We start from the raw sequence: 71,502 nt of genomic DNA, 5'->3' as shown, positions 1-71,502 counted from the left end.
TTATATGATTTTATCAAATTGTGCACATTAACCAAGTGACAACTTCGGTAGTTAGAGGAGATGATTATTGTACCCCCTGCTACTAATAGGGCTCAAATTAACTCTAGGTAGCTAGGGTATCTCATTAATGTTGCCATTTCTTTGAGTGGTTAGAGTAGACAGCAAAATCGTTTGCACGCTTGTGTTTTATTTGCAATAAAAGAAGACCTCAACATGACTAAGTATATCTAGTATAAGAACCAGAACGGTCCAATTATATAAACATTTACTCGACTTTTTGTGCTTCTTAGATACTAGACCGAATGCATATTGTGAAACAGCAGTAGTTATAGATGTATCCAAGCCACAACCTGTGCTATTTTTCCGGGATACGCATACGATTAGTACCTTCACCTTTTCTGGCTCCAACTACAAAATCCAGTTCTTCGTATAGCTTTCTAACCCATGGGCCACATTCGTTTGACAAAACAAGCAGTTGAAATTATAAAATACAAAGCAGAATGTGTCCGAGTATATTAACCCAAATTCACACCAAATTCTGAAAGTGTAATCCATATCTAACACACCAAATTCACAATTAGATTTGCAAATGCAATCCACATCGCCCGTGCTTCTCCGAGTATCACGATTATGGATCTTCTAAAATAGCAAAATTGGATAAGGATCTCACCAACTGTTTCCAAGAAAATGCTGTCAAGTGTGAGCTGACAAGACACAGTAGCTGCTTGGCATCAGATTAACCTTACTTTGCGTGTGCAAAGTGTATTCAGTTGGTCCTCCAATGAGCAGTGTTTGTAAGCTTCCACCATGATGATGAGATCAAACCATGCATAATACAATTGTCAATGGACTTACAGTTGGCGTTAGGTACAGAGTCCCTTGTTTCATATCGACAGAAACTCTACCATGATTGAATCGTGACAAGTCAGAAACTTTTGCATGGATCAGAAAAGTGTTTTTTAAAAACACAGTAGTAGTCAGCCAAGACTGTTTGTCGTTTCGATAGAAGAAGAAGAAGAATATCGCGGTATTCTTGAGTTATGATCCAATTTTGGCAAACTCTGGACGACTTTATTATCTGAACTGTTTTCTGCAGATCATCAGCAGAAGTATGGTCTGAATGTTTCGTACACTGCAAACTTGGAATTTTGCCTTTGCACTCGTTCTCGTTATCCTGCCATCATCCAGCTGGATGTGGGCCATTGTATGGGGGCGTGCATGTGGGCCCTCACCTGTCTCTTCTCTAACTGGGCCCAGCTTGTATGTGTAGTAGCGTGTTGGCATGTTGGGCTTTACCAAATTAAACCAACTCCTTTTTCTTTTCCTTTTTCTCTGAGAATCTGAGATCATGCATGTCGATCAGCTCACCTGATGGCTGATGCTGCTGGTCGGCAGTTTCTTTGGTGGAAACATAGAGAAGGTTACTTGTCGCCTCTCGGAGCCCCTGGACGGCAAGGAAAACGAAAGAACGCGAGAACAAGTGCCCTCCTCCATTAGTCGAACCGGTACCATCAAACACAGGTTCGATGCCTTATGTTTCTCGTTAATGCGGGTTTTTTTTAATAGTAGTCGACGTGTTTTTAATAGCAAGATATATGTATGTGGTGGCTTTATTGTCGATTCATCTCATGCGTGTGGGATGGAGCAAATATGACGGGTACCTTTGTTGATATTACTATAGTGACTCATCCCTATAAATATGCGCATATGAACCCTACCTATACAAATGCCTCTGACAAACTAGGGTAGCAGATGTTACCACTGATGAGGCCACCACAACCATCTTGTTATCCATATTCCATAGGCATGCTGCGCGCCGCTAAAGAATATTAGCCAATTTTTTTTTTTTGCAAGCACCCATACAGACGGGGAGACTCGAACATCAAACACAGATGACTTGATTTTACCACAAGTACTTAATCCAACCAACTACTTCCTCCGTCAAATTGTAGATCGTTTTAGCTTTTCTAGATTCATATATATCATTATGCATCTAGACCTACACTGTATTTAGGTGCATAGAAAAATTATGCATCTAAAAAAGTTAAAACGAGCTACAATTTGAAACGGAGGGAGTAATATATACACTTAGTTTGTAGGCAATATGGTATTTATATTAGAGGCAATTCCCAAAGAGTGATGCATCATCAAGTCTGAATAGAGTTTCAAAACCTGCAGAGACATTTCTCATGCATGTGCCAAACCAAACATGCTGCCATATGCTTTGTTTTTTCCTAATAAAAATGACATGCGGGACCTACCTGTCAGGAAATGTCCGGACGAGGCACCGCATTCGCTTCTGCCGCCGATGCATGCATATCCACATCAGGCCATCATCATCTCACTCTGCGTCGTCGCCAAGTAGACGAACGATGGACGCATGCTTTGGGCGCACGACATGAACTGAGGAAGGGTGACAACGAGACGAGAGAGATAGAGAACACGCACACATGCAGGGAGTGGGATCATGTGCGGGATCAGGAGGGGACAGCGGCAATAGCGTCAAGCAACAAACTGCCGCTGCCCCTAGCTATATGCCAACGCCATGCACGCACGCTAATCCGATCCCCTTCCCAATCTCCCCCCTAATTCCGTCGTCACTGATCCCCAGCCGAATTAACAAACTCCACCAGCTTGTTCATTGGTCGGCGAAACCGAGCTACCAGCTAGCTCCAAATTAATTGAGTAGAGAAGGCATCAGTGGAGAACAAGGAATGTGCGGACTCCGAGGAGCATTCGGATTCTAGTTTATACTCCATGTGTACGTGCTCCCGTGGCAATAGAATAGGTGAGGGGATTTCGGTTAATTCCCGTTAGTAAATTGATCCCGAGGGAATTAATTTCCTTCACTGGCACTCATGCCATGCCCTTCTTCAAGACAAAGCCAGCTCTCATCTGGGATTAGTTAGGCTATACCGCTATAGCCGGCGTGTGGCTTATTTCTTGTTTGTTTATGCACTGAATGCTAGGATTACTACTGTCCTTTTGCATGCATGGCCCTGCTTCTACTTGAATTCATGGACGAGCCTTGCGTTTCGTTTCCCGTCAAAGGCTCAAAGCTAGGCATACGTTGAACGAATCAAACTTCAAATTCTGTAGTCTCTGGAAGAAATGTGTGCAAAAAGTATACACTGATGGTGATTGCTCACCGGTCTTTGTCTGAATATTTTCAACAGACTTACGTTGAAGAGACGACATGAATTGTTGAACACAACACTTTTTGCAGCCGCTGTAGATCAAATTGTAGCTAGCAGCTTCTCGTACCATTTGTGAAACTGAAAGCGGCTGCTTCCCGCACCGTTCTACCTTGAACTTCAACGCGCGCTTACTATTCCAAGGTTCTGAGAACAACTTTTTTTTATCTGATATGTACTCCTGATGGCTGACGCTAATGTCGTCCACGGCAAAGGCAAATTGGCAAGTTGCTGGTCAGTTTCTCAGTGGAGTTACGCTACACTATATATTGCCTAGCTTGTGTCCATCAGCATGAGCAAGTGTTATCTGCATGTGGCATATATATAATTAAACCGGCTTATTTTCATTCTAGGCCTGCTAACGGGGCAAACCCGCCCCTGACTGAACCCTACCCGCAGCTAGCTAACTAATGCTGCAAACCCAACCCTACCCACAAAGTTAATTAATCAACCCTACTCGCCCCGCCCCACCTAAATTGGTTAACCCATGGCAACCCGCGTGGGCAAGCAACCCGTATGGGCAGGCCGCATGCCCCACTGGCCACTGCCAACGCAGGAGCTGAGCACGAGCTTGCCCGCACCCCTTCGACTGGACTGCTGCTGCAGTGAGCAAAATTACAATCTGTGTCACATACTTCAATACATCCTTAAAATTCAAAATAAAATCTAAAAATAAAAATGAACATGACAAGATCTAGTTACAAATATTTATTACAATAGTAATAAATTATATTTGAATAGCTTGAAAAGAACAAGTCTCTTGAGCTACTGTTAAATCAACAATGCTCCTAGCTCTAGCATCACCTCATAAGCAATCTGCCTCGCCTTCTTTTGCTAGCAAAAAGGCATCACTATCCAATCTGCGAGTATCAACATTTTAGAAGCTATGCTGACCACCTGTAGTACTCGTCATCCTTCGTTGGATGGATATCTATATAACCAGTCTTTGCTGCAAACCAGAGCTTCAAGAGTTTGTGGCGTCATGGAGCTTCGATTGTCACTAAGAATTCGACCACCCAGGCTGAATGCAGGTTCAGAAGAAGCAGTGCTCAATGGAATTGCTAAGAAATCACGTGCTATAGCCGACAGCACGGGATACTTGTTTGATTTGTCTTCCACCATGTTAAAATTTCAAAGTTTTCATCTTCTCTCACTAATTCTTCATCCAAATATGCATCAAGCTCTGATCTTTCAGTTCGAGTCCCTCACCTCTGAGAGCTAAATTGAGCAAATTCTTGTTCCAGTCTTCTCTTGCCAAGCAGTACCACTGGTGAGCGGTTCACCACGCTCCTAGACACCAGCTTGAGATATTGCATTTGTATCAGTTCTAACAATCTCTTCATACTTTCTGTAATATTTGTGCAACCATTCTTTAGCCAAATCTTTGCTCAAGTTGACATCAATTAAATTCTCACAAACCTTCTCATAGAAAAAGTCCAGAAAATCAAATTTCTATCTTAGATCAAGAATGGTAGCAATGACAAGCAACATATTGTAATTGCGATCCCAATACTTATTGAGCTTCTTGTCCATCCAAGACTTTTATAACCTGATCATCTGTCCATTCGTGACTTCTTAGAGCTTGATGTACTAACAGCACATTTCCAAGAAACAAATATGATGTATGAAATTTATCGGCCGAGAATGCCAATGTAGCTTCTTCAAAAACTGCAAGGAATTCACAAATAGACTTAGCCCTACTCCATTCATCATCAGTTGGAATGGGTTGCTATTGTGATTTGGCGTATAGCTTCAGTACAATCTTGTATTCCACTACCTCAAGAATCATGGCATGTGTTGAGTTCCACCAGTTTGGAACATCAAGGACTAAACCAGGTCTCTTATCAATTGAAAGCCTGGATTCGCGATGCTGACAAATTAACATGCCTAACCAGATCTCTTAACAATTCTATTGCAGCATTAGCAATGCCTATACCATCTTGCACAAGAATGTTGAGTATATGAGCACAACATCTAACAAGAAGATGCTCACCATCAAATAACATATCACGCTTTCCACTTTCTTGAAGAAGATCACAAGCTGCCTTGTTATTTGCCGCATTGTCAAGTGTGGTCGTAAACATCTTCTCTTTGATTCCATAATCTGTTAGACATCTTGTAATGGCTTCCTCAGTAGCTAGACCATTATGTGGATACTTAACATCCTTGAATGCAATAATTTTTTTCTTCAAAACAAAATTAGGGTCAATATAATGTGCTGTCAAACAAATATATCCCAACTTTTAGTTTGATGTCCAAAGATCGGATGTGAAGCATATGCGAGAGTTGATATTCTGAAGCTCACTTCGCAATTCTGTCCTCATTCTCTCAAACTTAGCAACACAATCATTGGGAATCATTTGCCGTCCAATGCAGTCAAATGTGGGCTGCAACGATTCCATCCGAGGCTCAAAGGTATCATCCTCAAATTTGTTGAATGCAACCTCAACTTTAATGCACCATGTGATCATCAAGTCATGGCTTCTCCGAGGGTTAAAGATGAACGAACCTTCCATGAGCTTCTTGTTCATGGTGGAAATAAACTTGTTCCTAACTTCACTAGGGATCTTTGAGCAATATTCCGCAATGTGATTTTGGAGGCTAGTTGTACCTGTCTTCCTTCTCGTAGTCATTTTTGATCCACAGTACTTGCATACGGCCTTTAGGATGCCTTCTTCCTCAACCAATTCTAGCTCATAATACTCCCAGACTGGTGACCTTTTGTTTGGCATTTGTGTGTAACTATTGCCGGTGTTGTTATTGGTACCTGATGTCTCATCACGGTGAGAAGACATCTGTTTCAAGAAGATATAAGCAAGAATCAGCAACTGATGCTTTGCAGAGAGAAGTCTATGCATTCAACAGTTATATTGACAACAAGAACAGTATGCATTTAGCAGTTAAATTAATCTACCAATTTAAGTGAAATGCATTTGTCATCATAATCCTCATCTCATCTGTACTCATTGAAACATAAATCAATACTTGACTAGTTGACATATACATACAATGTTCCTAACTATGAATAATTCAAATTCTTAATTGGTCCAAGCAAATAAGAAGACACCAAATGAAGCTTAATTGCTCCGCCTTCAATCCAAGCATGTGTCGCAAACTAACAATCGATTAGGAGGGTCGATCAAATTGAATCAGAAAAATCAATCGCACCTGGGCAAGTTGCATCTATTGGGCTGCTATCAGTCCAGCACCCGGCACCACTTCTAGTATGAGTCAAATCACGGCAGTTGTTGTACTCCGACTTGCGGTACACAACACCTTCTCGACTTATTCCGCTGGATGTAGGACTCGAGGCCGCCGCCGCAGACGCCAGACAACCAAATCTAACCCTAGCAAGAAGGGGAGAGGATGAGAAGGGGAAGGGGATGCTTTAGAGGAGGAGATAGGGAAGGAGAGCTACAGAAGGCGTACCCGAATCTGTCGTCGTGGTTGGAGGAGGACGCGCGGGAGCGGTAGGGGCGACGGCGGCCGGCGGCGGCGGCGTCACTTATTGCCCTTTCTTGCGCGAGCGACGTGAGTCGTGACTGGCGGAGCACCCACCGTGAGAACCCACCTGGGTGAGGTCAAGTGGACCCATTCTAACTCGCGCCAACCCACACTTCTAGTATTACCCGCTCCGCTCCGCCCCGTTAGTCTCAAAAACTCAATTCTCACCCGTCTACACAAGACCCACCTCAAGACCCGACTCAAAAAAATCGTTTCCACCCGCCCCGCTAGCAGGCCTACATTTAAGGCCAGGCTTAGCCTGTGCGGTTTCGATAACGTAAACACAGGAACATCCGTCAAGATGCATATAGAATGTTAGCATACGGCTCGCTGCCAAAGCTACTTAGTATATGTGCATTCCATTCGCAGTATGCGTGCACACGGGCTACGTACCTTTGCAAGCAAGGCAAGTTGTTACCCAACGCAACACGAGGCACACACACACCCTCCCCTGGATCAAAACCTAATTAAACTAATCCCAATCTCTCTCTCTCTCTCTCTCTCTCTCTCTCTCTCTCTCTCCCCGATGCGCGTAACTTCCATGCACGATCGAACCCTAGTTTTCCAGCTGCCGCCCGTACGTGTCTGGCGTTCACCATCCAGCACGCATGCGTGTCTGCCAAGCTACACCCGCCGTGCATGCGAGACTACTCGTCGTCGTCGTCCGCTAGCAGCTTGCTCTACCTGGTTTCCCGGCTGCACCACCACTCGCTCTCTGTCTCGAGTCTCCTCTCCACCGATGGATCCGTCGCTCTCGCGGCGCCGTGCCTGCGTACGCTGTTTCCCTTGACAACAAGCTAGGCAAACCATGTACTATATATACAGATATACACGTTTGGTCACGTCAAAATCGACGAACGCGATCGAGAGAGCTATCTGATATATGCTGCCGGCAGCAGCTTCGTGGACACTGTCTTTGCTTGGACTTCTTGCACTCGCCTGCAGCTGGCTCTAGTTTAAGCATGTTAGAAACCATTTCGTTCAATTCTCTGACTCTCTCTCATGCTAATCATGCGCTACCGAGCTTAATTGTTTTATGTAGATGTCACGATCATATATCTGGATGTAAAAAAAACTGTCATCGTCCACTACTGGTACAAGTTTGTTTGGATCGTATCCGCGCCGGCCTACGTACCGTAGTGTTCCTCGATCGGAAATTTTTTTTTACATTTTTTCAGTTGGTACATGAAAATAGTAAGGTTGATATGGTCTCATGCTTCTGTAGATATATAAGCAGATATTAATGAGCGAGTTAGCTTGACTTCCTCGACCTGTACCCCTTGCTTCAGGGGCTGTGTTCAGTCCCTGTCTATCTGCCGCCGCGGTCATCTGAAGAACCAGCCGCGCGATTTGAAGCTGGGTATTTTGTCAAACAAATTGACTCCGATTGTGAAGATGATCCGACGTCATTTTCGTCAATTTGGCATACATTAACAAAGACAAAGGGTGTTTGACTAGCTTGAAGGGTCGTCCATGGCTTCAAAGACCCGGCAATAAGCTAGTTTATGTTGATCCTCATTTCTAGACGTCAATAATTGGAGTGCCATGAACAAGAGAAGAGATCGAGGACTGATCATAATCTTCGAGTCTGGACCAGTTTTAGTTAGACTTGGACCAACCAAAGGAACGAAGAGAGCAAAACAAATGTGTTGGACCGTTATATGATGCACTTGCTTGCTCCAGCTGATGCCATGATGACTTGTAAAATTGTCAAAATCCCACTTTAATTTGAGATATCTGATAATCCACATATCTAACATATCGACCTCGAGGGCATGCATGTCTGGTTTCCCCCTGAAATGCCCTACCAAATTTGGCTAGCCAGATTTGTAGTGAAAATTTGCTAGCCCGCAATTTGGCCAATTAATAATATATAACTGATAATATATAGATGGATAGGATGGAGCAAAGGAATTTTTGGTCTTGGCAAATTTGATATATATGCCAAATAAAAAGTTCATACAAACCAAACATACCTTCACCGGCTATGTTTGGTTCAATATTTCATAATGACATAGGTCAATATTACATATAGGTGCAGAGGGTTACTTTAGAGTTTAAACTATATTTTATTTTAAAAAGGCATAGGTCACTATTTTTTTAGAAAATAGAATAGATGGAATGGCTATTATTACCAATGATACTTTTTTTAGAGGTTTGAAAATTATCTCTTTTTTACTGCATCTTGTAAGGATGATGATGCAGTCGTTCCAAAAGAAGCAGTTTCTAATTTAGTAATAGTAAAATCGATCTTTTTCAATGGAAAAATTCGTTGCAATAGCGTCGAAATTGTGGTGATATTTGCATTTCCAAATCGCTGGCACCTGTTGAAAACTTAACGGGGGAAATCGTCCCGATGAGCGCACCGGAGCCGTCCGTACCGAGGAGCTGGCGCACATCTCGCTCGCACGATAGCCGCCGAACCCGACCCGGGCTGAGTTGAATTTTGATCCGATCCGGGACTCGATTGGTCGCCGCACCATCCATCCCCCTGGTCGCTCGCAACCGGCCGGCTTCCTTCGCCGCACACGTGTACGTCTTGGCTCGAGCACGCTGATCAACTGACCAAGACAACACCTTGTAATTAATCAATCAACTAATCATACTCAACACCCTATAGAATTAGCGTATAGTAGCCTAGCTAGTACTCCAGTGGAGGTCAAATTACGCCACGGATGGAGTTGATCAGTCGTAACGACTGCTGAAAATCATCGAGACAGACAGGTTGAAGCACGACACCGTCCACTAATCTTCCAAACAACACGACACAATCCGGCATCTCCGTGTATCCCGAGCTATGGAAATTCTGCACCTCACCAATTATACTACTCCCCCTGTTCCAAGATAAGTTAATTTCGTTCAAGAGGAAGAGTTAAGGTGGCGACTCGGTGTGAGGCTAAAAATCAATTTTTTGGACAAATTCTTAAATATATATTTTGGGATATTTTTCTTTAAAAAAGAAAACATTTTTAAGCCTCTTTGTCCTAATTAATTAAGTTTTACAACAATCTCAGCTCACAAGCTTCACAATAAATAGAAAAATGATACCCAAATAAAAGAAAGTAATCAAAAGCAAATAAAGTAGCTTCAGTTATATTCTTTTTCTTAAGTGGAGCGAGGGACGTACGGTTGTATCCACTGCATGCCCAATTCCATCCTGAAGGACCGATTTTTGTGTTTTGCAGGAGACTTCACAATTCAATGCTACTTTTCTTTTGTCAATGTAATATGTAAATTTACATGGAGGTTTTACTAGATGCATCAGAGCACCATACATACACCGTCCAAAGGTGGCCCTTGCAGTGACGATTGAAGTGAGAGTAACTCGAAGGATCCATGTATTTCCATCAACATCACGTGTAAATGCGAATCGCTTTAAACAATCCAAGAAACATCAACGCCATTAAATCTAGGATAGGAAAAACCCTAGGTGCTGTGCGGCTATAGTGGTATACCTTTGTGTACAAGCATGCACACACATTGGCCTCACATTGGTTTACTTGTCAAATGTGACAATTGCACATACCGGCCATCGTCAGCTGGCTGGCTAGTAGCTTCGCTTGCTGAATCGGACAGCAGCTATAGCTGGCTAGCTAGGTCCTCCCTACTGCCACGATAGTACGGCGGCGGTGATCGATGGCGATGTACTTATCATGTTTGTTCACACCCAAATTAATTGAAGTACACTCTAATTAATCGTAAACCACCTAATTATTTAACTATTAGAAAAAGGGCTCACTCAATGTGCTAGCTTTAGCCTATACATGTGTAATTGCTAGACGTGGCTGAACATCTTTTCCATGAACCACCTAGTAATTTAATTAGCTACAAGAATTCAAACTGGTTCACCCAACGTGCTAGCCTATACATCTATACATGTGTAAGGTTGGATATCATGGAATACATCTTGTCCAACTTTTCAAGAAAATAAATATAAGCTTAATTATAACATCACTCACTAAGTCAAAAATAGCTAATTAGATACGCGTCTAAAAGCACGTTAGAGATGGCAAAAAAATACGTGTCACTACACATACGTCTATGATGTGAAGATGTGGTATACGCAAATTTCCTTATCTGTTATGATAGTCATTAGAGAGGGGTTGTGTTTAGACTCGAGAGGAAACGACAAATACTCCCTCCATTTCGCAAATGTGTGTCCACGGCCACCATGAGTGAGGGCCGGGACAACAGCCACTGTATCCATCTAATCCACCCCTAACGAAGGAGGGACGAACAGCGTCTTACCTGTTTGGCTGCAGGAATAGTACGAGCACACCGACCTGATCTACTTAAATTTTTCCCTTTTGCTTCAAATGGTCGGCTTGTCGGTTTTGGCTTTTTTTCTCCTTTCAATTTTACATGGGACCCTGCTAAAGTGGCAAGTGTACCAGACGCACAGGTACACCGGCAGGGAGAGGTTGCTTGTGGAGTTAGCGTAAGTACGTGCGATCGTCCGCCGTCCAGCCGTCTTAATTCGCTACACATGCGCTCTGCCTGGCCCTTTCCCATGTTTACGTGCCTGTGCAGATGTACATGTGCGTGGGTGGTCCTCGATTACTATGATTGGGCATGCATGCTTATCGATCAATAGGACCATACCTACAGCGATGCTTTGTAATTACATGCTTGAAATAACCTTTTATGACCTACCCCAAGAGAAGGATGATGACTATGATCCATATCTCTGGGACTAATTCGGTTCACATTGCAGCAATCTTAAGAATTTCTAGAGCAAAACCCCCTCTTCCACGCAACACCCTTGAAATGGCATCACTTCTATTTTGCTGATCGGCAATATAATGAGGGTCTAAAGCTAGGCAGATACCATTGGCCACTCCCGAACAGAGCATAGGTCAGATTCATAGTGGTGAAACGTGCCCATCTGGATCAAGTCTCCAACCTGGCACATCATGTCGTATTTTCTTTGATTCTTCCGATGGTAGCCGACAGTCCGTCGGAAACAAATCAATGCACATGGTATGGCTTCATAAATTTCAAGAGAGTCCATTTAGAGCTCGGTCTCTTGGAGATGTTCGTGGGATCACAGCAGAGTGTGCGTGCATGTATATGAACGTTTATCTTTAAAAAACATATCATGGCTACTTGATGCTACAAAAGAAATGTTTGATTAGTTGCGGACATATAGCTTATTAAAAAATCTCATTACTTTGGAGATTTTTTTTTTTGCAAAAAGCTTTGGAGAAATTAATTCTCCAAAAGTTGGTTATCCAAAGTGTGGCTATTTTACATTCTATCTTATCAAAATTGAGTATTGATGTGGTTGAAGTGCATAATGTCTAGCAATAATACATCTAGTGACAATACGTATCGAATATCATCCATCAGAATCAACAGAAATAGTTCTTGGCCAAGATTCTTGTTCATTATGATGGTAGCACTAGCTTTGCGTTCGGATAATCAATTTGAGAAATTCAGCTTCTTTGTTTCAGGTTTTCAGTTCAGAATAATCCAGAATCAGCATTAAAGCTGAAACAAATAGGTCCAGGTCATCAATCCAGAGATTCTAAATTCCGATCAAGTATTTTATTTGGAGCATGCTGTTTTAAAATCCTTGCAGTAGTTTAAAAAGGAGGGAGGAGAATCCAAGAGGAAAATTCGTAGACTCAAAATGCCATTTCTCTTGCAAGATTCAAAGTAGTGCAACCCATACCTTTTTTATTTTTTTTTAAAAAGGCTTCTCCTACATGCTGATTTTCAAAACCAGGAGGCGGCTGGTGTTTCGTGTTATCGGAACAAAACAGCTGGTGAGCACAAGAGCTAGCCGAAATACAATCTGCCAGATCGACCGATCTGGTGAGAACTGATTGACATTCCCCTGCCTAGCTGGATAGCTTCTAGCCCATGCATGATCCACATATCCAATTCAATATTCCTAGTACAAATTCCTCAAACGGCCTCGTTAGGTTCCTTAGATACCAATTTGGGCGGCTCATAGAATACTTGTACTGTTACAAGGTTCTCTGAAACAGGAAGATATAATAAACAATAAACTGAGTGGCTTCTCTTGCAGTTGTGGATGTCAGCCACTATTTGTATATACACAAAGTGTTGTGCAAGTGAGATATCTTTCAGGACCAGACAAACAACTGGATATGCATGCAATGCATGTTACCACTACTATTCAAGAGGAGGCTAAGCCTAAGCCTAAGCCGGCCACCTAAAGCACATTTGTAGTCTTAGTAAAGCTACGCAAAGTGGGGGCAGTATATATGGGAGCAGGAACATGATCTTGGCAAGATGTTATTCTAATGCATGCATAGAATGGAGAGGGGAATAAGATACATGCCCAATGCAAGTTGCCCAGAAGATGCATGTCCTTTGACTCAAACCAGGTGATGGATATGGAGAATGGGTAGCATCCCGGCCTGGGTAAGCTAGCAGCCAACAATGCACTCCACTGGGGAGGAACTTTATTAAAAGAAGATAAGTGCATGGGGGTTAGGGGTTGGGTGTGCACACACTTGTCCCCTCTTGAAGCAAAGGCGAGAGAACAAGCCTAACAAGCTTCAACAGTACTAGTAGTACCATAGTTGAACTGGACCGGTCTCTCCTGCAGGCTGGAGCAAGTGAAATGACCCAAGTCAAAGCAACTTGTTAATTGTCTAGATTATGCATCTATGCTTGCTTAAAAGGAGCAAATAAAGCAACGGTTATATATACCACTTCTTGGTACGTTTTCTTTTTTGTTTGAAGCCGCCGGGTGCACTTTAGCAGACCATGACATGTTAAGTTTAAATTCAGGTCGTCTGCCTGAATTCTTTACTCCTTATTTCAACTCGCTAATTCTAGGATTTTAAAACAGAAAACTCTTAACTCCGTATAAGGCGCCGTCTGGAAATAGAGGCTTTACAAGGACAGTTCGTTTATATTGTTGGGAGAACATGATGCTTATATGTAACTAATCCACCTTGACGTATAATCATTTTGTACTATATATATTAAATGCTACAAATTAAATGGTTTTGAACTGATGAGTCATTGGCAGTTTCGAGACTGAATTTGTTAGTGCAATTTTTTTTTTGTCGATCTATAGGTGAAGGACTACATTGCAGATAGCTAGAACGATCGAGCAATAATTGTAGGAAAATGATAGGAGTACTTATTTGAAATCCACATCCGCGTGCAAGGCGCAGTCGTCAGCCTGAATTCTGTTCCTTATTTGAAATCCCTGATTCTAGGATTTTGTAACAGAAAACTCTGAAATCCATAAGGCACCTTCTGGAAAATAGTAACTTTTCACAGTAACATCAGTTGGTTTAATTTCTTGGGAGAAAATGAAAATTCCCATGTTCAAAAGGGTAGTACAATTTTTATGAGTTCAATAGGAGAAAATTCTTGGTTTAACTCTGATTCCTATTGAACTTATCAATAGGAGAAAATTCTAGACTGAATTTGGTAGTACAATTTTTTTTGTCGATTTATGGGTGAAGGATTACCATTACAGATAGCCAGAACAATCGAGCAATAATTGTAGGAAAAGGAAAGGAGTACTAGTCCTATGATTAATTATGGGAGTTGCTTAATGATCTGGGCTGCTCGCTGCAACCCCTCGTGGCGTTTCGCAGCATTGAAGCAAGGTCCGTCCTCACGACATCTGTGGTTTGTTGACGCCCCTTCCGCCAACACATCGCCGGTTGGCTCGTTGCCATTACCAGCAATAAGGTCCCATTGCCATTAAGGCCATGCTTATCTTCCCTCAAACTTAGATGCCAATCCAATCCAGCCGGAACTACATTGATAATGTGAAATATTCTTGCGATTCGATATACACGTGTGTGCGTGTTTGAGCAAAAAGAAAAAGATTGGAGACACATATTATCTTGCTAGAAGCTCGAAATGAGAGCATATTATGCTCACCATATCCTCTTTTTTCTTCGACATTGCGAGCATCAACACATAATTTTGGATGATACTGCAATTCATATATAGCTTTAACGAGCTAATTAATACGATCTTCTGAAAGCATTTCTTAATATAGGTACTTTCTTTATCTAGCCAATCTTGATGATTTTGCTTTTCGCACAAAAATCTTTTACTTTTAAACACATTAATGGTTAAGATTTATAAGGCTTAACCCAACGTATCCCGTGAAATTTATGAAATTAAAAGACACACAATGCCTAATTCAACAAATAAGAGAATTAGATATTTTCAGTGTTTCAAGCGTGTGTGCCTTTGGAGGCACGTGTGCAAGAGCATTTTTAACCTCTAGGATAGTGATTTCTAACGTCCATAAGACCTTTTTATGGATAAAACAAGAAGTTCTATGCCAGCAAGAACAGGTTTCTTCATTCAAAAGCTAGTGACCACCAAAAGAGTGGCCTACAATACAACCCATATGTACAGGTCTGAACTAATAACACTGAAATGTGTCCATTCATATCCACAACCAAAAAAAGTGAGAGGGCATGATCTGAACATTTTTTTTTAAATTCTCATAATATGCAAACATGTGTGCCCGGTCAGGTAGTGTCGGATAATTAGGTAATTGCTGTATTAATTTCTAAAATAAATAAATCATGACAGAGACAATCCTAGCATGCAAAACTCTAACATACTAGGCAACAGGAACAATATAATCATGATCTCAGAAAATATGATTAACAACCAATTCAGATCACGACGCACATACCAAGAAGCCATGACGACGAGCGATGCTGACGGGATGATGACGGTGTTGCGGACGGATCGTAGCAGTTGGCGTTGAAGACGACGGTACGCTGCAGTGCCTAACTTGGACGGAGGACGAGCCATGATGACAAACTTGAGCAGTCGCACGGAACGCTTCCCAAAAACCTTATTCGCCCTCTCCCGGTGTAGCGCTTCCCAAAAACCTTATTTGCCCTCTCCCGGTGTACGATCACAAGGACAAGTGGTTCCGAAGACCTATTGTCCTTCTCGCTAGTGCACGCCGACGCAACGGAATGGAGAAGACTATGGTGGCAGTGCAGCAATGTAGAAGAGGCAAAATCTAACTCGTATAGATCACCTTAGGGATACTCGAATCTAGTAGTCTATGGTGCATCTTTTCCATGAGGGGGTGGTTTGTATTTATTGGGAGGAAAACCCCCAACACCCTAATCTATTAGCAATACGGGACTAATAGGTGTTGTACCCCCTCTTACGCTAATGGGCTTTTGAGATTTATCCAGAATTATTTATATGGGCCCAGCCTATATATCTAACAATCTCCCACCAGATCTCAAATACCCATTTAGGTGTTTTGCGTTTTTCTCAGTACTGCTTGATATACCAGTGTTTCAGCAATGACTGTTAAGTTGAACTCTTACTTAGAGCTTCAAGCTACACTCATCCACAACTTGACAATGGACTATGCCTTGAATTGGTAGTTTTGCGCGGACAAGTTTCACTTAAAGTCATAACCAGTACCTGGTTGCCAGTAGCCTACCCTGCGGGTGGAGCATGTACGTCGTACTCCCTGGTCTCTTTCATGAGCTTACTAGAGATCACCCAAATCCCATAGACTGCGACATTGAACAGCCAGACTCATATATGTGTGTTCTTTCAAGAATACTCTGTAGGACAGCATTTTCGCTTATCAAAGCCAATAGAATCACATTAAGGCATATATCCAACCTGCCTTACAGCACACATTCCTGCAGCATTTGAGAGTATTGCATCTTCACTTAGAGAGAGTTAAATAATTACTCTCCTTAGTTAACCAAAAGCTTGTTTTTCCTATATCCTAATTCACGGGATCTCCGATCATATAGGTTGGGTTACCACTATAGCAACTCAAACAGGTCTCATACACATCTCCCTCGATGCACTTTCTATCACATTCCGTGATAGCCCTTTAGTAAAGGGATCTGCCAAGTTTTTATCTGTTTGAATATTAGTCACACTTATTACTCCAAAGTTTCTCAATTTCCTGACATACTTCAGTCATCTCTTGATATGTCTTGATGATTTCGCATTATCCTTAGCACTGTTCACTTTGACTATTACAGTTTAATTGTCACAGTTCATAAGGATGGCCGGCACTAGTTTTTCAACCACAAGCAAGTCCATCAAGAGCTCATGCAGCCACTCTGCCTCAGCAGTGGCTGTATCTAAAGCAGTAAGTTCTGCCTCCATGGTTGATCTTGACAAAATGGTCTGTTTGCAAGACCTCCATGATATTGCACCACCTCCAAAAGTAAACACATACTCACTCGTGGCATAAAGCTCATTAGCATCTGAAATCCAATTCGAGTCACTATATCCCCCAAGTATAGCAGGGTGCTCAGAATAATGAATCCCATAACTCATAGTACCCACCAAGTAGTGCATAACCTTTTCAAATGCATGCCAATGATCAGAATCCGGATTTGACATGAAACTACTCAATTTGCTCACAACAAAAGATATGTCGGGTCTCATTGTGCTAGCTAAGTACATGAGTGAATTGATAATCTGAGAGTATCTTAGTTGATCTTTTGCAATTTTCTTATTCTTTCGAAGTTTCACACTAGGATCATAAGGAGCTAGAGAAGGCTTGCTGTCCATGTAGCCAAAGCGGCTCAAGATCTTCTCCACATAATGGGATTGCGAAAGAGTAATCCCATTCTCATCCTTAATCGGCTTAATATTCATAATAACATCAAAGAGTAATCCCATTCTTATTCTTAATCAGCTTAATATTCATAATAACATCAGCTTCTTCTAGATCTTTCATATCAAAACACTTTGATAGAAAACACTTGACCTCATTGATCACATCAATATTGGCACCAAAGATTAGTATGTCGTCAATATACAAGCATAATATAACTCTTCCGCCCCCACCATGGTGATAGTACACACATCTATCAGCCTCGTTTATGACAAAGCCCGCAGAAGTTAAAGTTCTATCAAACTTCTCATGCCATTGCTTAGGCGCCTATTTCAGACCATACAAAGACTTCAATAACTTACACACCTTACTTTCTCGACCCTTCACCACAAATCCATCAGGCTTATCCATATAGATCTCCTCATCCAACTCTCCATTTAGAAAAACTATCTTTACGTCCATCTGATGGACAATAAGACCACATGAGGTAGCTAAAAAAAGTAGTGCTCAAATTATGGTCAATCTAGCAACAGGTGAGTAAGTATCAAAGAAATCTTCACCTTCTTTTTGTGTGTAGCCTTTGGCCACAAGCCATGCCTTATACTTCTTAATAGTACCATCAGGCCTAAGCTTCTTCTTGAACACCCATTTACAACCCACTGGTTTGCAGCCATAGGGTCTTTTAGTGAGCTCCCAGCTTTCATTAGAAAGAATCGAGTCCATCTCATTATGGACAGCTTCTTTCCAATCATCTGCAACTGGAGATGCAAATGCCTCATCAATGGATGTGGGTGTATCATCCACAAGGTACACAGTGAAGTTATCACCAAAGGATTTTTCAATCCTTTATCTCTTGCTCCTTCTAGGAGTCACACTGTCATCCTTCTCAATGACCTCCTCATGCTTTGTTCAGAAGACAATAGATGCAATTGGTTCAGGAATTATCTCAAAGGAAAGTCTAGAAGTGCTATGAATATCTTTCATAGGAAAAAAATTCTCAAAGAATGTTGCATCACGAGATTCCATAATAGTATCAATATGCATATCAGGTACCTCTGATTTAACTACAAAAATTCTATAGGCAATGCTTCTCTGAGCATATCCTAGAAAGACACAATCTACTGTCTTAGGTCCAAACTTGCGCTTCTTAGAAATTGGTACATTGACTTTCACCAAGCACCCCCAAGTGCGCAAATAAGAAAGTGATGGTTTTCTCCCAACCCACATCTTATATGGAGTTTGCTCTTTATTCTTGTTCGGAATTCTATTCAGGACATGACATGAAGTCAATAAAGCCTCCTCCTACCATGCCTTAGATAAACCAGCAGTGTCTAACATGGTGTTAACCAGATCAATCAGCGTGCGGCTTTTCCTCTCCGCAACCCTATTTGATTTGAGCAAATAGGGAGGCATTCTCTCATGAATAATACCATGTTCTTCACAGAATTCATCAAAAATTTTAGGAAAATATTCACCACCATGATCTGACCTTAGACACTTGATCTTTCTCTCTAGTTGATTCTCAACTTCAGCTTTATAGATTTTAAAGTAGTCTAACACTTCATCCTTAGTTTGCAACAAATAAACATAGCAAAATCTAGTCGCATCATCAATCAATGTCATGAAGTATCTCTTTCCACCTTTTGTCAACACATCATTCATCTCACAGAGATCAGAATATATGAGTTCTAAAGGTGCCAAGTTTCTCTCCTCAGCTGCCTTGTGAGGCTTCTGAGGTTGCTTCGATTGTACACAGCTATGGCACTTAGAATCTTTGGAATTGGTGAAGTTCGGAATTAAACACATGCTGAAAAGCCGATACATCAAACCAAAATTAACGTGACATAGATGTGAATGCCAAGTACTCGCATCAACACTAACATTGCCACAAATATGGTTCACTGACTTATTACAGGAAAAACGGAACAATCCTCCGCAATCATAACATTTACCAACAAATTGTCCATGTTTAACCACGACTAATTTATTGGACTCTAACACTACCTTAAACCCATCCTTGCACAGGACCGAGCCACCCAAAAGATTCTTGTTGATAGTAGGGACATGCTGCACGTTTCTCAGCTGCACGATCTTTCCCGAAGTAAACTTCAGATCTACTGTGCCAACACCATGAACAGAAGCATGTGACCCATTCCCCATCAGGACGGAGGAATTATGAGCGACCTGGTAAGAAGAGAATATAGATATGTCACCACACATATGAACATTAGCACCCGTATCAAGCCATCAACAGGAACAACATAACCACACATGTTATAAGGTTTTTGGATTGTTGGATAATTAGGCAGTTACTATATTAATTTCCGAAATAAATAAATCATGACAAGAGACAATCCTAGCATTCAAAACTCTAACATACTAGGTAACAGGAATAACGTAATCATGATATCAGAAAACATGATTAACAATCAGATTAGATCACGACGCACGTACCGGGAAGCAATGATGATGAGCGGTGCTGACGGGACGACGACGGTGTTGCGGACGTCGCAGCAGCCGGCGTTGAAGATGACAGTATGCTGCAGCGCCTGACTTGGACGAAGGACAAGCCGTGATGACGAACTTGAGCAATCGCGCGAAGAGCTTCCAAAAACCTTATTCGTCCTCTTCTGGTGCAGGATCACAAGGACGAGTGGTCCGGAGACCTGCTCTCCCACTCGCCGGAGCACGCCGACAAGCGGAATGGAGAAGACTACGGTGACGGCGCAGCAGTGTAGAAGAGGCAAAACCTAACTCATATAAACCACCTTAGGGATACCTGAACCTAGGTACCTTCCCGTATAATAATCTATGATGGGTCTTTTCCATGAGAGGTGGTCTGTATTTATTGGGAGAAAAACCCCAACACCTTTGTCTATTAGTAATACGGACTAATAAGTGGTGTACCTCCTCTTATACTAACGGATCTTTAAGATTTATTCATAATTATTTATATGGGCCAAACCTATATATCTAATAGGTAGTAGGTCTCAGTTCATTTCCTTTTAAGACACAGCTTACTGGGATGATTGCTTTCGACAGGTCTAGAAAAGGAGACACAAGGCATACGGCATTTGATCGATCGATCCGCGCCGTACGCTGAAATGAATTTCTGGCCAAGGAAACATTTTCAGAGTTCGTGATCGATCGACCGGTCCTGGTGGGGATCAATTCCACCACTTGCGGCCCTAACATGCATGCAGGTTGCAGGGGATGGTTCGAGCGTGTCGTACGAAACAAAATGATGAGAATTCTAGCCCTTATCATGTGTTTGGGAACATCTTTGCCTTTCTAGAACTTTGGTCCACAAGTTTAATCGATGCCTAGGTTGCTCCAATTCAGATATAGAGCTTGTAGTCTTTTGCATAGAAGAGATTAAACAACAAAATGATTAGGCCAACGCTGCATATTATTGGCACCCTTAATTAGGATCCGGAGGATCATTCCAATTTTTGTGTTTGATCTCTAGTAGGCTGATGGAATAACCTCCTCCGCTAACACACAAGCAATGCTTGGTTCAGGTAGGACGAAGCTTGAAACCTGACGAAGCAAGGAGGCAAGAGATCGATCAGGTAAGAACCCAAGGTCAGGTTAGAAAGTTTCGCTTGACCACTCCATTTCCAGACCAATTATAGCCGTTAATTAACCTCTTCTACTTCTGGTCCATGACGTTTTCAGAGCTGCGTCCTAATCCTAAAGAGAGAGAAAGAGCCTCCTGCGCCTGTAACTGCCATATCCTCTCACTTCACCGCTAGTTTTTCCAGTGCCATCTTCTAATCCACGGATTTACCTTGGCTTCTCTGCAGGCGAGATTAACTGCCAATGTGAAGAAAAACTGTCAATGTGAAAAAGGCAAGCCACAAATATCGGGAAGTATGGATTGGTATATTTTTCGAAGAATATCTGGCGGTAATGAATAATATTTGAGTGAAGTACCGACTCTGCGTAATTCTCGACGTCCTTTTCTTTTCTTTGTTCTTATTAAGTGCCAGATTTCTATGGTCTAGCACTCTAGCTCATATGTACTCCACGCTTGTCTCTCTCCATGTGAAATGAGAAATTCCTTTTTGGTGTTGAATAATGACTAATGCACGCATGGAAAAGTTCTTGTCGAGAAAAAGGGAAAAGTTATTGCTTAATACTATAGATTATGTACAAGGTGAACGACCTCTGTAATTCTTAGCGTAAAATATTGCTATAATAATCACGTGCTTGAAGGGATGTTCTTTTACTGGTCTCGGTGCTTTGAGCAAATGTTAGGTGAAAAAACCATGTCTAAACGAAACTTGAAGTTGTAAAGAGAAGGAAATAGATGGCATCTTCAATAAAAAAAAACTTTACAGCACAGACCAACTCAATTTGCATTTTGGTACGTACCCTGCGGATGTTGACGAGGTTCATATCCGATTGTTGCAAAGACGAACATGCATGAATTCTACTAAGTACTACATCTCTCCCAAGTTGTCCTCCCTAATTTCACATTCTCACCGGATATGCCTTACTCACCATTTATTTAGCACAGAAAATAAATGCAAAAAAGAAAAATGAGAAGCTCAATCCAGACTACTCAATGCAAAGCTATCTTCTTTGCTGGATCTTTTTTTAATAAATGCTGATGGATCGAAACACAATTTTCAGAGAACTATTTAAACACATTGTTAACCAGCAGATCAGGCAACTTAAAATGGGCGATATGAAAATACTATGCAGCAAGTAATTTCTGACTAAACAATTAGCTACTGACCAGCCAAATCACAGGTGGCAGGCATTCACTCTCTCCTTCCCGGAAAGCAGTGCAACGAAGCCAAATGGCATAAGGGGAACGAAATTTCCTCCCTTGAGCTGAAACGTAAGAACGCAAGCTCACACACACATGTGAAAAAATCTCTCTCCTCCTCTGAAAGCAATGCATGGGCACATCATTGCGCGTAACCAGGTTGGTTAATCGAAACCCAACCCCGTTTAGTAGCGCGCCGAAGCAACCATTTCCTTGGAACCAAAACCATCACCAGCAGCAGGTTTTATAATTAATGCACCAAATTAGGCAGCCAAAGCTTCAATTGTTAGCAAGATCAGACGATGCTGCAACCAATCAAGCAACAAGCAAGGCTTTTGTTGTGCCAACCCCGATCTGCAAATCACAGAGACCCCCTGTAAGCTGCTGCTATGTGCTGCTAATGAAATCTGCTACTTGCATATGCCATGTTGGTGCCATGGCACTGACAGCGTCAAGACCATCTCATCCAGCAAGATATCCATGTCACCAACCCCTATGTGTGTGGTGGTGGTGGCACCAAACCATGAGGACAAAGGGAACAAACCTCCTGGCCCCCACCCCAGCCTCTCTTTTTCTTCTCCTGACAAGATTAAAACCAGCAAGAAATAAAATCAAGCAAACAACCCAGCCCAAGCAAAGCAAAGCCAAGGAAGATGCAAATGCAAATTGCAGGGCAGAGAAGGCTGTCAAAGATGCAGCACACACTAACCATAATCATGAATGGGCCCAGTCCCCAGTGCCCTACCACCTCCCACCCTCTCCCTCTCTAAAATTCAGGGAAATGGAAAAAATCGGAGAAATGCCTAAAAAGCTGAGAGGAGAGAGAGAAAAGCTGAGGAGAGAGAGTGGGAAAAAGGACAGGAGAGAGAGAGAAGGGTGGGAGTATCAAGAAAGGGAGAGGCTTTGCATCCAAGCGTGCTCCCCCTCAAGCAACCCTCCTCTCGGCCTCTCTCTTCCCTCCTCCGGTCAGCGTCCCTGTTGACCGTGCGCGCCACCCCCGTCGCAACGGAACGGGGACACGACGGGAACGAAACCACCTCTCTCCTCTGGCGCTTCCTCGCGACCACGCACCCCACGACGACCCCGTCCTCCGCCTCCTTCCTATATATAACTCCCCGCCTCACCATTACGGACACGGACACCCCCCCACCTCTCGGACCCTCCTTTCTCTCCCCTCCCTCCTCCTCACCCAAGAACTGCAACTGCACACGGCTCGCCACAAGGAACGTACGGGCGACGCCGCATCCGGACGGCAGGCTATGAAGACGAGGCGCGGCGCGTGCTACTCCTGCCACGCGGCGGCCGGCGACGGCCCGGAGGCGCTGCACCGCCGGAAGAGGCGCCGAACCGCGGCGGCCGAGGGGTCGCCGGCGGCGGCCGGGTGCGGTGGCGGCGCCGGCCTGGGAGACATGTTCGAGGAGCTGCCTGACGATCTCGTCGTGTCGATACTCCGCGACGTCGCGTCGTCCGCCGGGTCGCCGGCTGACCTCGCCGGCGCCATGCTCACGTACGTCCTGTTGTGCCTGCTTGTTGCCTGAGTAGACTGGAGTTTCTGTGAATCGAGAAATCGTTGGATGGTCGGAGTTCTTACGGGGAGATGGATGTGTGTGCGTGTGCAGGTGCAAGAGATTCCGGGAGCTCGGGCAGAGCAAGGTGGTGCTGGCGCGGGCGTCGCCGCGGTGCCTCGCCGTGCGCGCCAAGGCCTGGTCGGACGACGCGCACCGCTTCCTGCAGCGTTGCGCGGACGCCGGCAACCTGGAAGCCTGCTACCTTCTTGGCATGGTAAGTTCGTAACATTGATACGAGGATCAATCACTCAAATCTCCTCCGCGCCGCTCAAACTTTGCCATGGCGATCCTGTGCTGATGATGGAGCTCGCTCGCTCGCGCGTGCTGCAGATCCGGTTCTACTGCCTTGGCAGCCGCGGGTCCGGCGCGGCGCTGATGGCGGCGGCGGCGGTGGGCGGCCACCGCGAGGCGCTCTACTCGCTGGCCGTGATCCAGTTCAACGGCAGCGGCGGGAGCAAGGACGACCGCGACCTCCGCGCGGGGGCCGCGCTGTGCGCGCGCGCGGCGTCGCTGGGCCACGTCGACGCGCTCCGCGAGCTCGGTCACTGCCTCCAGGACGGCTACGGCGTGCGGCGCTCCGTGCTGGACGGGCGCCGCCTCCTTATCCAGGCCAACGCCCGCGAGCTCGCCGCCGCGGTCGCCGCCTCGGCGGCCGCGCCACCGCTCCGCGCCGGCGGGAGCGGCAACGGCAACGGCGGCGGGAAGGCGGCGGCCTCGCGGCGGCACTCGTGCCTGCTGAGCGACTTCGGGTGCCGCGCCGCGGCGGCGGCGGCGGTGGGGGAGGCGCACGCGGCGAACCGGTTCCTGGTGGACTGGTTCGCGTCGCGGCCGCTCGCCCAGGCCGCGGCCGGGGCGGGCGCCGTGACGGCGGCGGCGGCGGCGGCGGTCTCGCCGGAGGACGACGGCGCGGGCGGCGCGCTGCGGCTGTGCTCGCAGGCGCTGTGCGGGCGGCCCGAGACGCGGCGTCACGAGTTCCGGCGGTGCTCCGTGTGCGGCGTGGTGAACTACTGCTCCCGCGCGTGCCAGGCGCTGCACTGGAAGATGGCCCACAAGGCGGAGTGCACGCCCACGGACCGGTGGCTCGACGCCGCCGCCGCGCACCCCGACGCCGGCAACGCCGCCAATGGCGACGCCGCGGCGGTGGCCCCGGCGCCGTGACGCCATCTGCTCGCGTCGTCCGTTTTCTTGTCACTTCTTACTTTAGCAATTAGCAACGTCGGTTTTTACTGTCCCCCCGGCCGGCCGTTCTTTTTCTCTTTTGTTTCTTCTGCTGTCGTTTTTCGCCCCCTGCTTCCTCCTGTAACCTGTACATGGTTGGTTGGCATGCTGAGGTAACATTATGGCAAAGCGAAAGTTTTTCCTAAAATTCTTTTCACAAAATTATCAATGGACTTTAAAAATTTCTTTGCCTGAAATCATATCACCCCGTAGCACATCCTAACAGTATACTCCCGCCACATCAGCACATGTAGACCCCTCAGTCCACACGCACACCATTCCTTCCCTCTCCTCTCTCTTTCTCGCGCCGTATCTCAACCATATACTCCGACGAGCTCGAGCCCGACGGTGCTGGCCTCATCCTCTCCCTCCACATGGACGTCCTCCAACTGATCTCCATGCACCTCCGCGGTAATCAGCAAGCAATCAAACAAGCATCGATTTTTTTTTGGAAGAATTGGGGAGCTACTAGAGTCTACTTTTTTTTTTTGTCTTCTCCTTCCTAAATAAGGAATAAGGTTTTTGGGCAATAAAGGGGAACTCTTGGAGTTCCAGAGCACATCCAGCAGTGAATTTTTCTTTTCACCGTTGGCCCGTGAGGAGGCCGTGACAGGCACTGCTGTGGTGGAGTAACTGAGCAGCCAGCACGGCCGGGTCTGTGGCGTGGTCAGCCCGTTCACCGGGAGGAGACGTGACGTGACGTCGAAACCGGGTCCCTTTCTCGTGCGGTGCTTGGCATGGCTTCCGCCTGCGCTTTCTGTTCCAAAAGGCGGAGCGAGAAAACGCCAGGCGGCCAGAGAACGGCGACGAGCCAAAACCGACGATGTGGCTGCCGCTGGCTGGCTTGGCTGTGGGGGCGGGGCGGGCCTGCGTGCGCTGCCCAGCAGGCCGCCGTTGCGGCATCCCGTCGGCGGCCTATGCGGCGTCCGTCTCGGCCCATCCCGAGGGAGGGAGGGAACGCGACAGAAGCCGTTAGAGCCCACGGGGAATCGCGCGTGGAGGGAGACTCCGCCGTGCCGCCGGAGACGTGCGCGGGCGAGCTACCTGCGGTGCGATGGAAATTGGAAATATCTCCGCCGCTTGGCTAGATTCGGCGTGACCTGGTGTGGTGGTGGCCGAGCGCCACGCCGCCGCCGCTGCCGCTGCCGCTTGATCGCGTGCAGTGCAGATATGGTGGTATGGATCCGGACATCCAGTGCTGCCTGCATACGTGTGGCGTGCGGCTTTTCGTCGCGGGGATACGGGAGTGCCGCCCCGTCCCGGCACGCCGAAGGCGAGAGCCCCCGGATGGCAACCCGGCCGGCGGCGGGGACAGTCTGCGCCCGCGGCGAGAGACAGCAATGTTTCCCGTCATCTCCGCTCGCTCGCTCCGATCCGACGACGTCAACGCGCGTGCGCGCGCCCGGGGAAAAACACTGCGCTGCCGCCGTGGAACGGTGGAAGTCGTGGGCAGCGACAGCGACGGCCCCCCCGCTTTCACGTCAACGTGGTGTGTGTGTTGGCAGAACGATTCAGACCACGGCTACCGTCTCTCGTCGCCACGGCGCTACTGGTACTTGCATGCTGTTCCGAGGTCCATCCACCTCGCGCCCATGCCTCCCCCATTAAAGCCGCTGCAGCTGCCGGGGCCGGGGCGGTGTGCGCGCCGATCGGAGGCGCAGCACTGATCGCGCGTCTCGTTTCGTCCAGCAGTTGCAGCTACAGGCGCTTGCTTCTTCCCTGAGTTGTTGACGCGCAGCTGCTTGGTTTGGTTGCTTCCCGGATCCGATCCTGAGCGCCCATGCCTGCTGATTAAGCGAGCAGGGGCCAGAGCACAGTGATGGGCTCTGACCGGGCACATGGAGTACGCATGTAGCCACCCAGCGACCGACGCTTCCTGGTTGGCTCGCCGGCTGCTGCTGGTGCGTGAACGGTTTGATTGCTTGCGCAGGCGCCGGTCCGGTCCGTGAATGGATGATGCGTGCACCGATCGTCCACGGGAACAGCGGGGCGTACCAGCTCGGAGTGCTGCGATGCATCATCATGCATGGACTAGCGACCGCTCTGCGCACGCTACAGGGCTCGCAGTCTCGTGCTGACCGCTGATGGGGCTGGGTTGCAGTCTGCAGCAAGTCTTCTGACAAAGCTCAGCTGGACTTGCAATGTACCGTACTATCAAAGATGCTCCGATTGCCAATGGCAAGCGAGACGAGTAGACGACGGACGATTGGAGTAAGGCGAGTAGCAACGAAGGGCACCCTTGTCTTTTTTTTTCTCGCTGAGAGAATATGGAACAGGACACGTACCATGCGTTTTGTCGTGACACACAGGGCATCCATTCCAAGTTTAGTATAACTGGCTAACTGCCCGATCGATCGATCACCGTCACCGGCGGGATCAATAATTCCTTCGGCGACCCCCGGAGCCCTACCAGCCGGGCTCAATGAATTGGGGCACGGACACGCGGCTGCTCCCTGCCGTGCGACACCCGACGACGTCCGTGTCACCCCACCGTCCCGGTAGCACCGTCGCCGGCCACCTCACCGCTCTTCCAGACCCTCCCCACCGCACCTTCCGATCGCCTTATCCTTTATCCTCCCTTTCCAGGCTTCCGGAACGAAAAGCGAGGAGGTCGTCGACGGGTGTGGCACAACAATCATCTCATAAATCTAGCAACTGATCCTGTAAATTATAGATTCTCTAGCGCGATGAGAGATCTCACCATGATAGATCCTCAAGCAACCGATCGATGATCCGGCGTTGTGCTTTTCAGTCCTTGAGATCATTGTTGTGGCTGGCGAGAAGAAAACACGTACCATCGATTCGAGCCGAGCCACTTGGTGAAATTCCTGGTTGCGCGGGTTGGGTCAAATTCCTGTTAAATTTTCGCGACATGTTCGTGCTTTGGGGTGCACCATGTTGTCATGTTGATGTCCTTATTAACAATAACAGTAAGTAGTGGGTTGTTTAGCTTGCAGCAGGTTGAGGCTGCTGGGCTGGCACAGGACGTGTTCTATGTATCCTGTGAAGTCAATGTATGCTTTCAGTTAACTGATGTGCGGCAGCAGCTCTTACTAGTATCTTTCCCTGTCGTAGCTAGCGACGCTGCATGCCAAAGCCTAACCTTGCATGATTCCTATATAAAAAAAACCCTTACATGATTATAACAACCCTGATGAAGGCATGACAAGGATCTGTACCATTCAGAATGTTCTGGTCTTTTGGAAAGGAACGACGACTGTCCCTGGACATAATTAAACGGTTCAATCAGCTTTACTTCGCACCATACAGCTCTATGTTAATTAGTACTTTATGCCAGCGAAGCCTACACGTACGTAGATACGTACCTGCCCGTTGAATCGCCGTTTTCTGAACCTGGCGGCCGGATGCCACGGACGCGCGCGCGCATGCGCTGGTCAAGACTGGCGCAAAGGAGTCTGGGTGCGTACGTGAGATCGAGCCACACATATAGACCCCTCGCCACCAGTCGCCACGCCACGCCAGGTGGCGGTGATTCCCGTCCGAGCATGGCATCCCAGCGGAGGGGATCGATCAGCTGCCCTGGTGTCCCGCATGCAGCGGTGGCGTGCACTGCAGGCCCGATTGACGGAACGGGGCCCTGATGAAACCGCCGAACCACCGCTAGCTCTCATCGGTCCACAACTATTCTAGGCAAGGCCACGATTGCCGTGGCCGCCGTCCACGCACGACTTCAACCGCGCCGCACGGACGGGGTGAACATGGACCAGCAGCAGATCTGTTGGCCTGGTCTTTCCTGATGCGTGCGCTCAAGGCATGGGCTGCATCCAACAATGCGCGCATTGGATCATCCAATTTGGATGGGGCAGCAGATCATTAGATAGATAGCTAGCTTAGCTCTGCCGACGTGCCGACGCAAACCTAGGCGTTTGAACATTTACACCACCTTTTTATACAGTATTTCTTTCGGACGAAGGAAATGGTTCACTTATTACGGTTCCGTCGTTGGAGTTTTCGGTCTGATCAAGACAAACCTCGATCTGAGGTCGATCGTGTCACCTATTTGCGGTGCATGCAGCCAGCCGCGTAGCCGTACGCCCATACCCTAACGGCCTAACCCAACAACCCGCTGACGTGCGCGGAGGCCAACGATACTAGTCCTTCCATACGGCATCGGCTAGCTGACAGCAGGCTGCTCCACGGTGGCATGCATGCAAGCCGCACACGCAGGGCCGCTGCGTGCATGCTCACTCCCGATGCCGCGCACGTACATGCTGAAATGCAATACAGCCAAAGCACAAACAGACAGCCGCGACGCTTTTCCTCGGGCGCTTGATTTTTCTGTTACCGGAGGCAAAACGAACCGGCCAGGAGCTAGCTTTTTCACGACACTTGTGCGCCACGAGCCTAAAGATGACAACGGGCAGAAAATATCCGCGTACCGTGAATATAAAATTCAATGGGCACGGATATGAGTTTAAGTTTATGCACACGGGTACGGGCGCAGGTGTGATTCTAAACCTCACGGATATTTACTCACGGACGTGAAAAAATGATATCCAATGTGTGACACGTAACCCCAACCCCCAATACCAAGTATATAAACCATTCTAACTTCACCGGATTTATTTTCCCCACCTCCTACCACCGCACTCCCTCGGTCCCTTCCCCCGTCCCCCATCTCCCCGACCTTGAGACCCCGACCCAACGGCCAGTGCCGCCAGGACGCCAAGGGCTAGGGCCTTAGTGCTGCCCCTTCCCGTCGCCGGCCGCCCCCGGATCCGTCGTCTGCCCGTCCGTCGCTGGTCGCCACCTCATCCAGCAGCTCGCCCCCATGCAGGTAACACTACCACCAGTCTTCTATGTTCTGAACTTCTGATTTGCTAGCTTGAGTGTAAAATTGACTGGCTAGAATACTAGATCTTGTAAATCCATCCTATTTTGAGTAGATCTACATTCGTTGACTATATTCTAGATCTGCATTGTACTTATCTACATCATCTGCACTTGTTTTGCAGTTGCCATGGCTAGTAACTCACGTGTGCCAGCCTCCCAAACTTCTGGTGTTGTTGTGGTTGCTACTGATACTGATGGGGATGATATTGTGCACATATCAGATGGTGAGGAAGAAGCTCCTACTAGTACTGGTTCAAAGAGGAAGCTCACTTCAAAAGTGCGGAATGACTTTGAGAAGGTGTGTGTTGATGGAGTGTGGAAGGCCAAATGCATTCACTACGGCAAAAAGCTTTCAGCCGTTTTAAGAAATGGTACAACACATCTAAAAACACATCTGAAATCTTGTACCTACAATAAAAAGAAGCCAGGAGATATAATTCAAACTAATTTGAGGTTTGGAACCACTGAAACTGGGGCAGTGAATGTAGAAAACTATGTGTTTGATCAAGAAGTAGCTGGAAAAGCTCTCTATTCCATGATCATACTACATGAATACCCGTTGTCCATTGTTGATCACCATGGCTTTCATAAGTTTGTTAGTGCACTGCAGCCTTTGTTTAAAATGGACACTCGAAACACTATTAGAAGGGACATCTTGCATTCTATGAGAGTGAGAAAAGGAAAGCTAGGATATTCTTGCAAAGGACAATTGTCGTATTGCTGTTACAACTGATCTTTGGACAGCCGATAATAAAAAAAGAGGCTATATGGTAGTAACTGAACATTTCATTGACGACGCATGGACGCTTAAAAGCTGCATTTTGAGGTGACTGTCAATTTTTTCATTTTGTTGCTTGCTGTTCAGATTTTAATTTTTTTTTTGTAATTTGTGAACCTGTTCAACTGAATTATTGCATTATTATGTGCAGGTTTATGTATGTGCCATATCCTCATACTGCAGAAGTCATTTGTGATTCATTGCACAAGTGTCTCCAAAGCTGGGATATTGATCAGAGGGTGTCAATCGTTACCCTTGACAATTGCAGTACCAATGATAGCATGATTGGCTTAATGGAGATAAGGCTTGGTGCAACTAACATGCTATTGAAAGAGAAATGGCTGCATATACGGTGCTGCACGCACATCCTCAACCTCATCATCAAAGATGGCATGGAAGTTATTGCAACTGCTATTTCAAACATCTAAGAAAGTATTGCTTATTGGGTTGCTACACCAAAGAGGTATGAAAAGTTTGAGAAAATAGCTCTAGATGAAAATGTTGAATTGGGCAAGAAGTTGCAACTAGATTGTAAAACTAGATAGAACTCAATCTATATCATGCTTAATATTGCTATACCCTATAGAAAGATTTTTGAACGTTTGGACGAGCATGATAGGAACTATGTTTGTCCATCGCAGGATGATTGGATATTTGCTTCTACAGTTTGTGAGAAATTAGGATTATTCTATGATCTTACTGAGCTGTTTTCTGGAACTAAATATGTGATAGCCAACCTTTTCTTCCCTAAAGTATGTGAGGTTAAATTTAAAATCAAATCTCGAGAGCACGATGAACATGATACTATTAGGGACATGTCTATTGCCATGATAGAAAAGTATGACAAGTATTAAACTGATATACATGGTCTTATGGCTATTGTTGTCATTCTTGATCGATGTCTTAAGATGACGATGTTACGTGCTTGCTATGTTGTCCTTTTTGTTGAAGAACATGCCGGATCTTATGCTACAGAGGCCCATCAATTGCTAACTGATTTGATAAACACTATTATGTCAAAGTGCAAGACTTTGTGGGTACATCATTATTGGTGCTTCTTCTTCAGTTGGTGCAGCTGCTGTGTTGTCTATTTTTAAAACCTTTTCAACAAATAAGAAGACTGCTAGCTTTGTTAGGAGTAAGAATGAGCTAGATTGCCCTTTCCTTATGATGAGAATGATTATTTTGATGTCCTTGGTTGGTGGAAGTTGGAGGGAACTCGTTATCCTAATTTGAGGCAAATTGCTCGTGACATCTTGTCTATTCCAATCACAACAGTAGCCTCTAAATCAGTTTTTAGTATTAGTGGAAGGATTTTAAGTGAGCATCGCAGCCATCTTACTCCTAAAATGTTGGAAGCTTTGATGTGTGGCCAAAGTTGGCTTTGTCACACTCTAAAAGGTACTACACTACCACTGTAATAGATTGTTCATTTTCATATAAGAACTATTTGCTACAACTACTAAAATATATGAAATTTTAGCTTCTGGTCATGCCTTGAAGACATTAAGAAGAGATGAAGGAAGAATCCTGCATCACTACTGCTAATTCTGACTAAGTTTGGTTGAACTTTTTATGGTGTTGAATAATGACTTGTATGGCTGCATGCAGCATGCCTTTATTTGTGTTAAACTGTTAATGTGTGACAATTTTAGATTATGCTGTGAGATGTAAGACTTATTTATTTGCTTGGTCAGACATTTATCTAATGGTTTTTATCTCTTTCCTGATGGTTATTTAATGTGCTGAAAAACTAGAATTGACTGATAGCCTGGTATAGATGTTTATATGTTGCTATGCGGGCATACGGGCATGCCCGCGGGCATGTGGTATCCGCGGATGGCGGGTACAAGTATGGTTTTCTGCCCGCGCCGGGCACGAGCACGGTGTTTTGCTCACGAGCATGGATATCCGGAGCCTGCTAAACAAGCTGCTACCTCCTGCTGCAACATGCACGCCCTGCATCAACACACCCGCCGTGGCCTTTCAAACAGTTTCTTGCTGCAGCCGGCAGACGTGCTTCCTACAATACTACTGCTGACGCTTGGGGGCGTTTGGTTCGCTTTGCTTATTTTTAGCACGTGTCACATCGAATGTTTAAATACTAATTAGGAGTATTAAATGTAGACTATTTACAAAACCTATTACATAAGTGGAGGCTAAACGGCGAGACGAATCTATTAAGCCTAATTAATCCATCATTAGCAAATATTTACTGTAGCAACACATTGTCAAATCATGGACTAATTAGGTTTAATAGATTCGTCTCGCCATTTAGCTTCCACTTATGTAATGGATTTTGTAAATAATCTACATTTAATACTCCTAATTAATATCTAAACATTCTAACGGGTGCTAAAAATAAGTCACTCCAACCAAATCAGGCCTTGGTTTCTGCCGTCGACCGCGCAGGCCGTGACTGTCGATGCGCCCGCGTGGTTGGTCCGTCGGTTCTTGCAGCCGCAGTCTGCCACGCCACGGTGGCGGCTCGAATCCCTCGGCAGGTGTCGTTGATCCATGAACGACTACAGAAAATTAAAAAGTATAGTTCAAAGCCAGTTTTTCTTTTTGAAGGTAGTACAGATGTTCACCTTGCAATTTATCGTCTGATATGTGCCTTGGAGATGGATTGAAACTGCCGAGAGGCAGCTGACAGAGATTAACTTCATTGCTCTAATTATCAAGGCGAACTCAGTAATTAATAAATCACAAGTCTATATAAAATCTAATATGCTAAAAATTATGAATCGCATATGTTAGCATTTGGACGACGACTGTCCTTGTTACGTTGGGACAATACTCCTAAACCATGGCAATGCCAAGCAAATCCAATACCTTCACCTGCTCATCGCTGCTGCATGCTCTGGTCTCCTGCAAAGTGTGTTCCGTGAAGAACATTATATATTTACGTTCATATACAAAGCCTAGGGCTAAACGAGAAGCTCATGTCTTGTTAGCGCGCTCGGCTCGTACCTAGCTCGACTTAGCTCGGTTCGGCTCGTTGTCTTTTCGTAAGGAGCCAAGCTAGGATTTTAACTCGTCTACTTATACGAGCTGGCTTTAGCTCCTCGCTGAAAATCAGAGAATTTGCCACAAGAGGTGTGGCAGCCTATCCAAAGGCCCAAATGGACAAGCGAAACGAAGAACATCTCTAGTAGATTGTTTATATTCCACTAGTAAAATATTTTCTCTCTCCCTCACCAATAGTTACTTTTGAATTTTGATGTTCACCGTTGTAGCAAAAACCAATCTCCAGTGCCTCCCGCACCTCCCCTTCTTTCTTCTCCGCTCAGATCCATCGCCCCTCAAGACTCCCCCTAAGCTGGCGGCGCCCCCTCCCGACGGTGCCACCTGCAGGTTCCTCCTCGACCCAACGCCTGCGATGGAGCCGGCGAAGAGGAGCAAGTACCATTTGTCGTCAGTCGTGACACACGGTATCCAATCCAAGTTCTAGTATAAGTGCACCATCACCGTCACCCGCGCGGCGGATCAATAATTCCTCAACGACCACCGGCCGGGGCCGGATGAATCAATTGGGGCACGGACACGCGGCTGCTTCCTGCCGTGCGACACCCGACGACGACGTCCGTGTCATCCCGGCCCCTTCGCCGGCCTCCTCACCGCACCTTCCGATCCGATCGGCTCCTTATCCTTTTCCTCCCTTTCCAGCCTCCGGAACGAAAAGCGAGGAAGCCGCTGGCTTAGGCATGGAATCGAGCAACAAACCGGCATGGGCGCGCCCGGACCCCTACGCCCCGTGGCATGCCGCGCGGCGGGCAGCGGGCTGCGGCCTGCGGGGTAGGCAATGACGCCAGAGCAAGGCCATCACCTGCTCCCCGGTTGGAGCACGTACGGGCCGAGCCGTGCGCGGTCGAACACGGAAGCATGGCCGTGCGCAGCAGCGCTCAGTTTTCAGCCTCATGAAGCAACCGATCTATGATCCGCCGTCTTGCTTTTCATTTCTTCAGATCAGTGTGGCTGGCGGAAAGATACAACCGCCGATCGTTTGCAGCCACCTGGTGAATTGGTTGCGGGTTGGGTGTCCAATTATTCCTGTTAATTTTTCACGGGATGCTTGTGCTTTGGGGTGCACTATGTTGATGTTCTTATTAATAATAAGTAGGAGTAGATTCCAGGTCGAGGCTGTGCTGGCCCCATGACGTGTTCTATGTATCGTGTGAAGTGAACGTATAGTATACCGGCAATCATCGTATGCATGCAGTCGCTTATTAGTATCTTAATTTCCCTGTCGCAGATGGCGACGATGCAGGACGCTGCAAGCCAAAGCCTAACCTTACATGATTATACGTACAGAGTCCTGATGATGAAGGTATATGACAGGATCTGTACCATTCAGAATGTCTAGTCTTTTGGAGAGGAACGACTGTCCCTGGACATAATTAAACGGTTCAATCAGCTTCTTGACTTTGCGACGGTGCATCTTCTCTTAGCCCGCCTGAACGCAGCCATATGCATACAGCTCTATGTCATTACTTTATGCCACCGAAGCCTACACGTACGTAGATACGTACCTGCCCGCCGTTTTCTGAACCTGGTCAAGACTGGCGCCAAGCTCAAAACGTAAGTCTGGGTACGTACGTACGTGAGATGAAGCCACATAGACCCCTCGCCAGTCGCCACGCCACGCCCCTGTGGCGGTGGTTCCCGTCCGAGCAGGGGGCATCCCGCGGACGGGATCGGATCAGCCCCGGTGTCCCGCATTCAGCGGTGGCGTGCAGTGCAGGCCGGACGGATGGACGGATAGCAACCCATGCATGTCTGTGTGTAAAATCGAAACCGCCGAACCACACCGCTCCGGTCGTACCACAACTATTCTAGGCATCCGGTCCGCCCCACGATTGCCGTGGCCGCCGTCGACCCCTCACGGGCAGTAGCGTGCATGCACCTGCCCCGGCCGCGCCGCTGCATTGGCGTACAGTTCACGAGCGGTGCCCTGTACCGAGAAGGAAACTGCAGGAAGCAACCTGTCTACTGCTCGGCCGGGGCCACAGCCACTGCGCCGCACGGACGGGATGGACCAGCAGCTCGGCTTTTGCGTCGGTGCGGAGCAGCTCCTTCGCTGGATGGATCGGCGCATATGTGTACTAGCAAGATTGGCGCTACGCTGCGCCTGTAGAGGACGAGGTTCAGCACAATGGATGATGAGGAGACAAAATGTACAGCACAATTGATGATGAGGAGATGAAATGTAAATAAGAGCATTCTCTGACGTAGAGTGTACACGCACTCACAGGCGGAATCAAACAGGACAAAAGTTGGGATGGATGGTCATTGTACGTGACACTGGTAGCAGAAAGGCATCCGTGCAACCATGAGTTGCTAGGATCTGCACACTCACCTCACCTGCTGAGGCAGTAGGGACTCATTAATAAGAGGGGAGGATGGTGCATGAGCATTCAAGAACTTGTACCTGGCGGAGAAGATGGCATTGGCATGGCTGATGACGGCATCCCAAGTGCTCATCCTTGACCTCACATACGACAGATCCATCGGAGGAGAGGTCGTCAGAGAGGGACGCCTCGTAGCGGCCATCGTAGGTGGCCGGACGGCGTGACTCAACTGCAGAGTACCGTGCGACTGCACATATGCCTCGCATCAATAGGGCATGGAAAAAAATAGGGACGTCGCTCGCGTTGGAAACCGGTAAAGCGATTGTTACTGCAGTGACGCGGACCAGACATAAATTGGGGGTGGCGAACACCATGACAGGAGAGAGAAAGGGATGGGCGTTAAAACTGCACGGACCAGACACAAATTGGGGGTGGCAACACCATGATGGGAGAGAGAAAGGGACGGGCGTTAGAACTGAATAGCTCAGAGGAGGTCGAGTTTGTCGAGTTGCAACAATGATGGTTTGGGGTAGCCCAGACAGCGCTGGCAACAACAGAGAAAAGGAGGGGGCCAGTGCGGCCGACAGCAGCAGCAACGGTGCATGCGAGGATCAGAGGTGAGGTCCGTAGGCGGAGATGGAAGGGGGTGGCGAGCGAGAGTGCGGCGAATGCAAGACGATAGAGATCAATTGATGGCAACCTAATGGACGGACCACATGAAGCACGAGTGTGACGACATCAAGCACCTACAAGGTACATGAACACTCCGACCCACACAATGAAGGCAGGCCAAAGCAAGCACTCGTTTGGAGGCCGGGGACACAGCAGGCCAAAGCAAGCACTCGTTTGGAGGCCGGGGACACGCGGCGGGAACCACGTCGAGCGTCCAGAGGCCAGGAATCCTTCCGGCGCTATACTAATAGATACTAGGAATATTGGCGCACCGTTTCTTTTATGCTTAAACTTGCCAATTTATCTATAAATAACTGAGCGTAGTGATGGAGTAAAATTTGTAGAATCATGTTGTTATGTTACTCGGTGATACAACATCGTAATCGGAATAGTTAGGGGAACTGAGTGATACAACATTGTACAGAGTGATCGTAGAGTATTGGGGCATCATAACTTAGCGAATAATATTAGGGGGACAGAGTTATCCTTAATTACTTGATATATAGCAGATGTTTGCAGCGCACGAATAATTGTTCAATATCTTATTTAAGCTTCTCCTTCGAAAGCTGTAGCATCTGTTCCTTTCATGCATGGGTTGGGATCTAGCTGAAGCACATCAGTTGACAGAATGCTAGGATAGAAGGCGTTGCATACTATCCATTACTTCACAAACAGAGGTCACTAAACATAGTCGCCGTGCGTTTTGAGCAGTGATTTATTACCCATTAATTAACATATGGTGGTGATCAGTGGGACTGCTGCAGGCAGCAAACAGGTGAATTGGTGATGGAGGCTGGAGTTGTGGTTGCGTTGCCATAGCTGCAATAGTCATCTTTGGATCTGAATGCTTTTGTTTGTTATCTTTGGATCAGCATTCTACATGGAGAAAGTAATCGTAAGATCAGCCAATTTTGTGTAATATAGTAAATGTGACATTATCAGATATACCTGAATTATATTGAAGTTTTCGATTGCGGCTGGTGTTGAAGGTAGATTATTCTTGGATGATTGAGCAGTTAAAATAGCATTGAGGCCTCCTCCTTACCTGCATCCGAGGTGAAGCCAAATTAATCATTCCATTCATAAAAAGATGGAAACACTTAGGTCCGTTTCCTTAAAATTGAATTCCATTCTAATAATCATAATTTAGACACAAATTAATTAAGCTAATATAGTTGTATGTGTAATATAGTTGTAAGTGGAATATATTTGTATATTATTGTGCTGCACTTCTGCTATAGGGAAGCGAGTCGAAAAGCGTGCTATAAATTGCACATTAGAAACATAGCATGAGAATCTATAGAATCAATTTCCATCTCCCACCCTGAATTTAAGATAGGCTTATATCTAAATTTTGGAAAGTTAAGTAGATTCCAATTCCCTCGAGGGATCCAAACAGGACCTTAACCTAATCTTATCTTACTATTACTAATTGGAGGCTCCTTTTGAGGCCTCCAGGTGAAGCCACCTAGGATTCCTAGGTGGACAGTCTAGAAAAGGAGAGAAATTCTAGAAATTCTCATAAAAAAGCAAAACATCCGACCATCAATCGATAGATTGAAATCATCGTAGCCTTTGTATCTATTATGTTTTCTAACAATTACCCACCTATGCTATTATATAAATAGCCTAAAGTAACCCCCTAAATCTACATATAAATTACCCACCTCTGTCATTATATAAAATAAACTAAAGTAACCCCTAATCTTCATCCAAATTACCCACTTAGCTATTATAAAAAATACTTAAAATAACACTTAATTTGCAATTGAATTGCCTACCACCTGGAGACCTCACAAGGAGGCCATTAGTAAGTAACAGTAAGATAAGATAACCGCACGATCAATCGATCACCGTCACCGGCGCAGACCAATAATTCCTCGACGATCGCCGGCCCCCGGGCCAGCCGGTTCAATCAATTGGCGCACGGACACGCGGCGGCTGCTACCTGCCGTGCGACACCCGACGACGTCCGTGTCACCGCAGTCCCGGACTCCCGGTTGCACCGTCGCCGGCCACCTCACCGCGCTTCCAGACCCTCCCCACCGCACCTTCCGATCCGATCGCCTCCTTATCCTTCGGTATCCTTTTCCTGCCTTCCCAGGCTTCCGAACGAAAAGCGAGGCCGCCGCTTGCTTGGGCATGGAATCGAGCAACAAACCGGCATGTGCGCGCCCGGATCCCGACGCCCCGACGCATGCCGCGCGGCGGGCAGGCCATGATGCCAGAGCACGGGTGCCGCCGAGCCATCACCAGTTGGAGCACGTACGGGCCGAGCCGTGCGCGGTCGAACACGGAAGCATGGCCGTGCGCAGCAGCGTTCAGTTTTCAGGCTCCTGAAGCAACCGATCTATGATCCGCCGTCTTGCTTTTCATTTCTTCAGAGCAGTAGCAGTTCGTTTAATTTTCAGGTCGAGGCTGTGCTGGCCCCATGACGTGTTACATGCGTGGTGAGGTCAGCAATATAATGAACGGGTGCGGTAGCTTATTAATACTATATCTTTCCCTGTCGCAGCGTCGTCGCCATCCGCAGCGTGGCGCGGGACGCTGCATGCCAAAGCCTAACCTTGCTCCTGATTATAATACCTCTTCTGATGAACGTACGACAAGGATCTTTACCATTCAGAATGTTCTGGTCTTTCGGAGGAACTGTCGTCCGTGACTTTGCAATGGACCAAATGGTATGGTGCATCTTCTCTTAGGCCGAACGCAGCCATACAGCTCTCCGTTATTTCTTTATGCCACCGAGGGCCTACACGTACGACGTAGATACGAACCTGCCCCTTGAATTGCCGTCGTCTTCTGAACCTGGTGGCCGGAGGCCAAGACTGGCGCCGAGCTCAAAAAGAAGTCTGATGAGTGCGTACCGTGCGTGAGAGCCACCACACGCCCCGCCCGCCGGCGGCGGTCGGTTCCGACCCAGCGGACGGAGGGGATCAGCTGCCCCGGTGTGTCCCGCATGCAGCGGTGGCGTGCGTGCCGTGCAGGCCCGGACAGACAACCACCAACCCGTGCATGTCCGTGCGCGCGTCACCGACGGAACGGGGCCGAGAAACCGCCGAGGCACCGTTCCCATCGGCCCAAAGCTACTGGTAGCGTGGCTCCGTTAACTAGGCATCCGTTATCCACCGCCACGATTGCCGTGGCTCGCCTCACGACGACTGGTAGCGTGCATGCACCTGGCTGGGCCGCGCGCGCCGCTGCGTGACGTGCAGGGAGCTTTTGGCAGACTGTATGCAGCCAGCTTTGCATCAGGTGGTACAGCATCTTTGACTTTTACCATATTTGTTAGCCTGGATGCCTCTCCCAGCCTATCCCGCTAGATGAAAAAAGCTCTCTCTACACCGCGTGGAACGGAAATTGGGTTCGTTTCACGCGATGCAGGCTCGCTTGGGCAGCAGGTGAGAAGTTGGGGTCACCACCTGTGAGCAAGTGCTCTTCCCCAAATATCTTTTCCCGAGCTGCTGCTTCTTCCTGGCCTGTGCGCCGGTCATCACCGGCGACGAATCTCATCCGCCGCCGCCTGCCCATAACCGGCGACTAACCTCTATAGCCACGCGTGCCGCTTCAACTTGCTTCTCCTCTCCTTATTCCCCAACGCGCCTTCCCTTTCCACTGCCGCATTAGTGGTACACCTGTGCCACCAACGTCGGCCATGGCCAAGCTCAGGCCAGCGCTCCTCCTGTTTCTTGACGGGAACAGCCAGACGGATGGAGCCCTGCGGCACCTTGCTGAGGAGGACTTCGAGCTGGGCTCCACCTCGCCGGAGTCGCACCGCCGCTCGACACACGCTCTACGACCGCAGCTATATCAGCTATGGTGCGCAGGCCAGCCCCTACCACTCTGGCTGCTCCCAACCTCCCGCATCACCAGAAAGTTGAAGCCCGGGTTGAGGTTGGCGACGGTGGCGGGGTGAAGGCTGTGCCGGACTGGAAGGCCGGACCAGGTTTGGTGGCGGCGGCGTTGACCTTGAGAGCTTCAGAGAGCGATTAGGAGTCGAGTGAATTGAATCGAATCCCCACAAATTCAATCACCAATCTAGTTGCTTACTGTCAAAATCAAGCTCACGTGCAATGGATCGAAGCCATAAGACATCCCATTCGAGATTGTCAGAGTCAGTTAGCAGAAGAGAAGATTTAACATGATGAGATAGGACACCGGCCATTGGTTCGTGACGGGCGGTCTGGCAGCTCCCGCTTCCCAGGCTCCTCCGGCATCGCTAGGCGGCGGCAAAGAGCAGAGCTAGCCTACGCGCCGAGCAGAGCAGGCTGAGTGACGATGTGGCGGCGCGGGCGGGGGTGCTGCTCATGTTAAGCAACATCGCCTGTGGTCGTCCCGGTAATTCACTAAGTTTTGGGCAGCAGTGACATCAAGAAAAACAAGTTTCCTACATCGCGAATGAGTCAATTGGTGGCAAAGTTAACCTGTGCATGTCACGGTGACTCAAGCAATGGCACTAGCCAGCCATGGGAGCATGTACTCTGCTCATTTGCTCAGCGAAGATGGAAAGGATTGGGGAAGAGACATATGGATGGTAACTCTACCTTATCTCATATACGAGGTGAGCGCAACAATTTCTGCAGCCTAGCAATCACAAGTCTAAGGTGGCGTTTGGATACCACGAGCTAAATTTTAGCCCTGTCACATCGGATGTTCGGATACTAATAAGGAGGACTAAATATAAGCTAGTTACAAAACTAATTGCAGAACCCCTAGGCTAAATCGCGAGACGAATCTATTATGCCTAATTAATCCATCATTAGTGAATGGTTACTGTACCACCACATTGTCAAATCATGGACTAATTAGGCTTAATAGATTCGTCTCGCGATTTAGCCTAGAGGTGTGTGTAATTAGTTTTGTAATTAGTCTAGATTTAATACTCCTAATTAGTATCAAACATTTGATGTGATAGGGGCTAAAATTTAGTCCCCTCCTCCCAAACAAGTGGAGCCTGTCTAGGTCTTGTTTAGTTCACCTCAAATCCCAACTTTGGCACTATGCAAAAGAAGATTTCCCATCATATCAAACTTGCGGTATATACATGGAGTACTAAATGTAGACGAAATTAAAAATTAATTGCACAGTTTTGTTGTACTTTGCGAGACGAATCTTTTGAGCCTAATTAGTCAATGTTTGAACAATAATTCACAAATACAAACGAAACGTTACAATGTGCTACAGTGCTAGCACAGTGATTTTAGCACTTTAAAATTGAGCAACTAAACATGGCCCTATACTAGTATACAAGTTACCAAGCGTCGTTTCAAAAAAGATTCTACACCTATGTAGCCAGGTTTTGCAGATCCAGGCTCGTCGGAGATGGTACGCCGGTGCCAGGACCACCGCGCCGCACGGGGGGGGGGGGGGGGGGGGGGGGGCGGGGGGGACCAGCAGCACATCTAGGCTGGAGGCTAAGCAGTTTTGATCCTGATTGATGTGGTTGATGTGTGCGGTGTGCAGTGCAGGCATGGACACTACGAGCTGCATTCAGCAGCGAACGCGTTGGATGGAGCAGCCTCTGAGATTAGATGGTGCTAACCTCTGCCGCCGACCTGCCGACGCGTGCAGCTAGGCGTATGTGTCAACATTGCACCATTTACACAGCTTTTTTTTTGTTTCAATTTTTTTTGACAGCTTGTGCTCGAACGGAAATGGTTTACGCTTCTTTTTGATACTTGGTTTACGCTTTCGGGCTTTCGGCATTGGAGTTTCCGGTCTCATGACGTACGGCATCTCTCGATCTGCGGTCCTCTCTGTGGGCTCTCTGCGCGCGGTACTGCAAGCCAGCCGCATGCGCCGAGCAGCCGTACGCCCACACGGCCATATCGGCTGACATGTGCGGCTGACTTGTGGTTTTGCATTTTCCGTAAGGCCATGGGTGCCCCTCCCATACGGCACCGGCAGGCTGCGCCACGATGGCATGCATGCAGGCCGTACACGCACGTCGAGATGGAACGGAATAAAGAAGCTTTGTTTGTTTGATGCAAGACGGCCGGAGTAGGTACAACAGGATACGGTCAGAATGAATCCGGCGTAGTACACGTCCACGCTGGTGTGGGACACGCATGCGTGCCCACTTTAACTGTGCTGCTGCTGCAACTGCGTCATCGGCCGAGACCGGCTTTTCCATCGGCCGCGCCGGTGTCGCGACCTGCGCGCGTCGCCCGTCTCGGCCCATCGATCCCGCTCTCGCAAGGCGGCGGTATCCTCCTCCACCGCCACACATCGGCCCATGGATCTTTGTGCTCTGCGGCGAAAGAAACGCAATCAATTCGTCGAGCAACTTGATGAATCAATCGCGCGGGCTGGGTCCAACTCCTATTAGTTTTTCAATGGATCTTTGTGCTCTGGGGCATTACGCTGTTGTTGCTATTAATAAGTACTAGATCGATCGCTTCCAGAATCTCTGTGTTCTATGTATGTGTCACGAACTCAGCGTATATCTGCAAGACTGCAATTAAGAATTAACGTTACAGCGTGGTGCACGGATACGACGACGCTGCATGCCAAAGCCTCACCTTACATCATTATAAGAGCCCTGGACGAAGGCGTGACAGGGACATGTTAGTATTTCAGAATCTTGTGGAGGAACCGTCTCGATTTTTCAATCAAGCTTGTTGACTTTGCAAGATGCGTCTTCTCTTTGCCCCAACCCAGATATGATTAACTCACTGAATATTACCTTATGCAACCGAGGCCTACACGTACGAACATACGTACCTGCCCCCTTGATGTTCCTACGTGTAGCTTTCGGCCATTTTCTGAACCTGGCTGCCGGAGGCCACGGACAGACAGCAACCCATGCATGCTTGTGCGCGCGCGTGTCACCAACGGGAAACGGGGCCGAAACCGCCGAACCACCGCTCCCACCGGTCCACAACTATTCTATTCTACGCATTCCGTCCCCACGATTGCCGTGGCCGCCGTCGACCCCTCACGGGCAGTAGCGTGCATGCACCCCGGCCGGCCCGGGCCCGGGCCCTATTCGGGGCCGCTCCACTGCATTGCATCGGCGTGCAGTTCACGAGCGGTGCCCTGTACCGAGAAGGAACTGCAGGAAGAAGCAACCTGTCTCCTGCTTGGCCGGGGCCACGCACGGCCACCGCGCCGCACGGACGGGATCGGGATGGACCAGCAGCGCCTAGGGCTTTTGCGTTGGGGCGAAGCAGGTCTGAATCCTTGCTCCTGATGTGCGCGGCCGGCCTGTGCAGGCATGGACACTGCGTTCAACAACGCACTCACGCGTACTTGGATGGGGCAGCCGATTAGATAGATAGCAGACAGTGAGACAACGCGTCGACGCAACCTAGGCGTGTGAACATTGCACGAACCATTTACATGGAACTTTACGGCTTTGGTTTCGAAGGAAATGAAATTGGTTTTCGGGCTTTCGGCGTCGGAGTTATTCGGCCTGATGACGACTGTCTCGATCTGATCTCTCTGCCGGTCCAAGTGGAAGCCAGCCGCACACGCCGAGCAGCCGTACGCCCATACCGTACCCAGCAACTCCTCGCTGACGCGCACATAGAGGCCACGAGGTTCCTTCCATCGATACGGCATCGACCGGCTGCTCCAACGGTGGCATGCATGCAGGCCTACACGCACGCCTAGCTTGTCGTGTAGTGGTGTGCGTGGAGATATGTACCGAGTACCGGATAATGGACGGTACACCGTGCAGCCAGGCTATACTTTATCTGGTGCGTTGATCTGTTCAGGTGTCTAATACGGCTGTATTTTGAAGTGTATTTCATTTTTTTCTAGGCTGTATTCTACACCGAGCCGAACCACCATGCCACACGGATGGGACATAAAATCCCTTTATGTCCGTCGAATTTATGTCGACATCTAAACCGGTCCCCACCTACCACCTTCACCTCACCTAACACTTTCACATCGCAATGTTACAGCTTTCTATACTCCTCACTATTTGTTTACCATTTCATTTTACTCGGCTGCATCGGCATTCTCCTCCATTATCAACAACTCGTCATGTAATGATGTACCACCCCGTGCCATGTACTAGGCTAGCTTCCCTTCCCTCACCAGAATTATGTACACCTGATGGATGTACCGTCGTTTGAATATCATCGTCCAGTCAAGGTATATCACCATTGCACCAAATGCTCATCTATACACCTTGTGTACCGTTTGGCAAAATTAGATTTTATATTGTACAAGGCACCCTAATTTGAAGGAAAAAAAGGCTGAACAACACAAATTTTGGAATGATTCAAATCCTATACATCAGATAAGCGAAATAAAATCGTGCTACATATTCAAATCGCGTGGGTGTTCATCACATTAAAACCCACCTTATCATCAATACATGTTCTTAAAAAAAAATCTCATATCATGACTTGTTCATCACAGCTCATGTACCCGCTAGTTATAACAACATATAGCGCTAAACAAGCTGGATTTATATACAAAATCATAAGTCGACTCTATCAAACCGCACCAAACAAAGAACAAATGATTTTACAGTGAAAGATGACACGCACAACCAATCACCTTGCACACAACCACAACAAAAGCAAATAGATTAATTGAAGAACAAACGAGCGGAGATCTACATAAATCCATTAGAACGGCACCACCGAACAGCGCCAACAACACCAAAACTAAAGCAACAAGGCCAGTTCAGAGAATGATGTGGTACGATGTTTCGAAATCCGCTACCTTGAACCGGATGTATTCTGTCCGGTAGTATTCTTTGGTTCCAAAGGTGACTGCCAAACCACCTGTCCAAGGGGTACAACAGTGTTGCCCGAGATGATCCTGTAGATGGGAAGTTTGCTGGGGTGAGCATATGGGTGATATCAAGGTCCATCTTCTTCAGTATCTTGGCGAACAGTACGTTGAGACCGCTACCGCTATCGATGAGAACTTTAGTAAGTCTGGAGCCAGCGATAACTGGGTCCAGGATGAGAGGATACCGTCCTGGGTCTGAGAAACTAGTCCATTGGTCCCTCCTGAAGAAGGTAATTGGCACCTCGGACCATTTGAGGAATGTTGGCATCGCAAGTTTAATGGATATTATCTCTCGAGCGAGCTTCTGGGACCGCTTAGTAGCAGTACCCGGTGTTCCGTCAAAGATGATGTTGACGGTGTTGGATGGATTCTGGAACTTGCCATTATCACCACCGCCTTCGTTTTCCTTGATTTTGCCCTTATCTTTGATGCCAGATGGCTTTGGCAGGTCTTTCATGACTCTGCGTAGATTGAAATAATCTATCGCAGAGTGCTTGTGGTATGGATGCCATGGGCACTGTTTCTTCAGAAGCTCGTTGAACAAGGACCTGTCTTGATTCTTGCCACCACCTTTCTTGGATGACCGTGAAATTGCTGCGACAGTGTTTGTCTGGCTTGTGCTTGCGATTTTGACCTCCCGAGTAGTTATTTTGGTTGTCATTGTTAGGGCGATCGTTGCGGTTCTTATCGTTGCGTTGGCCATTATACTGATTGTTGTTGTTCTGGCCTTTGTTGCGATTGGACTCGAACCTTTTGATCTCCCTGTCTTCTTCATCTGCCCATACCTGTACCATGATCTTGAGAGATTTGACATCAGTGGGGCGTCTTCTGCCGAAGTCCTGGAACATCCGGCGGTCGTGGAGGCCGTTTTGGAATCAGTCAATAACGTCGCGCTCCGTGATGTCCACGATTGTGACCTTTTGTCGAAAAAATGACGTAAGTAGCTCCGCAGGGTCTCACCTTCTTGTTGCTTGACTTGAGACAAGTCGATCCTGTTGTCAGGACGCTGCATTGCCCCTACGTAGTTGTTGGTGAACGCTACCTTGAGGTCCTTCCATGAGTCAATATAGTTTTTATCCAATGATTCGAGCCATATGAGTGGTGCTGCATCCTTGCAGATAGGGAAGTAGATGACTTTGGTGTCATCGTTTCCCCCAGCTGCTTGTACTGGCAGCGAGTAGCACTGTAGCCATTGGAGTGGGTCCTGCTTGCCATCGTACTTGGTGATACCCGGAGGTTTGAACTTTTTGGGTAGAATTTTCCTCCTCACATGTTTTTAGAAGGCGGGGAACCTGTCAGAATCATCTCCTAGGTGTTAGACTTCTTGCTCGCACTCGCGGCACCGTCCGTCGATGATGGTACGGGCGTCGCGGCTGGTGTTGATTTTGTTGTGGAGGTCTTTTGCTGGGCGTTCAGGCTCTGGGTTAGCCCCACGATGGCTGAGGCCTCCCAAGGGTCCTGCGTGACTGCCTTCAGCTCCAGCTTGTCTTGGTCTCATGCCTCCACGTTGGCTTGGTCTGGACGGAGGGACTCTATGGCTGCTGCCATGTTGACTTTGCTGGCATGGGAAATGTTGGACTGACTATATCAGATTCTACTGATCGAGTTGTTCATACGCGATTTCCTCCAGTTGAGTCAGCTTTCTTGTGTACTTGTTTTGAGGCATCGCGCGGGTGATGAGATCCATAGACATGATGGTAGCCAGGGGAGTATGATGATGATGTGTTTGAACTGCTTCAAAGGTGTTATCCAGGTTTTGGATTGGTAGGCCCGCTGCAAGGTGGTGGCGGTGCTCTACTCTTGCGGCGTTCCTTGCTCGTCATCGAGTTCTTTAGGTTTCAGTCTCTTCTTCGACAACGTTGGCAGTGAGTTCATCCTGTGAGACGTCATCTGGGTGACGCTCATGTCACGGGTTTCTATCCTATTCTTCTTCTTCGTCGTCCTCTTGTCCAGTAATGAGAGCGAAGAGTTCTCATTCTGGGGAATAGCTTCCCGAGCTTGAAGTGATGACCTTCGTGGTGCCACCTTCCTGGTAGATAGGTGACATAGGAGCTCCCTCTTGGTATGGGAGAGTGTCGAGGTAGGCGATGAGGCGCGAATCATTATTTTTGGCAAGAGCGGGTGGCTTCATGTTGGCCCAATAGACGAATCTGCCTTGGGGAGTTTGATGTGATGACTAGGCCCTGTTGTGGTCCTGATAAAGGAGTTTTCTCGTTCGGGTCCGAGTAGTGGTCGAAGTCTTTGATCGTATCCGTATCGGATTGCGATTAAGACAGGGCAGCATGATAACTAGTGGTCGTATTGTGGAGTCCGAATGGGAATCGACTCTAACAGTAATCCGACTCATGCTATGGTTTATGCGCCAGCTCGTGCAGGTCAATCCGATCAGCGGAAGAAGTCGAGTTGTACTCGGACTCATCCCCCCAGCCTCTGACTAGGTTAGAAATTGAAAATTCGTCGAAATTCTCGATGAGATCCTCTAAACCTTGGTTCTGGAGCTTCATAGTTTGTTGTTTCTTTTCTGAGGTCGACACACTGTGGCAGTGGCAATTTCCAGCATCGTCTGCGATGCGAACCCAGGAGCCATGACAAAACGTCACGCCTGCTTCAAACGCGACGATTGGTTTGATGATGACTTGTGCCATCTAGTTCACCAGTTGATTCTTAGTGAGAGCCCCTACCTGGCGTGCCAGCTGTCGGTGTTTAAACCTGGCAACCTACCGAGGGGATGCCCGAAGTAGTGTTTTGGTTAGTGAGGCTCGCCGAGATCAGGAACTTAAAGGTAAACACATACACACGATTTAGACATGTTCGAGCTGCTAAATAGCGTAATACCGTACGTGTTGTGTGTTGGTTGGATTGAATTGCTTTGGAGGGGTACCTGCCACACCTTATATTACTGGGGGTAGGGTTACAGGTCGGTTGGTTACATGAATACTAGTCGGATTCGACTAGACGAGTTCTACTCTTATTACTACGAGTACTTTTTCTAATCCTCGACTAGTTCCTATCTTTCCACGTAGACTACGCCGTTCTGCGCCATAGTCTCCATGTCAGATACGTCTCGGTGTCCAGCCCTATATTTAAGATTGTCCAAACCTTCTGGTGGGTCCATAGATGTATGTACAACATCAAATAAAGAACAAATGATTTTACAGTGAAAGATGACATGCACAACCAATCAACCTTGCACACAGCCAAAACAAAAGCAAATATATTAACTTAAGAATAAACGAGTGGAGATCTACGTAAATCCATTAGAACGGCACCACCGAACAACGTCAACAACGTCAAAACTAAAGCAACGAGGGCAGTTTAGTAAAAAAATCACTCGCTCCATCTATGCAATAAACAAAACGCAGAAGCTTTCCCCCAACCAAATGAACTCACAAAAATTAAAATAAAGCATGAACCAAGAAAAGAGAATGCAAAGCCGCTAGCCTTTAGAACAACGCTGAGGATGTAGAGCATAAGAGTAGGAGACTACCCCTACCGTTGTCTCTTCCGCACAACCGCACCTCTGCTGGCCCCTCGCCGAATGCATCATCCTCAGCCACCTCTAGGACCACAGAGTGGCGACGAATCTCGTTGATTCAGTGGAGGTTGCTGGAGGTGAGCTCCACGAGCAGCTCCGCCTCGCATCGCATCGGAATTCAGTGGCCTCACCCGCGCCGAGCACCAGGAGGCGGTAGTCCTCCACGCAGGCGTGAAGCATCGAGTAGCCTTGGCGGCGGCCATGGCGAGGTGGAGAAGAACCGGGTGAGAAGCGGCGACCGTACCCCGCTGTGCGCCATGCCCACCAGCATTGGGGGCTTCGACGTCGGGCTGAAGGGCCCGGCTGCCACGCCACAGCCTTGAGCCGCACATCGCCTTGGCGGCCCTAGCCACACGCCAAGCCTCGGGCCACGAGCAGCAAACTCCGACTGAGGGTGCACCTCGTGTGTCTGCCACCGACAGTCACCGTGTACCTCTTCCCGGGCGACTAGCCGCCGCCGCTCCTCGACGGGGGTCATCGGTATGGAGCCTCATCTCGAGCCGTCGGCCATCACCGCTCCTCGACTCGGGGAACCCAGCCATTTCGTGGCAGATCCAGGCATGCTCGCCACGCCGCTGCTGGATCTACGGCTAGCTAGAAGCCCGTTAGCAAACAACGGCGGCCAGCACTACACCGCCCCAACGCTCCTCTTGCCGTGGGCCCGTGCTGAGGGTGCATTACGATCGAGTCGAGCGAGACGAGTCCCCCGTGCCTCGGCCAGCCATACGCCCCCCAGCCCCTACACCACGATGGTCTGCCGCAGCAACCCACGGCTTCAGCCCCTCGTCGGCAATGCTGCACCACTATGTCGAGCGACGTGAGCTCCCCGCGAGCCATCAGCTATCTCAGCCAGTCCTGCCACCAGCGGGTAGCGGCCGAGCAGATCCGCACATCGGTGGTCGGGACCTAGCAGATCTGCGCATCGGCGACCGTGGCCTAGCAGCGCTGCACCGGATCTGGGCCGATAGCCACACCCTGGGAGTGCCGCCTCAGATCTAGGCCGGCGCCCGCCAAGGACCGGGTGCGACATCCTGCTGCCTCCGCTCTAGACCCTCGCTAGAACCGACTACCGCCGGCTATGCCCTCGCCTTGCCAGCCACCAAATTTGGATAAGAAAGAGAGGGAGAGATGGGAGAGGAGAGAGAGAGAGGAGATATTTTTGAATGATTTTGAAATGGCTGGACGGGAAGAGCCGATACATTATTTATTCTGTCTACCACATGTATAAAAATACATTTCTGCACGCGTGTTTATACATGATGCGACATAATTCATCTCTTTTGACATACGGTACATATCTCGAGGAGGTGCAGAATCCAAAATGAACGTTCGGATAACTACTGTCATAACTCTACAGAGTATTATATCTTGATTTCCAAATAACGGAATGAAGCTTTGTTGGTTTGTTACAAGATGCCAAGACTACATAGTAGGTACAACAGTCCTTCTTGTCATCAGGAACCTCGTATTCAACATAGCCTTTCTCCTCGTACTATCTCCGAACATCCTCTACTTCCATTGCTAGATCGTCGTCCACCTCATTAATTTCTGCCAAAGCTTGGTTGATCTTGTGTAGATCTATATCAGCCAGTGTGTCCAAGGTATCCTTGGACAAACGGGCCAAGGTCTCCTGACTCAAGGTGTCGATGATCCTGCGAGGGCCCTCCACAGGGGCGAGTGGATCCATCTTCTCCCATGACAAGTAGCTGTTGATCTGTTCCTACGACATCCTCACCGTCTTCTTCTTCTTCCCCAATGTTTTCTTGGTCAGAGCCGGCGCCTCAGACTGGACAGAGGCATGTGAATCTGCCACTGGCAGCTTTCATTTTGATATGAACTCGTGGGGTTGATCTCGATCTTTCGATGACAAAAGGGGGATAACTCGATTAGGGGATGGAGATGACGTTCACGGTCCGACTACAACCATCCAAGGATGCTGCGCCTTAGCAACCGATACACCACCTCTAATGATCGTCGCGATCTTGTGGAGCACGATCAACCAAACCGTTAGGGTAATTCCTGCAAGCAATCGAGAAACAAGCAAGAACAAGTAGAACAAGCAACTCAATTGCAAATATGGAGATAAAAATCAATCTGAAATCATAAAGTTGGAGCTCTGAATCGAGTAGAACGGATGATTAGTCGACACACGCGTCTATAAGGAAGTAGCAATGACTAAACTTTCAATAAAACAAAACCTGAGTGTTTCTGGTGGCGGCTAAGAGGTATAAGAACGTGGGAGGACAACCACAAGGGTGTTGGGGTCGTGCTCCAACCCTAGGACACGTCCCTAATGGACCCAACTTCATACATGGCCCATTGGGCCAAAATAAGACGACGCAACACCTTGTATAGAAAAATCTCTCGGTGGTAATTTGATCATTGCGGCCGTCTCAGAATAGATATGGACATGAGTCCAGATCCATATGAAAATAGACTTCATAAGGATTCCATGAAGTACTTGAACGCCCCAATCCGAGTCCGTATGCGACCGTGGTGACCGTCACAAGTTGATGTTGTTCTACAGTCCGAATCCAACCTGCGCGAATCATTTTCCCTCTCGATCTTCTCCCTGGTTCCTAATCAAAACAAGTGTACGTGTCTCCATGGTCTAAATAAGATGGATATGAACTCAAGAGTGTATTCACCTGATGGTTAAGTTGACGAGCACGAGCGCGAGTAATAGAACCAGAAATTAGTATTTGTATCGGTATGGATGTATCATTAGTGTTGATGTCCTCGTCACCTTTGCTTCTGCCCTTGGACGAACTCGCCATCGCCATGGGTTGACTCCCTCCTCTTTTTTTTTTCTCCGAAGAACGCTCGCCGGCGATATATTTCACGATTGACTCCCTTCTCCCGACTTCTTTTTTGCCTGGACTGCCCAAGCCCGCACGTCTTTCCCGGATATATAAGATGCAGCGGCTCCGTCCGAATCCGGCCCCCTTTCCCAATTACGGGCCTTGTTTTGATTCTAGCCCATCATACTCAGAGCGAAACCCGAGAGCTGTTTCCGATTGAGGCCGCGCCGAAAGAGCCGTTACACTCGAGAGGGCCACCCGGTTTGGAATTGGTCTGCCTCCGTTTGGATCGCGTCTTCTCCATCCTTTTTCCTTCCTATAATAACGTGTACAAGTAACAAAGGAGGTGTTCGCTTTCAGAACAGAGCTCAAGGATGAGAAAGTGTTGTGATTACGGATGTAGGAGCCGTCAGTATTGAAGAAGACTTGCTGCAGATATCAGTTAGGTCCAGGGAGGTTTTCAGATCGTTCGATGTTCAGTGACACATATTTTGCACGTGCATACATCATTTGTTGGTGATGGGCAGACGATATTTCGTGTTAATTTACAGCAAAACTACTGATGATATCTTGATAGTGCTATAGTTCAGCGATCCGCAGGGTTTGTTACAGAGCTCAACGAGCCCAAAGGACATACAATTTGGATGACCTCAGACGGGCTAAGCAAAGCATCGGACTCCATCTGCCAGCAATTTAGCCCCTGCGTTGGACCTTCTGTATACCGGAGGAACAACGGCGTTTTCCCAGTTGAAAACAACTTGCGCGGAGGAACAAATAAGATGAGACCCTAATTAAAAAAATCATCCAAAATTCTTTCCCCATAATATACTTATACCACCAATACTACTCATCTATACCACCCATACCACCAGTAAAGAATTTACCACCCATACCACCAGTAAAGAATTTAGTGGTATACAATTAATCTGAGCCGTTGGATGTTTTTCCAACACTAGTATAGCTTAGTATAGGTAAAGAGCTCAAAATCAAAATGACCTGCAAATTATGACGGAGGGAGTATTTGGCTTTGAGCCTTTGACTTCTTGTTTTGATTCAGGCCCATCAAGCTCAAAAGGAACCCCCCTGGAGCCGTTTTCGAGCCGCTCCCTAATACTATACAGTAGGCGTTAAACTCGATAAGGCCCACCAGCCGGTTCGGAGTCGCGTGTAACAATGTCTCGCTTGGTGCTGCTGTTCGTTCGCTGTCAGAACAGAGGAGCTCGATGACAAAGTGTTCTGAATACGGAGGTAGGAGCTGTCAGTATTGACGACTCTGAACTCTCTGCTAACATAAGTTGGGTCCAGGGAGGTTTTTCAGATCGTTGGATGTTCAGTGAAAACATTTGTTGGTGATGGGCACACGAAAAATCAATCCCACAACCGGTTGGTGCACCACACCTTATCGCCCACCGTTCAACAAAAATGCTTGATTCGCGTCGTGCTTGCCACGTGTCCAAGGCCTGTTGACCGCTCTTTCCTCGTGCCTCGCTCTTCCGCATCTCGCGATTTCTCAGCTCGTCCAAGGCACATGTTTCGTGTTGATTTCTAGCATCTACTGATCATATCTTGATAGTCGTATAGTTCAACGATCTACATATCTTGATAGTCCTATAGTTCAAACATGGATGCTTGGGGTGCCAAGGGCTCTCTGTTCTCTGATTCTATCTCGACGATGAAGAGATCAAGTGGGTGGACAAAGGACTCGTCAAGCTCAGCGCACAGGAGATCCTGATCACGTCCAGCGCCATGGTTATACTCAATGTTTTACATTGCTTCTTTTTTTTTTATTGCAGTTTTAGGTGTCAAGAAAATACTGCCGCTTCTGCATGCAATTCAGCCCACTGCTTTGGCCGTGGGCAGTACACCGGAGACTTGTTGTGCTAGCTTGTTGAAGAGACCAGACTTTATTAACAAACCTACTTTATTAGTCACCATGAAAATTCATTTCAGCCTATATGTTACTCGAGTTATTAGATCCGTAATAAAAAGATAAAAGATATACATGTACTACATATAAACAACCATACGTATCAGTTCAGGCCTTCGATTTTGGCATCAGGTGCCCAGTATACAAGGTAATCATGGAATGGAGCTGAACTTCTTTGTTCATAACAGTACGTGCGAATGGGTAATATAGATGAACGCAGGTAAAATGTTTTGTTGTCAGTATAGCTTGCCAACTCAAGCAAGTGGAAAATCAGTTTACAGAATTACACGAGAACCACAGGGATTGTCAGGTCATGTACGCAACTTACAGAGATGTGAAACCTCGATCAAGTGATTCCAATATGCTTTAAAAGAAGATTTTCTATAACCACCACTTCATGGACTGTAAATAAGCGGCATGCATGTCGCATGAGCCAACATGGTTTTAGAATTAGTACATTGATAATAAACTTTTAAAAACTTTGATTGACCGAACAAACTTATGTTTCTGCAAAGAGTCGTTTGGTTGGTGTTTTTTTTTTCCAATTGAGCCTCTTTGTTACTCCAGAGTTCCTGGCAACTCCGGGCCGATGCCTTCTCCGACCATTGGCAGGGAAGGCTGCAGCTGAGGCTGTTGGAGTTGAAGCATGAGCAGGGGCATCGTCTTCTTCCTCATCGTCGGTGACCTCGTATTCGACGTAGCCTTTCTCCTGGTACTGTCTCCGGACGTCCTCTGCTTCCATTGCCAGGTCATCATTTGTCCTTTTAATTTCAGCCAAATCCTGATCTCATCCAGATCTATAGTGGCCAGACCGTCATGGATATCCTTGGGCAAACGACCCAAGGTCTCCTGGCTCAAGGTGTCGATGATCCTTCCAGGACCCTTCATTGGAGACAGAGGCTCCAGCTTCTTGAATGCGAGGTAGCTGTCGATCTGCTCCTGCGTCATCCTCGTCGTCTTCTTCTTCTTCTTTTCGGACGCCGGATTCACCATCTCAGCCTCGACTCCACTCCGGGACGGATTCGCCATTGATCGCTTGACTTTTTCTTTTCCAAGAGAGTCTCACGCTTGAATTTTCGCTTGGATTTGAGAAGCACGCGCCCCCCTCCCGTGTTATTTCGTAAAACTTGGATGGAAAACCTATAGCCAGAGTGCACGAGGCGCATCGGAATCGATCTGCTGCTCGGGTGGGGGCTTCACAACGCACCAACTAATCGTACAGGCAAGCAAGCAGAGAGATGGCTGGTGAGCATGCATAGGTGTTGAAAGTAAGTACTCTACAGTCTATACAACTGAAAATGATTGGCTACTTTCTAAGTTTCAGGGCAGCTGTCCATTCACTAGTTGGATTAGAAAGGAAGCGAAGAATATATGATAGATGTAGAGCGTGCAGGACTTTGCCGTGTAGCCGAAATGGATCAGGTCTTTTTTATCCTTCCAATTTATTTTAGATGTGCAGTGTTTTAATCTGTCTCTGCATCAACAAAAAAGAAGTAAAAAGGTTATTAGAGACTCAAACACTTGAATTTTGAATTTATAACGACACAGTTGAAAACTAAACATGGATATAACTCTAATATAAGTAAATTAAATTAAATATAACTCTCAGGCAACGTGACCTGGAGAAATCGAGTGATGCCAGCTGAAGAAAAGCTAAAGTTCCTTTTATCTGTATGTTGCGTGCCACGCCGAGTCTGAAACGATGGCTAATAGTAATATGCAACCTTTCCTAAAGACCTGTCTCGCCATGGTCTTGAAAGAGACGTTTGATGGATTATTCAAAAATGAACAGTTCGATGTGATGGATATATATGGATGTGATGGATGATTCAATAATGAACAGTTTGCAATCGCAATAACCATCGGGTCATTAAGGGTCCGTTTGGCACGGCTTTCACTTGTGAAAAAACAGCTCTGACTCTAGCTCATCTGGAAAAGCAGCTTTTTTTGACTCTGACTTATTTTGTAGGAAAACGTTTGGCAAAACAGCTTCTCCTAACGTTTTAGATTGAAAAGAAGGTGTCAAATGTCCAAAATACCCTTATATTTTTTTTCTCTTTTCTTTTTTTCTCCTCATTTTTCTTTTCTTTTTCTTCCTTTTTATTTCTCTTTCCTTCCCCTTCTTTTCTTTTCCTCCCTTCTCTCCTTATACGATCGGCACCTCCCTCCCGACTTTATCCGCCCGGCCCTCCTCCTCCGCCCCTCCAGTGCCACCCCGCCGACCCCGGCTCCCTCCGCCACCACGGCGCCGCACCGGACCTCCTCCTCTGCCCATCCGCCGCGATGGCGCCGCACCGGACCTCCTCCGCCACCGCCACCTAGCCGCCCCGACCCTCCTCCTCCGCCACTCCGCCTCCACCCCGCCGTCACCGGCTCCCTCCGCCGCCACCTAGCCGCACCGGACCTCCTCCTTCGCGCCGTCGGCCCCGGCCCTCCTCCTCCGCCACTCCGCCGCCACCCCGCCGGCCCCTTCTTTTCTTTTTCCCCTCCTCTCTCCTCCTCCGTCCGCCGCTGGACCGATGCTCCACCCCGCCACCAGGTAAGCGCCAAGGTTAGCGATGGAATTGGTCTCGTTCCGACGGGGAGAAGCCGCGATAAGCCACTATTTTTGGCTTCTCGCGCGGGGAGGAACGCACTCAGCGCATTTTGCAGGGCTTCCGCCCAGCTTTTTCTTGCGAGCCATTTTGACGGTGGCCGTTTGGCACGGCTTGAAAAGCCGCTCGAGAAGCCGGTGGATGAGCTGTGGCAAAAGGGCCTGTTTCAACCAATTTCGATTATTACTGCACAGTACTAAGGATTGGATGTCAAAATCACGTGGAATTGATAAAGATTAGCTCGTCACCTGGAATTTTCAAGGAACTATACTATGAGGTTGAGCATGAAGTAATTCATGTGTTTTCCTGCCTTCCTCCAAATTTTATGTCATTTCTTAGTGTTTCTAGGATTCAATCACGTATTTTTCTGCATTTATCCAACTAGAGATGCCTGCAATTTTCTTATTTTTATTTGCACCAGTATTTGTATAAAAAAACGATTTTCTTATTCAAACATTTTTTTATGTTCAGGTACACACCCACCCCACCCCAGGCAGCCAGCCCCCAACCCCCACCCACCGTCTAAAATAAGGCTCCGTTTGGTTCCTTTGCTTATTTTAGCACCTGTCACATCGAATGTTTAGATACTAATTAGAAGTATTAAATATAGATTATTTACAAAAACTATTACACATATGGAGGCTAAACGGCGAGACGAATCTATTAAGCCTAATTAATCTATCATTAGCAAATGTTTACTGTAGCAACACATTGTCAAATCATGGACTAATTAGGTTTAATAGATTTGTCTCGCCGTTTAGCCTCCACTTATATAATGGGTTTTGTAAATAGTCTACATTTAATACTTCTAACTAGTATCTAAACATTCGATGTGACGGGTGCTAAAAATAAGCAAAATTAACTAAACGGGGCTAAGGAAGCTTTTGTTTTCAGCAATATCCATACTTGGTTAGTGGTGAATAAAAAATTATTTTGATAATTGGGTTGAAGACTTCCTCAAAAAAAAAGTTGGATCTTATGTCGTTTAATTTCATAATTTTCCAGGGCCCTGGTACTATAAATGGAGCCTAGACCAAGCACCAGGCAAGCCAAGCAGACAAGCTCACCGAACGGACAAAGCAGAAAAGGTTACCAAAGGCATTTGCTGGCATGAGCGACGGGTCGGGGGAGTGGCGGGAGGACGGGGATGGGGATGCAGATACGGACGCGTGGTGGGATCGTCTCGGGAGGGACCTGACGGCGCTGATCCTGTCCAAGCTGCCGCTCCGCTCCATGCTCCGCGCCACCGCCGTCTGCAAAGCATGGCGCGCCGCCCTCCGAGCAAGCCCCTCCTTGAAACAAGGCCGCCCCTGGCTGTTCCTGCACGGCCGCAGCAACGCCGGCGTCCCGCGCATCGGCCGCAACGCCTTTGCTTACGACCCCGACGAACCGTCGTCGTGGGTCTCCTTCACCCTCCCGACCGACTGCGTCGCCGGCGCCGGGGGTTTCGCCTTCACTGCCCCCTCCCTCTCCCACCTCGCCTTCGCGCCGCTCCTGCGCGACGGCGCCTGGCGCCACGCCCCGCCCCTCGCTTCCTCACGGTGCAACCCCGTTATCGCCGCGGTGCCCTCGGGCCCAAGCTCTGAGCGCCGCCACCTGTTCTTGGTCATCGGTGGCGGGGGCTTCCCGGGGGGCCTTGTGGACATCGAGGACAGGCTTCCCACGGAGCTCTATGAGTACGATCGCCGCGGCGACGGTGCCGCCGCAGGAGGAGAATGGGAGCAGGCCGCGCCCCTCCCCGAGGAGCTCGGGACGGGGAGCTCTTCCTCCCTGTCACTCTCCTCGGCGCTGGTCGGGGACCGCTTTTTCTTCGTGTGCGGGATCTACTCGTGCACCGTGTCGGCGTTCGACCTGGCACGGCGAGCGTGGACGGCGCCGCGCAACCTGTGCCCGGTGCCGGGGTTGGTGGCGGCGTTCGTGGCGACGGGGCACCGGGGGCGGAGGCTGGTGTTGGCTGGAGTGGAGGAAGGGAGATGCGCGCTGGGGGTGTGGGACGTGGAGCGGCGCACGCTGGCGGCGAGCAAGATTGGGGAGATGCCGGCAGATCTGGCCGCCGGCGTGCTGCCGGGAAGCGTTCGGTGCGTGGGGCAGGACGGCTTGCTCTACGTCTTGAGCGAGGAGGAGCACAGGGGGTACCCGGCCTGCGTCTGCGAGGTGATCGACGACGACGGAGACGAGATGGCGTGCAGGTGGAGCAGGCTGCCACCTCTGCCCGCGCCGGCGGGCAGGAGTCGCTTCCGCCGGATGGTGGCCTTCTGCTCTCCCGTCCTCCTCCGTAATCACCTCCACACGGACTGAGCTATCAAGGGTTGGCATTGTGTTCAACAGTTCAGAGCAGTTTCAGGCTATCCTGCTGCTGCGACCTTCCACATATGCACACAGTAGCATACTCAAAAGCATTCGTACTTAAGCCTGTGAGAGACTCAATCGTGGGACTATAGTGGGTGTTGTACTGAGTGTGTGCTTTTGGATCGTCTTCTTCCTGTATGTGATTGTGATCGTTGAAAGAAAAGTATCGTTCATTCCTATATAAAATCTAGAAAATTAGGAGTACTCATGAATCAAACCTGAACTGGAAGATTTGACAAAAAAAGCCTTAATTCATTTCGTGTATTAATGGAATCTTATTGGTACATGGCACATTGAGCTTCGTTTGTATTAGGAAAATGCACATACAAATAGGATGTACACATCCCGCTAAAAGAAGATTTAGTTGGTTCTAGCCATCACAGCGTAATCACTTAGGCTATGATTGGATCTTGATATTGGAGGGCTTCGTATTGAAGGGTTCAATACCAAATCAGGCTGGTTTTAGAAATAGGTAACAATACCAAAGCAATTGTTTGAATGTTAGATGAAATTGCTAGACGGAATTCAACGAGGTAGCAAATACCAATTTGTGTTTGGATATGGGTGCAGTAAAGATTTGGCACCGACCCATCTTCTTCTCTCCACCAGGTCAGCCGTCTGCTACTCTTTTCATTGTCGATGAGCATGTCACCTACCACTACAAGAATTTTGAAATGAATCAAAAAAATTTGAGCACTCGTATCGAGTCAAGTACTCGAACTCGAGTACAGGAAACCCAATCAGCCGAATTCGCCCTAACCATAGTGCTTCAAACACTTGACGTACTCAAAAGGTAAAGGCAACGTACAATCAAAGATTATATATATTTTACAGACTTACAATTTTATTACAAGGACTCCCTGGCTCACAATACCACATTTTTTTTTCAGGCAGAAGCAGGTTACAAAATACTAAAATAAAGTAAGAATAAATCATCGACATAATTTACCATAAACATATATATTTCAAGGAAATGAATCAAATTGGCAGTCAAGGTTGAGCAACCAACACCGGCTGACTCTTCTCCCGTAGGCACACACAAATCTTTCTCGCTAGCTGCTAGCACTCCGGGTCGTGGTAGATACGATGACAGCCCCGGTCGGTGTAGGGTGCGCCCGGCGCAGCGCAGCTGCCGCGTGGAGGGCACGTCGGCCTGTTTGCATTGAGCGGGTTGATGTAGCCGGCACCGGCCGCCGGCACTGCAACCGCGGCCACAAGAATGACGGCGACGAGAAGAAGCGCTGGCACAGACGGCATGGCCGCCATTGGTTTCCTAACAGTCACCTTTGTGGAAGTGGATTGCTTGCCGCGAGCAGCTCTCAGCTGTGTTACTGAAGTTTCCGATCAGGGGATGGTGCTTTTTATATGCACACCGTGCAGCACAATATGATTGCAAATGCCATTGCCAGCCATTCCTTTTTGTTCTCTAGCAGCCCGTGAGATGCTGCCGTGTCCTATATGGAGCCCACTGCGTAATTGCTGCATGGCAGTGTTCACCTACCTTGAGCGTGCATCCATTGTCAAGACTCCAGAACAAAAATAACTCATTGTAACACGCCTGGTGTGTCTCAGTTGTTACATGATGTAATCGACACCAGATTTTCGACGCAGGGGACAAGAAGCTCCGCGGCGGCACACGAAGGGATCACGTCATCTTCTCCTCGGCCGCCGCTTCCGTTCCACCGCACGGGCCGTGACACCTGCTGCACGTCCGCAACCTTCTCCAACACCCTGTTCCTCTTATCGTACCTGTACATGTCCTCCTCGTCCACGGACATCAGCAGCACGCCGCCGGCGTCCACGGCGAGCGGCGCGACGAAGTCGACCGGGCGGTAGAAGTCCACGTGCCAGCGCAGCCACCACGCCGGCCTGCCGGGCTCGTCGTCGCCAGTAGCCACCCAAACGTCGAAGGCCGTGGGCGCGGTGGCGTGGGCGTGGCACAGCTCCCCGGCGAGCTCCGCCACGCGGTTGCGCCGGCCGACGGACCTGACGCGAGGAGGCAGCGGGAAGACCGCGAACGTCTCGTCGCGCAGGCTGAACCGGAGCAGGATGTTCGCGATGCCGTCGTCGTCGACGTCGTCCTCGCCGGACGCGGACGGGTCCATGGCGGCCCAGTAGATAGCGCCGCGCACGCAGACTGGCGGCACCGAGTCGTCGATGGGGAACGGCGCGTTCTCGGTGAACCTCCAGCCGGCGCCGGCACCGGCGCCCAGCCTGAGGACCTCGTGGCCGACGTCGTCGTACTCCACGACGACCGAGCCAGAGCGCCCGTCGGTGAATATGCGGTTGACCCGGTAGAAGAACCTTGACAGCACGTACCCGTTTGTCCGAGGGTCGAAGCCGATGGCAGCGACGGCCGACGTAATCATGGTAAACGGCCCGACGTTGGGGCTCTCCGTCGGCACGGCGACGGACTCCATGGTTGCTGGGTTCCACACGGTGGTGTGCGCCGTATGGCCCGTCGACGCGGTGACGGCGACCAGGCCGTTGCAGTGCGCGGCGCGGACGCTGACGACCCGCGGGGGCGTCACCGTCGTCGCTTCTTCTTCGTCGTCGTCCTCCTCCTTCTCGTCCATCGGCCACGAGATGGCGAGCATGGTTGGTGGCCTGGCGCGAGAGAGCTCGAGGTGGCGCCGGATGAAGGCGGGGTCCCTGACGGCGGCGCGCCATGAGCGGCAAACAACGGACCCGGAGCGCAGCAGGGATTCGGCGGGGAGGCGCGCCAGGACCTCAGAGACGAGCAGGTCCTCGGGGATGGTGGCGGCGGTCGCAGGCGGCGTGGGAGTGACCCGGTGGCGTTTTCTTGGTCTCCGGGGATCGTCGTCATGTTGGAATGATGTTTTGCCGTACGTGTGAGGAAAATGACCATCTAATGTGGCCCCGGTAACCAAAATGCTGCCATGCCATGATCAGAGCATGCCGACGGGGACCATTAGACGGCGATCGTTCGCTGCTAGTGGCTACCAGCGACTGCACATCCCTCTTACTGTTATTCTTGTTTCTTGCATGTTCCTTCTTCCTTCTTTCTTACTTCCAATGATACATCGTTCACCCCGCCATCGCTGACCACCACCAGTCGTCGTGCCGCGCCCTTCCCTTACCACTGCCGTCACTCGCCCCCCGCCGCCGGTGCCATCTACGCCTGGCTTCGCCACCCACAATCCGCCACCACCGCCAGACCTGCTGCCGCCACGGACCACCTCTAATAATCCCACCGACTAGCGACCATGCAAGACCCCCAAACCTAGAAACCCAAATTCCTAACCCTAATCCCCCTCCACCCTACCACCACCGGCCTCTACCGCCGCCCGCGGCCGGCGACCGCCATCTACTCCGCCTACCTCCCGCCGTGGCGTTGCATGCGTCTAGACTCTAGAAGAAGGGGATTGAAGGGGTTGGAACGGATAGGGGTTGCAAGTGGGTCGAGTCGTTCCATGATGTGTGTCCATTCGCTGTAATTAGGTAGCGGCGCCCACGCCCAATAGGATTTTGCACGCCGACGTGCAGTCAGACGTGGGTACAAGTACAATAATGTTTTAGTGCACTAGGTTGAATGAGATTTCAGCTATTTCTTTTAAGGGTTCGAGTGCCAAGCACATGATGCATTAAGCATTTTTTTGGTAGACCTCGCTCAGTTTGTAGCAAGATGGCGTGTTTAAACACGGGAATTTCGTACGACTGATCGAGCTCATAGGATTCTCATGGAATTCCAGTGCCGTGGAAGCTAGGGGCCAAGTAGTGTTGTACACATGTCATGCTTAAATCATCACCACGCTAACATGACGGCTGTTGTGCAAGTGCAACACAAAATGTGAAAGACTCGATGTAGATGCCTGGATACGAGTGGATCCTATAATCATCACGTGACCTACCGCGCAACAATTGCAGTGCTCCACTGCTCCACTCTTGCAACTTCGTTCGTGATCATCGATTCGATTGCTCATATTCAGAGGGAGACCGTTGCCCTACAATTCGTTGTCGGAGTAATGGGCTGTAGCAAAATGCACGAATGCACGCAATTGTTTATTAAAGGTAAGTATATTGCTACACGTCATTGATCTTATAGGTCGTCTTATGCAGTGTCATATAGGATGTTTGATGATGTGGAGAGAGAACAAGGAGAGAGAAAGATGTCGTTTCGCTAAATAATCGCCTCGTGAGCTAAATTTAGGATACGAGACAACTCAACAACCATTGTTCGAGTTGTTATTACCATGCAACTCATAATATTTCTTTTTTCATATGCATAAAGTAAGGAATTATATAGTTATGCCAGACAACTCATTGCACGGATTGTCTATTGAGTCGTCTCAAGATTACATATCCATGCATGATTACCTATTAGATGACACCAATATACTTGCCGTAAGGACCCATGCATCGAAAATTGTAGGGGAGCTGCTTGGCCATCCCTATCCAACCGTACACAACCAATATCAACTTGCTGCATCCCCAACTAACTTCCCACATGGCATTATGTGAACCTCTCTGGTTCATCCCACAAAGAGTATAATGTTCCTATTCTAGACGTGGAACAAATAAAGACTCATTTGGCAGGACTGTGGCTGTGGCTGAAACGGCTCCAGCTGTGGCTCCTCTGGTGGAGCAGCTTTTTTTTGCTCCAGCTTGTCCGGTTAGGAAAACGTTTGGCAAAACGACTTCTCCTGATTATTTCAATTGGATAAAAATATGCAATGTCCATAATACCCCTATCTTTTTCCTTTTTCTTTTCTTTTTTTCTTTCTTGTTTTCTTTTTAACTCCTATTCTTTCCCCTTCTTCCTTCCCATTCTCTATTCTCGCTGCAGCTTCTTTAATTTCTTGCAACAATGGGAACATTTTGTTCTCGCTTACGCCCTGTGAAATGAACATACTCTAAAAGTTGCCCTTAGCAAACTTTATCCTTGCTGTCATTTCTGGATGGCAAAGGTTTTAAGGTTGTGCTTATTCTTACCGCTTGGACGGAGATCTTTCCTATCTTTCGAGGTCCACCCTACAATATGGGGTCAAAAAAGCAAAAAAATAAGTGATTATTTTTAGCCCTTATGAAAAGAAAACAGATTCTTGAACCTCTTTGCATGCTCATCTCGCGTTAAGGTACTTCGAAAAAAAAAGGAAAAACGTGCTTAGACACCATCACGAGAAAATATTGATATTACTAACTTTCTCTATCATTTTGTTTGCTAGTGGCCATTGATTTTTAGTATATTTGGATTACCCACTAAAACTATGGGCAATTGGCTTGTTGGTGATTTAGTGAAATTATTGGAAAAATACAAATTGTATATACTAGAAAATTGTCGGCTGCTCGTGAAGAGATGCTAAAAAGCACTAAATCTGGTAGCCTGATCATGATTACCTACGTGTTTGGGACACAATTTTGCGGGACGCAAAGGGTCGTATTAGTTGGGAATTACAGTGCCGAAGAAGACGCTAAGTGTTGTACTCAGGTCATGCTTAAATCATCATCACGCTAGGATGGCGATTGTTATGCTCCATTAACTAAAAAGGTTAAAGAATTGCTGCATGAATAGATAATAGTAGATCCAATCATAAGCCTACCAATTGCACTGCTCCACTAGTCCACTCTTGCAAGTTTGTGATCATCAGTTCAACTGCTCATAAGAGAGGCCCTGGAAAAAGATTATATCCTACACTTCGTTGTCAGAGCAATGGCCCTGGAAAAAAGCAGAATGAACGCAATGGCATGGCCTTAGCTCCCGTATTCTCAAAAGATCTTGATTATTGCCATACCAAACACCCCAACTCCTCAGACCTGATCAGGTCAGGTTGGTGGAACTGGATCAAATGGAAATGGAAACGGGTCCTAAGTAAATACTAGCCCACAAACATTGTTGGACAGCCATTTTTCTTAGAAAGAACATTGCGGAACACCCTAACTAAGTTTGTTTTCCGTAGCTTGACCCGACTCCTCACACCCAGCTCATTATTCTTGCTTACAGCCTTTACGCCCTAACATAGGCTAGTCCCAATCCATAGTATCATGTCACGTCATTCGAATACACAATGTCGTATGAGAAGAGAATGATAAAACTTTTTATAATGCATAGTATCATGATGTTGTTTGTTAGGAGTCACAAGTCAATTAATTATTATATGAACTCTTTCGTGAAAAAAAACAAATTTATTGTATGAATTATGTCTATGACAATGGGCCCAAAATGTGTGGGGTCTGCAATAAGTTATTTTCGTACTCAAGCTATATATCTATCAAGATACCACTTTCATCTCTCTTCTTTAACTACTTGGCATATCATCAAATGTTCTAGGTGGCACCTAATAATTAATGCCAATGATACTATTCACCGAGAGTGACCTAATCTATCTATAGGTGCCGCCCATCCCAGTCAAAGTTCCCTATGCACCAAAATTGCAGGGAGCTGCAATAAAGTCAGCTTAGTTATAATCGATTGGAAGCGATTTGTTCAAATATTCCCCCCTCACAACAGAAATTTCAAATGGCGGAACAATTTTTTTGCAATATATATTAACTTTATTGTTCGGGTAACAAACTGGGTTTCTTGATAGCACTTTTTAGATGACTTGTGCAACAGTTTTGCATTGCTTGAATGATATGATGAAATTTTATTGTCTAATAATACAATTCAATTGTTCTTCTTGATTTCCTTGAAGTTTTCATGTCAATTCTTTTTCCATTGAAGTACTATTGGACACATAAATATGAATCAATGGAATATTGACCATGAGCTACTTGAACATTGTTAATAAACAACTGTAGCATTTACCTCATACCATTGGTACATGGTACATCAATGATGGATTAGCTAAACATTAGTAGAATGTAGAAAAATATTTTTCCTTTGTCCACTTATGATTTTGCGGCAATATGGTATTCCTGTGTTATTTGGATCGTGTCATCGTGATATGCCATGAAAATGGCTCAAAAGCAAAGTCCAGTATGTACCATATGAGTTCTTTACGTGGACGAGGAAATTAGGTTTGTAGAGGACGAGGAAATTAAATGAGAGGAAATTAGCCACGAGCCCACGACGGCACGACCCACAAAATAGTACAAAGTACAAACAACAGCTTCATCAGGCCAACTAGGCCTAGTAGGGTGAGTGAGGAGGGTGTGGGGCTAAAGTGCATGAGCCTAATTTTGTGGGCAGCCCAAGTAGAGCCCAGTCGCCACCAAAATATTGAATTTTTAAAACTTTTTATATGCCGCTTTAAAATATTAATAAATACTAGATCCTAAGGTTGCCGTCACGTGGACGATCTATATAAATATCCTACCAAGAGGATAATCTTTCCTTCTGCGTCAATAATTTATCTCTTTTCTATGAGCACATCTTAAAAAATCGTAACTTTTACATATATAAGATGGATCGAGAGTATTTTTTTTATCTAATTTTGAAGAGTCGAAGGTGTATAGTGTCTGATTTTAGAGTTGAGGGAAATAAACCAGATTTTGGCGATTACTAAAGGAGTCAAAATGGACTAGAAATCTCACAAAGTTGGCAAACTATTCTTTGTGATTTTAGTTCAGCCCTGCACATTGACTGTAACACACATACAGGACGTAAAAACCATGGAACTGAACATGAATACACCAGCCCCATAACCCCAACTTTCAAGAGCACAAGACATTTACCAGAGGAAACTCATCCACAAAGAACCTTGACTATATATATATGCTGTCTTGAACACTTCGATCTAGCATCAAACAGCGATCCATATGACACAGCACTATTAAATTTGTGTTCATTTTCATTTATGTTACAAGCCACAGTACTCCCTTTCATCATTTTCTCTACCCTGTGACAGGATGAACCCTGACCCAGCCAGCATCTGCTCCCTTAGATTCTTGATTGCTTGATACCTCTCCTCATCATGCTCAAAGTTCAGCATCCCGTTGCTACACCCTTCTGCCCAGTCTCCCTCCAATTCGTCATCCAGGTCCCGAAAGCTTCGCTCTAAGCGGCACGAATTGGCACCATCCATCCCTCTATCTGAAAAGGATTCATGCCTCTGCCTGCCTTTTGAGGAAGGAGTGTAGCTCCAGGTGTAAGTCTTGCCAATGCCATCGACATTCAGCTCAATCGAGTGCATTTCACTGCCTTCTGATGCATCGTCTGTGCTGGCTTCGCTGCAGTTTCCACCATTTCTGCAAGCAACTGCATCAGCTGCAGCTGCGCCAGTTTCAGATGCATGGGACAATAGCATTGGATCAGTTACTGGTTCCTGCTCTTGCCTAGTATCCAGATACGCTTGGAGCTCGTCGCGCAGCTGATTAACAGCTGCATTCTTCTCCTCAAACTGTAGCCGTGCTTCCAGGAGCTTCATCTGAACTCTTTGTTCGCGCCACTCATCCGCTAACTGAAGCATCTCACGCTCTTTCTGAAGCTCTTCTTGTGCCTTCTCAGTTTCTCTCTTCAATGCCTCCACCTCGGCCTTGTCCTCGTCGATTCCTCTGATGAGCTCGCTGCAGATCTTCTCAACCCTTTCTTTAGATTTCCTCTCCCTTTCAAGTTCTTTTGTCACTGCCTGCAGTGAGGTTTCAGTGTTGGCTAAGGCAACGCTTAGTTTCTTGTTTGCCTTCTCTGCTCTTTTCCTTGACTTCTTCTCACTGTCCAGCTCCGAAACTATGAATTGAAGAGCATTTGCAGCCTTTTCCTTTTGTTTGACCTTCCAAGATTCCATTTCTTCTGTTAGTTGCTTTTTTAAGCCCTTGATTTCGTGGGCATCTGATTTTTGTTCTCTCATAAGCCTCCTCACATGAGCACGAGCAACATCAAGCTCAGAACGCAATGCAGAAATGAGTGATACAGTTGACGGATTCAGTTCTCCAGGTCCCCAGATGTGGGCTAGTACTTTCACAAGTTCTTTAGATGCAATCAAGCTGTTCTGCAGATCCTGCAGGTTGAATGTTTTCTCCTCAGGACATCTTGAAACATCATCTTGGGAGCATGTACCTACCTGAAAAACATTAACAAATATTTGTAACTTCAGTGACAAGTGCTATCATTATTAGAGATCAATGAATTTACTAATATGAAATGAACAAATTCAGCAGTTTTTCCTAAACCACCAACTAGTGACTGTCATTTTACAATGTCTAGATTGTACTAAGCAAGAAGAAATACATCATATTCGAGAAAGTTTGTTAGACTTTTAAAGCCTCATAGACTCACTTATGGTAGATAAACAGTGTGATACTGTACATCCAGTAAAAGTAATATACCAGTATACCGTATACCAATATTATGTCTTCAGTAGTATTCGTAGTTGATATAAAAACACCAAGTAAGCACAAATCAGACGCATACTGATATCCTTTATCAAAAAAAGGAAAAGGCAGCATGACTGAAATTTAATTCCCTGCCCCGGAGAAGGGAAAAAAAACTAAAAATGAAACACATGTTAGCCACATAATCAAAGATCTCTGAGATTGTCCTGGTTCTCAAACATCAGGTTGGATTATTTTTAATTGAATATTAGCTTCAACCAACCTTGCAACCCCATCCAATTTGCTTTCTCAAGTTCCAACTTCCAAGGTTGTTCAACTCTTAACCAATGTGTTTACACCCCATATACCTAAAAGGCAACTACTGCTCAATAACTAATCCTCATTCCTCCCTAACAGCCTAGCCAACAAAGTATCATTGACTCGTGCTGAGCCACTTCATCAGTATAATAAACAATTAAGCTGGTACAAGCTAGCTCATAGCCAGTTGCAGAAGTGGACAAGATGCATGTGCATATCAAAATGCCTCCTTGGAGACGCGCCTCACATTTCCACTGCTTTCATGCTTACAGAATCAACTTGCACTTAAAGGTGTCCTATGTCTGAATGAGGCACCAAAAGTTTTCACCTTTCTGAAGTGAAACATTCCTTTTTACATGGAACTAGGTCGCTGTTCTCTAAATTTTTAAGTAGCTTCAGAACTCAAAGTCCGCACCTATGCAGTGCACTATCCAGAGAGCAACTATTAGGAAGTCACAAACAAGATTTCTTGGAACCTGGGAATAGCATATTGAACTTATGGAAACTAACTTTGGTGTCAAAAGATATATTACCTTTTTCGAGTGGAAGATATCTTATTCTTACAACTAGCAAGGTTTATATTAAATACCATGAGTAGCTTGATAACTCAGACTCAGAACCTATTCAGACACAGCACCTTTATCTTCTTTGGTTAAGTTACTTCAAATTTGTAGTAATCACTTCAATACTGACTGAATCAAGAAAATATATAGCTTTGGAAGCTGGCTAAGCATTCATCTTCAGAATAAACTTGCCCCTGATGGTGTACGGCTATGAATGATGTGTGAAAAGTTTTAGCCATTCTGAAGTAATACACTCCTTTCCTTTTACTTAAATCTAGGTCGGCATTGCTCAAATTCATAAGTAGCTTCGGAACTCAACAGTTAGCAGTTTAGCACCTTCCTACGAAGCCTACTATTCTCGGGTGGTCAAAATAATGCTTCCTTAGAGCATTGGAATAGAGCACAACAAAATAATCAAAACCAACTAGTGTACTACATTGGGATAGAGTGTTAAAAGCTATCACCTTTCCAAAGCTAGAGATTACTTTTCTTCCAATTAGTTGTTTTTTTATGCATCATAGGAAGCTCGAGGACTTCACTTTTTTTAGATCATAGCTGGAGAACTCAGAGCCTATGCAGACACTCCATCCTTTACCATTTTGGTTAAATTAGTGAAAAAAATAGTCACTTCAATAATGACTGAATCAAGAAAGTAGCTTTGGAACTTAGCGGTGTTGTTCATCCAAACAAAACCATTTTCACAACATGACGCAGAGTAGCATAATGCATAGAAGTTTTTACGATTTTTCAGGCGACAATTTTCAGCTGAATTGACCAAATTGTGATTTTGCAAATTGTAATTGCACTACAGTCAGAGCTTTGCAAATTGTAATTTCTGGTTTTGTTACCTCCATCGTACTGCCGTTGCTCATCATATCGGCCGAAAACCACCGGCCATAGCCGCTGCGCCGGCTACCCTTGCCATCTGCCTCCAAAATCTTGCTCCGGCTTCTTGACCTCTTGGACATCTGAATCACAAGACAGAAAATACCAACTGGTGGTCACTCACAAATGCCCCCAAATAGCGCGACGAAATCATCAATTTGCTGAACCGATTCGATTCGCCACCGCTCACCTCCGTGGACCCGCCGCTCCAGGGAACCAAGCTCCGGCGCGCCCCCGCGGCGTCCGCTTCAAGCAGCATACCCCTGTCCATATTCTGCCAGAACGCGTCGACGAGCCTCCTTGCCGACGTCGACGCCGGCGGCGGCCGCGCCCCGTCGGCACCGCCACGGCAATGCCGGCTCCGGGACGACTCTGACATGTCCCCGGCGCCGGCCCGGCGCCGCGGCAGCAGCACCGCGGGCCGCCTGGACCGCAGCCTCCTCCCGGCCGCCGGGTCCGAAGCCCCCGACGACGACACCGCGCGGCGCTTCCGGATCTTGTGGGCCAGCCTCACCGCAGCCGCCGCGGCAGCCTCGTCGCCGGCAGCTCCCTCCCCCGAACCCCGCCTCGGCATTGCAATCTCCCAAGGTTCTTCTCACCTCCTCCTGCGCAGCAGCCAAAAACAAGCAGAGCGCAATGCGGCTGGTGTCAATCAGTGCTCGGTCTCGCCGGCCACTACTGATGCGGTCAAGAAGATGGGGAGATGCTCATGATGAGAGACTGTCACATCAGTCAGAACGATCAAAGGGGAAAGAGGGACAGCGAAAGCAAAAGCGGTAAAAGGATGGAATCGATGCAGCTTTAAAAGAAGGAATAAGAAGCAAGCAGGGGAGCAAGAACTGGCGAGCGAAAGCGGGTCGATGTGACCGTCACACACAGAGAGGAACACACCTTTGTTAAGCTAAGCACAGGAGGCCATTGGGATTTGGGAACCAAGATTCGTCCTTCCTCCCCCGTCCCGGCTTTGAACCGACGACGACTGAAGATGCGGCTGAATCGTCTCGAAAATGCGCGAAAAAGGAACCGAAAATCACAGGGGCGGGCGGGGGATGCTATGGATTAAAATGTGGAGCTGAAAATGGCAAAGAGATAAAGAAAAGGGTGAGGGAAACAGCTTTCGCGGAGGCCGAGGAACACACAGTTCCAAGGGCCCAAGAACCAAACCAAGCGAATACGCGATGGAAGGCAATGTGTGGTGCCCCCCAAAGAATGGCAGCAGGACTGAGCAAGAACCTCGAGATCGCAGGGGGAAAAGCAGGGGAACGCAAAAGAAAAGGCAGAAGAAGGAAGGAGGAGGAGAAGAGAGGAGGCAGGAGAGGTGAGCCCCGAGTGGCGTACCCATTGATGAGCTGCCTGGCGTGCCTGCCCGCCTGTCCGCCCGAGCTCGGCCGATCAGCCGCTGCTGCTGGCTCTGGCTGGTGCCGCCATCATGAGGGCTTTGGAGCTTCTGCTCAGCTCGCACGGGTGGGGGTGATGGAATGGAACGGACGGAGGGGACAGGGATGATGGGTCAGTGCGCTCGGCCGGGGCGTGTACGCTGTGGTGTGTGGCGTACGCGTGCGTGTATGTGTCGACGCTGCTCGAGGCCAGGGGCGGGCAGCGCGCGTGAGCTGTCGTCCCGGCCCGGGGTGGGTGCCTCGTATGATTGGGGCTTGTCGGGAACGGCTGGCCGGCCGGCCGGCCGGCCGATGGTGGTGGTGGAGCGTGGGCGTACGCGACGCTACGGCCGCCGAGGTGCGGGGCACGAGTAGGAGGAGTAGGGCGGCGGCGTGCGGCGGGGATCCTGGTGCACTGTACGCTTCCAAACCAGGGGGGCCAGGGGAAGAAGATGGGGGCCGGCCGTGGCTCCGTGGCTGGCAGGCTGAGCACATGCGAGGTGCCGTTGCAGTTGCGGTCCTTGTGTTCTTGTTTTTTTTTCCCTTTTCCACCCACTGCGCTATGCACGTGTAAAGATGCTTTTACGTAATATTTTTACAGATATGCATATTATGACGTAGTGTGTATGGGTATGAATTTCAACAATTGTCAAGTGGCATCTCTCAGTGAGATTACATTGATCGGTAAGACGGTA

At 47.7% G+C, this 71,502-nt stretch overlaps 4 protein-coding genes and 1 pseudogene across 6 annotated transcripts; 2 read left to right on the top strand and 3 right to left on the bottom strand.

The window, feature by feature from the left end:
• Positions 1 to 22,990: 22,990 nt before the first annotated feature.
• Positions 22,991 to 25,037, top strand: LOC117862886 (F-box protein At5g50450). Its single transcript, XM_034746436.2, has 3 exons — positions 22,991 to 23,561; positions 23,674 to 23,836; positions 23,953 to 25,037. Exons 1-3 carry the CDS (start codon positions 23,314 to 23,316, stop codon positions 24,778 to 24,780), a joined length of 1,239 nt encoding a protein of 412 aa, XP_034602327.1. The 5' UTR covers positions 22,991 to 23,313; the 3' UTR covers positions 24,781 to 25,037.
• A 28,907-nt stretch (positions 25,038 to 53,944) lies between these two features.
• Positions 53,945 to 55,059, bottom strand: LOC140223370 (uncharacterized; annotated as a pseudogene).
• Positions 55,060 to 57,216: 2,157 nt separating this feature from the next.
• LOC117864672 (F-box/kelch-repeat protein At3g24760) lies at positions 57,217 to 58,404 on the top strand. Its single transcript, XM_034748789.1, has one exon. The coding sequence runs from the start codon at positions 57,217 to 57,219 to the stop codon at positions 58,402 to 58,404; it is 1,188 nt and encodes a 395-aa protein (XP_034604680.1).
• An 845-nt stretch (positions 58,405 to 59,249) lies between these two features.
• LOC117864670 (uncharacterized) lies at positions 59,250 to 61,515 on the bottom strand. Its single transcript, XM_034748788.1, has 2 exons — positions 61,508 to 61,515; positions 59,250 to 61,350 (listed from the first exon to the last, which is right to left on the bottom strand). Exons 1-2 carry the CDS (start codon positions 61,513 to 61,515, stop codon positions 60,024 to 60,026), a joined length of 1,335 nt encoding a protein of 444 aa, XP_034604679.1. The 3' UTR covers positions 59,250 to 60,023.
• A 4,570-nt stretch (positions 61,516 to 66,085) lies between these two features.
• LOC117865189 (uncharacterized) lies at positions 66,086 to 71,171 on the bottom strand. 3 transcript variants are annotated; one of them, XM_034749330.2, is made up of 5 exons: positions 70,770 to 71,171; positions 70,323 to 70,503; positions 69,622 to 70,036; positions 69,395 to 69,514; positions 66,086 to 67,415 (listed from the first exon to the last, which is right to left on the bottom strand). In XM_034749330.2, exons 3-5 carry the CDS (start codon positions 70,003 to 70,005, stop codon positions 66,216 to 66,218), a joined length of 1,704 nt encoding a protein of 567 aa, XP_034605221.1. In that variant the 5' UTR covers positions 70,006 to 70,036; positions 70,323 to 70,503; positions 70,770 to 71,171; the 3' UTR covers positions 66,086 to 66,215. The 3 variants fall into 3 exon arrangements, with proteins under 3 accessions (XP_034605221.1, XP_034605220.1, XP_072151199.1); XM_034749329.2 differs by lacking the exon at positions 70,323 to 70,503 and having other exon boundaries at positions 70,770 to 71,170; XM_072295098.1 differs by lacking the exon at positions 70,770 to 71,171 and having other exon boundaries at positions 70,323 to 70,752.
• Positions 71,172 to 71,502: the final 331 nt, after the last annotated feature.

This window comes from Setaria viridis, chromosome 7 (genome assembly GCF_005286985.2).
Source record: "Setaria viridis chromosome 7, Setaria_viridis_v4.0, whole genome shotgun sequence".
Classification (NCBI taxonomy): domain Eukaryota; kingdom Viridiplantae; phylum Streptophyta; class Magnoliopsida; order Poales; family Poaceae; genus Setaria; species Setaria viridis.
This window is presented reverse-complemented; position numbering and strand designations above follow the sequence as displayed.

Excerpts from the sequence above, each read along its gene's own strand:
- LOC117862886 (XM_034746436.2), top strand. The coding sequence starts at position 23,314 with ATGAAGACGAGGCGCGGCGCGTGCTACTCCTGCCACGCGGCGGCCGGC. Across the intron at positions 23,562-23,673 it reads CTCGCCGGCGCCATGCTCAC|GTGCAAGAGATTCCGGGAGC; the intron begins GTACGTCCTGTT and ends GTGCGTGTGCAG. Across the intron at positions 23,837-23,952 it reads CCTGCTACCTTCTTGGCATG|ATCCGGTTCTACTGCCTTGG; the intron begins GTAAGTTCGTAA and ends CGCGTGCTGCAG.
- LOC117864672 (XM_034748789.1), top strand. The coding sequence starts at position 57,217 with ATGAGCGACGGGTCGGGGGAGTGGCGGGAGGACGGGGATGGGGATGCA.
- LOC117865189 (XM_034749330.2), bottom strand. The coding sequence starts at position 70,005 with ATGCCGAGGCGGGGTTCGGGGGAGGGAGCTGCCGGCGACGAGGCTGCC. Across the intron at positions 69,515-69,621 it reads GGAGCGGCGGGTCCACGGAG|ATGTCCAAGAGGTCAAGAAG; the intron begins GTGAGCGGTGGC and ends CTTGTGATTCAG. Across the intron at positions 67,416-69,394 it reads GCAACGGCAGTACGATGGAG|GTAGGTACATGCTCCCAAGA; the intron begins GTAACAAAACCA and ends AATGTTTTTCAG.